Genomic DNA, 72,089 nt, shown 5'->3' on the forward strand with positions numbered 1-72,089 from the left:
CTTTAAGCATCAAACTATGCATCATGCAAATTGTACCATGTTTTATAATGCAATATTATAGTATGTTTGTGCATGAACAACTTTATATTAAAAGTTAACTATCAACCGACATCCATAGTAGCATTTCTATACATGAATGAAAAATGTACATACCATATTTTATAATGCAATTTTTATGATTGTTTTAGACATATACACTGAATTAAAAGATTCATTCAAATGCAAAGTGTCACTAGTAGAAAATGATGAAATTAATGACTAGGTGACTAAAAACGTTAGTCACCACAATTATTTCAAGTGAATTACTACTAAATTTTAGCAATTTTAAGTGACTGAACTAAAAATGAATCACTTAAACGACTAATTTAGTCTAGGGAGAAAATATATGACTAGATAATAAGTGACTAAACTAAAAGTGACTAACTTAAATGACTAATTTAGTCTAGGATTAAAATATATGACTAGATAATGAGTGAAAATTAATAATGATTAACGTAAATGACTATTATAGTCAAAGAATAAAAATATGACCAAATAAAAAGCACAACAAGTATATGAATTAAACATTTATGTTAGTAATTTTTAATTGTGTCACTCCAGAAATGGAAAATTTCAATTTTGTTACCGAAGTGTTACATTTCATACAAGGGTCTCTGAATCCATCTGCAGTGCATATATATATGATTAAAAAAAATCCTATCCCTAGTTATTATTTAATGGTATATGAACCTTTGTTAATGATTTAATTTTTTTTAATAGTGGATAGCTGATAAAGTCAGTGATGAAATGAAGCTCATTTCAAGAAAATCAAATTGTTAATTTTTTAATGGTATATGAACCTTTGTTAATGACTAATTAAGTGTTCCCTGATGGGGGTGATCATTTTGGGGGCTAGTTGGTGGTGCATTGGATCGAGGAGCCAAAGGGGCCTCCACACACCACACAAACACAATGAAGAGTTCCCAGAACCCATACCCTACTCCCCGTGAGCAGTGTTTAATACTGCACAGGGACTACATGCAAGAGGTCATTTGCAGGCATTGGGCGATGAGGAGAGAGTGTCGGAAGAGGATGAGGTGTGGTTTGTTTGTGTCCTAGCTCAGGCTGTGGTGTGGGGCAGTAGAACAAGATGCGACCATCAAATGTGGCTGGGAGGGGAATTGGCACCTGCATCAAGCATGGCCATGGGATCCAGAGGAAGATTTCTCTATCCGACATAACGAATTATTTGGTTCTGGGACTTGAATGTGTGGGTCAAGAGCAGACACAAAGTTTTCCTTAGTCTGGCTCTATCTCTGGTTCGAGGAAGCTCCACTGGATAATCAGTTTGCTGGGGAGAATGACTTCAGGTGCCATCTCTGGGGTTGTTTGAGCTCTGCGGACCCCGAGACCTCTTGCATGCCTTCCTTCTTCTTTGTTGGTCGTGGTCACGATGTTGGTGATCAGGACTTCGGGCTCTTTCTTAGCTAGATAATATTAATTTTCACTTTCTCTGGTACAACAAGTGGAATTTTATTTAAGTATTGTCAATTCAAAATTTCATGGTGTGTTTCTCTGGTCAAGAAGTACGCTTCCTATGGTGGTGTGGCTGGTGGTGGTGGTGTTGGTTGTATGCCTCGACAACGAGGGCCTGCCTGAAGGGGGGGTGCCAACCCACGTATGGATGAATTCCAATAGCATGGAGAGCCTAACTTAGACTTTGAGTCAATTGAGACTTGCCACTCCGCTGCAGACCTGACCCTATCCCCAATTCACTCATCGGGCCACGTAGAAGCTTAGGTCACCTTGGATTCCATCGCAGCCTAGTTGAATAACATACAACTCAACATTGATACACTGAGGGAGCAGAGGTACGATGATAGAAACGAATTGGTTGCTTATATCAATGATCTCCAACATATGCAAAATGAGACCCTCGACTTGGTGGAAGGTCTCTGATGTCAGCTCTGACGCACAAACGACCATATTCGCACCTTGGAGACTCTGGTGGAACACATTGATTATCATATGCATGAATGCACTACTTTCTTTGTTGCACCTCCCACGTTTCCTGGCAATACCCCTCCTTAATGTTTAATTTTGAGACATGTAATTTTGATCTTTTTGTTCCGAAAATAACCAAAGACATTGGATGTCTTGGCTTCTCTTCAGGCTTCTTACTATTTAGAGCAAGGCTTGTGCCAACGCTTAAGCCCGTGACACTATATTTTGTTGACACTTCTGCTATGATAATATAATGAATGTTTTTGACCAAAAAAATGATTTAATTGTTTTTAATAGTGGCTAGATAAAGTAAGCGATGAAATGAAGCTCATTTCAAGAAAATCAAATTGTTAATTTTTTAATGGTATATGAACCTTTGTTAAATTTTTAATGGTATACAAACCTTCGTTAATGATTTAATTTTGTAAATTTTTCTAATGGTATATGAACCTAATTTGTTAATAATTTCATTGTTTTTTATAGTGGATAGATAAAGTAAGTGATGAAATGAAACTCATTTCAAGAAAATCAATTTGTAAATTTTTTAATGATATATGAATATTTTTTAATTTTTTAATGGTATACGAACCTTTGTTAATAATTTAATTTTTTTAATTTTTTAATGGTATATGAACCTTGTTAATAATTTAATTGTTTTTAATAAAAGATAATGGATTAATAATTTATTCATTTTTTTAATAAAAAACAATGGATAAATAAAATAAGTGATAAAATAATTTCAAGAAAAAACACAAAATCCTTTGAAGATGGTGACTAAGCATTAATATTAATTAAATTTAAAATAAAATAAAATAAAAACTATAATAAACTCATTTAACTCGAAATAAAATAAAAACAAAATAACAAAAACCTGGAACTTAGACTCACAGCTAAAAAGAAACTAAAAATAAAATTAGACTCACAATAACCGAAAAGGCTAGGGACTGAAAGGCATGGCGAGTGGAAAACTAGCTATGAAAGCCCAATTCTGCGAAAACTTGGTATGAAAGCCCTAGGAACGAAAACCAAAGATTCTTACCCCACAAAAACTTGCTATTCTTACCCGCGAAAACTTGCTATTCTTACCCGCGAAAACTTGCTAAGAACCTTATTTCCATGAAAACTGGTTATTGTTACTATGATGAAGAGGTCCACTTTAGGTTTACCCTAGTTCTAAACTCTCCATGAAAATAGGATGTTCTGTCCATGAAGATGGCTCTTTTGGTGCCAAATTGTTGTTGTTGGTGAGAGGGTTTTGATATATTGTGAGAGATTTGAGAGAAATCCATGATGTGGTTAGAGATTTTTAGGGCTTGTAAAATTTTCTATATAATTACAGCCTCTGTCATGGATAGAAGAGCATTGGAGAGAACTTGGAGGCTTTTGAAGAGGCGGGCAATAGCTAACTCACAATTGAAGTCTGCAATTTTGGAGTTGGAATCACAAGTTAGTTGGATTTATGGGTTTACATGAATTTTTATTACCTGTTATTGTGAAAGGCAAGCCTTTGTTAGTTCTACAGTTTCTGATTTTCTTTTGCTAAGGGATCGACATGGTTTTTGATTTTCTTTTGCTAAGGGATCGATCAGAAATGAATGTAGAGTAGAGTGGGTTTTGTAGGATTGGGCAAAGAGTTACATCCTTCTATGACGTTATATGAAGTTGCATCATCATATGAAAATTAAGATTTATACCATCGATTCTTTTGGTTTGAATGCATTGAGAAATTAAAATCTTTTCAACTCTAGTGATTCCTTTGGTCTGAATGCATTGAGAAATTGAAAGATTTTCAACTGCGCTTCATGAAGGTGTAACTACTATCTCCAGTGTGCACCTGAATGGTATCTCATGTAATCCAAGTCCTACACATAATTTTGGCAATCAGTCTCTGTCTCCAATGCCTCAGCCAAACCTTCACAGAGTGATTTTTTTTCTACTTAGTCTATGGTGGTTTACAAACCTTATTCCCTTTGGATTATGGGGACTTCATGGATGCCCTTGAGATTGGATCTCTTCACAAGAAAAATTTTCTTGACTGTCTTAGAATTGACATGAACTCAGTCAGTGATGTAGCCATAAGCATATAGATCCTTGTAGAAATTCCACATTGATTAGGGTTTTAACTATGCTTTTACTAGACCTGAAGTACTGATTCTAATTTTTTTGACTGGCCTTTTTCATAACAACAATTTATAAAAATTTTACTTGTAAAAAATTCTATTTTCCTAATTCTATATCTAAACTTTAAAGTTAGAATCATAATTGAAGTTGTGAAAAAGTAAATTTAAACTAGTTTTATAGACACCTGAGAGTGTTTTTTCAGTGATTAAGCACAAGGGCTAATCCATTTTTATGATGTATGCCCTTTGATTTCCAGGATGGAAGCATTGTTCTCAACTATTAGGCTTACTCACGATGTGTTACTTTGCTCAACAAGCTTATGTGATAATTGTTCAAGAAGCACACTTTATCTAAAAACATATTAGCGCAGGCTGATCTTAACCAACTCTTAAGTGTGCTATTCATTAACGCTCAATCAGATACTAACTGAATCCATATTTTTGCACATAGGTGTTGTTTGAACATTGGACCTTCAAAACTCAAATCCCTAAATAAAAATAGCTCTGAATCTATGGGCACCATACAGAGTCAAAGTTTCCTCATGCACATACCTACAACTGAAAAACCTTTTGCTGGTTGCAAAATTTTAAACTGTTGTCATCTCCCGCTTTCATTTTTTGTTGCATCCTTCCTGCTTATTTGATCTTTCTAGATATTTTTTTTGGTCGATCTTTCCATATTTTAACAATAAAGTTTTGATTATTTTCCTTTGTTATAATCTTCAAAATTTGATCACTTTTATCATGATTTACATTGTCATAAGACTATGTTTTCTTCTACGAGATTTGTTTCAAATCTTTAAAAAAAAATGTTTTTAATCTGGTCTTGATCAAATAAAGTTGGTGGAGTTTGGACATGTACAATATTTTTGTCAAACATCTGTTCAGAATGAAAATCGGGACAATTCCTTCTTACATAATGTCAACGCAGAGCCTCATTTAATGTCCTAACACACTCGATGCTTATTTTGTCCCTTCTCAAGTTGTTTTCATCTGTTGATGTCAGTGTAGAAATATTAGGTGGTTTTGGAAACAACTTCCAACACACATTTGTCATATCTATGTCTCTCCAAACAGACTTGTCAAATTTCCAATTGCCAACACCAAACTCAATCCCATTATGAAAAACCCTCGGTTCAGTACCTGGAATGGTAATGTAGCCTAGATATAGCATTATGTCATTTCATATCTGATGCCTCAAGTTTATCATCTTCTTTATATACATACATACATGGTGTAAGGAACCCTGTTATATCATTTACCTACAACTGACACAACTTTTGTTGGTTACAGAATTTTCAACTGCTTCCATCTCCCCGTTTTCATTTTTTACTGCAACCTTCCTGCTTACTTGATCTTTCCAGATATTTTTTTTGTCAATCTTTCCAGATTTTAAAAATAAAGTTTTGATTCTTTTCCTTTGTTATCTTCAGAATTTCATCACTTTTATCATGATTTACATTGTCATAAGACTTTGTTTTCTCCAATGGGATTTGTTTCAAATCTTCAAAAAAAATGTTTTTAATCTAGTCTTGATCAAATAAAACTAGTGGATTTTGGACATGTACAATAATTTTGTCAAAGATATGTTCAGAATGAAAACCGGGGAAATTTCTTCTTACATGATGTAAACACAGAGCCTCATTTAATGTCCTAACACACTTGATGCTTATTTAATCCCTTAAGTAGACATGGCGCAAGGGTCTATATAATCTATTTTCAAATCATCCTAGTAACCACACAAGTAACCCACTTAGGTTAACTACATATCTCTCACTATCTAGTATATGTAGGAACATTTTCAACAATTCCTAGACTTCATCTTCCACTAGACATATAGGCACGATCAAACATTGCCTTGTTAGTCAGGCTATAGATGATAGACTATCTCATGTATCCACGGTAACTGCATCATGGGTGGATAGCACTTCCCACATCAATTCAACCACAACACACAAATATCCATTGTCCTAGACTACATTTCACTTTGGTGCTTTTTATAGAGCCCTATGAATAGGTCCCTAATCTATGAATCCCACATCTGCACCATTCTTCCCTCCACCCTCTATTGATGTCCTAAAATGGAAAGATCATGTCAATGCAGAGCCTCATTTAATGTCCTAATACACTTGATGCTTATTTTGTCCCTTAAGTAGACATGGTGTAAGGGTCTATATAATGTATTTTCAAATCATCCCAGTAACCACACAAGTAACCCCCTTAGGTTAACTACATATCTCTCAATATCTTGTATCTGCCGGAACATTTTCAACAATTCATGGACTTCATCTTCCACTAGAAATATAGGCAAGATCAACCATTGCCTTGTTGGTCAGGCTATAATTGATAGACTATCTCATGCATCCACAGTAACTGCATCATGGGTGCATACCACTTCCCACATCAATTCAACCACAACACACAAATATCCATTGTGCTAGACTACATTTCACTTTGGTGCTTTTTGTAGAGCCCTATGAATAGGTCCCTAATCTATGAATCCCACATCTGCACCAGTCTTGGCTTCACCCTTTGTTGATGTCCTAAACTAAAAACATCATGTAAACACAGAGCCTCATTTAATGTCCTAACACACTTGATTCTTATTTTGTCCCTTAAGTAGACATGGTGTAAGGGTCTATATAATGTATTTTCAAATCATCCTAGTAACCACACAAGTAACCCCCTTAGGTTAACTACATATCTCTCACTATCTAGTATCTGCAGGAACATTTTTAACAATTCCTAGACTTCATCTTCCACTAGCCATATAGGCAAGATCAAACATTGCCTTGTTGGTCAGTCTACAACTGATAGACTATCTCATGCATCCACAGTGACCGCATCATGGGTGCATACCACTTCCCACATCAATTCAACCACAACACACAAATATCCATTGCCCTAGACTACATTTCACTTTGGTGATTTTTGTAAAGCCGTATGAATAGGTCCCTAATCTATGAATCCCACATCTGCACTAGTCTTGGCTCCACCCTCTGTTGATGTCCTAAACTGGAAATATCATGTAAACGCAGAGCCTCATTTAATGTCCTAACACACTTGATTCTTATTTTTTCCCTTAAGTAGACATGGTGTAAGGGTCTATATAATGTATTTTCAAATCATCCTAGTAACCAAATAGGTAACCCCCTTAGATTAACTACATATCTCTCACTATCTAGTATCTACAGGAACATTTTCAACAATTCCTAGACTTCATCTTCCACTAGCCATATAGCCAAGATCAAACATTGCCTTGTTGGTTAGGTTATAACTGATAGACTATCTCATGCATCCACAGTAACTGCATCATGGGTGCATACCACTTCCCAAATCAATTCAACCACAACACACAAATATCCATTGTCATAGACTACATTTCACTTTGGTGCTTTTTGTAGAGCCCTATGAATAGGTCCCTAATCTCTAAATCCCACATCTGCACCAGTCTTGTCTCCACCCTCTATTGATGTTAGTGTAGAAATATTAGGTGGTTCTGGAAACAACTTCCAACACACATTTGTCATATCTATGTCTCTCCAAACAACCTTGTCAAATTTCCAATTGCCAACACCAAACTCAATTCCATAATGAAAAACCCTGGGTTCAGTACCTAGAATCATAATGTAGCCCAGATATATCATTATGTCATTTCATATCTGATGCCTCAAGTTTATCATCTTCTTTATATACATACATACAGGAAGAACCTGGAATAAAATGAAAATGCACTATAAGTAGTTGAAGTCGAACTGCCACATGAGAGTACCACTAAGATTATATTTATTTTTGGCTATGATTTTATTGATAAATATTTTCATGATAAACATTCAAGGGACTCAAATTGTAAGACAAGGTTAACACAAGAAACTAAGCCTGATGAGAAACCTAAACCTATTTAGGAAAAGAATCAAAACTTTATTGTTAAAAACTAGAAAGATCAAGTAAGCAGGAAGGTTGCAGCAAAAAATGAAAGCGGGAGATGGCAGTAGTTTAAAATTTTGCAACCAGCAAAAGATGTTTCAGTTGTAGGTATATGCATGAGGAAACTTTGACTCTGTAGGGTACCCACAGATTCAAGAATAGAAACTGCTAGCACAACCCATCTATAAAACTCTTGACTGTTATCTTGGAAATGATAATTGTTTAATCATAAGACTATATATTTGTAAGCATAGAAACTACTAGCATACAGGACATTGATTTCTTGTGCAACAATGTTGGAGATAAAGTTAGTGGCAGAAGAGCAGTTAGAACATGAGAATATTCTTGACAATCTAGATAGAGCTTCCTTGTCATGTGCTAACAAGATTGAAGGCCATGACCAACTTCTTCCTCTACTTCCAAAAAATATTTTCCTTTTGCTCCTCCTCCTGGTTTTCTAGTTGGAGTTTGTTTTAAAAATTGGAAAAGGAAATTGGTTGTAAGAAGAGTCTTCTCTCCATGATGCTTCATTAGACTTCTCATTGAAGTGTTGGATGTGATATCAGTTTGTGGTAGGCTACAAGCTTTTGAAAAATCTCTTTATTCTTAATGAGCCTACATTTCTTAATCTGAATAGCTTTGATGTAATCAAACTCCTATTGTTGTTGAAGATCCTGAAAAAAGAGTTTGGTGCATTTATCCCTGTCCCTCAGTCCTATGGAGTTTTGCCCTAATTTGTACACCTTTGGCTTTTGTACCCTTAGCATTTCTCACGACATGCCTCGATCATGGTGCTTGTTTTTCATTTCAAGATAAAATGGGTTTTCTTTTAAAACCAATCCAACTAAGGGTAGGTATTAGTATTATTATTATTATTAAAAATACATTTATTATTATTGTTAGGAGTCATATTATTCAAATTATTACATATGTTAAGAGAATTATTAGTTTTATTATTATTATTGTTAGAGGTATTATTAGAGAAATTATTATTAATGAGAAATTTATTATTAATTAAATTATAATTAGTAAGAGAGTTATAATTGGAGAGGATATTATTAAAGTTGGATAAATGAAGGGGAGGAAAATAATTGGGGACTTAGGAAAACAAGATTAGGATTAGAAAGGTTGGAGATATTATTATAATTAATAATATTGTTAGGGTTATTTTTAGTAATTTTTTATTTTATTTTTTATATTTTTATTTATGTTGTGGTTCACGGACACCCTGGTCAATGGGTGGTGCTATGTCCATGGAAAAATCTGGGCTGATCGACCCCAAAGGGAATCTAGCCCCGTAGCCCACTAGCGAGGCCTAACCCCGAGGGCTTCGAGGAAATTGGACCCTGTGACCTCCCGATGGCGAGGCACTGATTTTGACGAACTGAGCTAACCCTTGGGGCTATTTGTAGTAAAAATTTTATTAGAAAGGTTGGAGATATTATTATCATTAATAATATCGTTAGAGTTATTTTATTAGTGATGGAAGAATAGGGATCGAGCGGGAGAATATTAGAATCAACACATGAGGATGAGGGGGATTTTAGGCAGGATGAGGAATGATAAAAATTCGACAGTCCAATGGTTATGAAGATGGATTAGAAGGGAAATCGACGGATTATAGGTATCAACAACATCGTTCCTGGAGGTATCAACAACAGTAGGAGGGTTGATCGGGAGAGGGGTTGAGGATTGAGAACAACGAGAGGGATCGATAGAAAGGATGGCCTACGCAGAGGGTTTCTTTGATCATTTTATCGTCACTGCTTTTCTTAAATCAGGTTTCATGTCAATTTGTCAGTGCTCCCCCTGCATCCACCCCCATCACCACTGCCTCCTACAGCAACCCCTCTAGGTAAACTTCCTGTAGTATCTGGTATTTGTTTCACATAGTTTAGCATGACAAGGAATATACTACTTAATTTAGTAAGGGTTTATATATTTTGGGTTAAATAGCCCATACCCATTAACTCTGTGCAAATTGCAGAAGGGAAAAAATGTTATGTAATTCTTGGGATAATTGTGGGAGCAGTAGCCGCGATGATTGGATTAATTGCAGTGATTGGAGCTTGCAAGTGGAATTTTTTCGCTCTTCCTGAATGGTTTTCTCGCAGCAAATGTGTCGAAATTGGTAAATCATTCAGTTTTTAGATTTCGTAATGAATCCTTTTACTTTCGCGAAACTGTAACTAGCATAGCCATCACAGTTGTGCATAATACTTCCCAGAAACCCTCTTCTTCTGTTTGAAAATCGCTTGCAATTGTAGATGGGGATCCAAGCCTAGGAGCCAAACCGAGTAGCCAAGCTCGGGACCCTATGTTCCATATCGGTAAGATTCAATGGATGTAGTTGCTCATGTTCCAGCAACGGCACACTCATTCAGACCAGAGGATGGAGCGATGGGACAAGAGTCATTCGCTACTTCGGCCCATGCTCTGACGTGACCTGCAACTCGATTGAATCGTCAGTCCACCTCACTGCTAACTGATGGTATGCATCGAACCAGATCATGCCCGATTAACGGTGCCCGGGATTATGACCAGCATGATCACGAATGTCAACAGGAGGCTTGTGAAGCCTGCTGGGGGTACTCAGATGAATTTCTTTCAAGCAGCCCGTTGCAGCGCGGGTGAGTTCGCAGGCACTGTTTCCCATGCCTTTGGAGTGCCCTCAGGTTTCTCTTTTTCCAGCATTAAAAAAACAATGCTCTCCTCCACTACTGAGATCTAAGTATCACATCTCTCTCTGATACTGTTAATTAGAGCAGATCTTCCATATATATGGAAGGATCTCACTATGGACCGCTAAAGATCATGATGAAACTGTGTGTGGGGAAGGGAGAGGCAGCTTTTGATCTGGGATTCGATTCCAAGACCTTTCGGGCAGAAAATTGTTACTTGTGAAAGGTATGTATCATGGCGAGGAATGGTAAAGGTAGTTTAGTATAGTAAATGGTGGGAAGATATTTTTCAACAGGTGGTGTGGGAACAATCAAGTGTGTTAGCGAAGTGGCGAGTGATAAATGGGAAATGAGGACCATATAACAATGGTGTTGACACATGCCCAGCCCCAGAGTCATGGGTGACATGCTCATTGTCCCAACTACCCAGATTCTCATAATCAACGGTGCCAGAAATGGCACAGCCGACGGGCAATTTGCCTAGGAGCCTGCAATGAGTCCGTTTTTCTACACACCCACAAAAGCTTTGGGCGACAGGTTCACAGTCATGGCTCCCACTAAAATCTCAAGGATGTATAATTCCACTGCTAATGGACGTGTCTTAGTAGTGGGGAGCAACTCAAACTATGGATATCACTTCTCCAGTGTCCCGTTTCCTACGGAGCTGAGAGTGGAAGCATACATTCCTTACTATCTGCATCCCCATTACGATTCCAAGAGGGTGAACATCACTACCATTTCTACGAGAGAGATCAAATATTTCTACAAGAGGGTCGAGTTATATTCAATGAATTCTTAACCTTCATGAAATAATGAAAAAGAAGTGATCAGAACAATAGCCAAGGGAAGCAAGAGAATAGTGGCATTTTTTTAATCCAAATAAAATGTTAGTGATTCAATATAGCACAATAATATTATATTTAAGTTTAGAAAGGCATCATTTATTCCTGATTCGGTTTGTCTCTATCAATGTCCTACAACTATATTTACAAAAAATCAAATATACAAAAGATGCACACACATCTATCTTATATTTTACAGAACCAGGTGGTGACAATCCTCACTTCAGGCCCACATCAAAACCTGGCAAGCTATACGTAGTATTAATATGGATAAGTTGCTAATTTTCAACCCGTGCATGCCAACTGAGCACTGCAGGAACCTCTAGAATGCAATCTCCTTGACAGGACGCCAAGGATAAATAAGCAGAGGCCAAAATGTTTGTTCGCCTCAGCCATGAAATAGGGCAGTGGAAAAAAATGTGCTTCACAAGGGTAGAAACCTTTGAAGTTTAAACCAATGATCTGTAAGCCTATGAAACTGCAGGATGATTCATGGGGGTCATATCAATTGGATAGCTACCCAGTACTCAGAGGAATGTTGCAAACTCCTGTAGGTGAGTTAATGCATTTTGTGCTCGTAGATCAATCATAGAGGCTTCAAAGTCAACATATAATAGATAGTCAAAGTATTTTGCAGTCCCATTGTTCCTATCATCAACCACCCTCAATGGCCACTTTCTCTGGGGTCTACCTTCAATCTTGATTAAATTGATATTTCTAAAAGAAAATATAGCAAGTGCCTTGAAAATCGCCCCAGGTCTGTCCTCAACAGTGAATACAATGCTTGTCTTGAAAGGTCTGTCAGTTCGTGGAATTATTGGATCCCTGGTTAACATCAAGAAGCGAGTAACATTGTAAAAATCATCCTGGATCCCATTTAAAAGAATATCAAGGCCATAAATATCTGCAGCTCGAGCACTTGCAACAACTCTTGTATCTCTGTAATTATGGGTGGCTATAAACTTAGCAGCACTTGCTGTGTCATCCACATTTTCCAGTGCAACACCCAACTCGGTTAAAGCCTTCTCGCATTTAGCAAGAGCCTGGGGATGACTCACAACAAGAGAATAATGGAGTTTCTCGGGAAATTGGTGACAAGATGCATGTTTTCTGTAAGAAACAGAATGCAGATGGCAGGGAGAATACTGTACAGACTCTTCACAACTTGACTGAAGAGGAAGCTGTCAAATTCAATGAAACTTGGGAAACACATGCAACAAGTTCTCTCCCTGGATCAAGAAGTAGATCAAGGATGCTGGAAGGCAATGATAGTGGATCATCTAGCAGACCTCAACTTCGCTTTCCCTCTACTGAAGGTCATTCATATGCACGGCCTGGAGTTAGGCGATATTAAGATCTTTTGTTGTTTAAGAGGTTACATGAATGTGTCTATCAGGTCCTTTAGAGAATGGACACTAAGTTGGTGATGAGATAGAGCAACCAAAGAAACACCTAAGAAGAATATGAGATTTCGCTTGTTCGTGTTCATGGTGCTGCTCTAGAAGATGATTATGATAAATGGTTTATGTATTAAATGCTATGTTTGTTTAGGTTACTAGATATGAATGATATCCCTTTTCTGATACCCTGGGGTTGCCCCTAGTGCTTGAGAAAGGCCAGATCACGTCATTGTCACTTGGAAGGTATGGTGGACTTCACTGTGATTAGATTTAATTCAGGTCTTGTCAAATTTTCCATTTCTGTTGTCAATTGTTTCATGCTTTTAGGGTTGATTTTCGATTTTTTGGGGTTGGTTTCGGTGTTGTGGTTGTGGAGAAAAAACTTCTTCTATGGAAAGTTATGTTTTTCTATAAAATAAAGTTTGCAACTCACTAGATTTACTCATAGCCCAAAAGAATTGAAGCTTCTTATTTGACCGATATCTTGGTGTTGGAAATAATACTGAGAGGGGGGGGTGAATCAGTATTATCAGATTAATCAAACTTTTTAAATGCTCAGAAACATATACGCTACTTCAGTTAAGTGAACCAGCGTGTACACGCTACTGTGACGAAGTAAAACAGCGTATAAGAAGAAAACTCACAATTTAGTTAGCTTATTCTTCAATTAAGTGCATCGAGACATTATTCATCACATTAACAGTAAACATGTGCAGTATAACAGAACAGATAAAAAACCACACACATGAACACCAAGATATAAGGTGGAAACCCAATGTGGGTGAAAACCACCTGCTGCAAGTTGTCTCTATCTTTCTTTAATATGAAACTTCAGTTTACAATCTTTTGTACTGGTGCAGCCTTATACCAGTACGCAGGCTACAACCTGCAGAAGGCTTCAACCTTCTCTCGTTTTCCAAACTTCCTTGGAAGGGAGCTCCAACCCCCTTTGCTCTTGTACTAGCCAAGATACTAGTACGTAGGTGCTGACCTACAATCTTCCTTCTTTCAGGTATCACTTTTCATACATTTTCAGACTTGGATATTCCTGAAGCACAACATTACAATCTGAAGACCACAATTCATTAAATTTCCACAACAGATCATTGAAGCATAAAACAACCAAACTTTGAATCACTGAACCACTGAACCCTGTCAATCACCAGTTACCAGAACACAGAGCAGACTACAGAACTCTGCAATAACAGTCAGACCCCACTGTAAACCCAAAATCAAGCTTCAAAAGATATACGCTACTTTAATGAGCACAACCCGCGTATACACGCTCTTTTACCGAAGCCAACCTGCGTACAGATCTAAAAATAAACTTTCTCAATTTGCAGCTGTACCAGACATTAGTTAGACCCAGAACGTAACATTGCGACAATATGCAGATCTAGAAATACGCATAATCAACCATATCATGATAGTGCATTTCAAACCATTAGATCCCGATCTATCCTTAGATCTAGTCTTCCATCAACCGATGTGATCTCTCCTTGGCTTAGATCAAGCAACTCAGAACCTGCATATCAGATCTCTTTCTCTCTTAGATATTCAAGCCTTGTCGAAAGATGATTTTGCCTAATGATCTTCTTCTCCTTATATAACCTTAGGCCTTTCTCAATACCAAGAGCCAAAACCATAGTAACACAATACCATCAACTTTAAAACTAGGGATCGACACGCCCGTCGAGACATAATGGTCCGAAATCATAGGCACAACTTCCAAGGACTAACCACCATGAACCAAAGGAACCTTTCCACATACACGCGCTTTTTCTGAATCGAACTAGCGTGTACACGCGACTTGGGCTTAACGAAACGGCGTGTATGAGCTTCCTTGGCATGCTGTACTGAGATCTGTCTTCTGATTAAGTTGCCATCACCTGTACCAACCTCTGAGCACCTGTACCATCCTCTGAGTGAGTTGCCATCAAGGACAACACTTGAATCATAATGCCAACAATCTCCCCCTTTGGACTTGATGGCAACCACCACACCAAGTCACTCTCCCCCTTTGACATCAAGGGCAAAGGGCTATGCTCCCCCTGAGGACATGCTGATACCTCTGCTTGGCTGTGCTGACTCGTGCTCCCCCTGACAGTAGGCCAGATCTGCAAAAGATGTTCTTCAACAAGAACCAAGACTTATACACCATAAGGGACCTTCCTATCACCAAAGGACTCAATACATACATCCATAACATATCAGAAACAACCAATTATATTACAGCATTCATCCCAGGCATAGTGGGGAAACCAACATAGGCCGTTACATGACCTTGACACCATAAAAGAGATATGACAAGAGAGATACATGACATAGAGACAACAGATCTAGACCAAGACTTAGGAAAGGCACCAGCAGCATCTGATAAACATCTTGTTAGATCAGCAACCAGAATTTCTTTCTGAGCTCCTTCTCCTGAAACCAAAACATCTGAATGCCAACAATGCTTTATGAGACTTTTAAGCTGCTCCCCCTGAACCTGTGCCTGTTGCACTCCCTGAAACTGTGCCTGAAGAATTCTGACATTCCCATTGCTGTTCAGAACTTCAGAGTTTTTCCCTTGCTGTTCAGAACTTCATATACGCGATTTATCCTGTATAAAACAGCGTATGTACGCGGATATTCTTACTGCAACAAGCGTCCAGTATACACGCGACTTACCCAGCATGAATCCGCGTATATACGCGCATATCCCTTCCGTAACCTGCGTATACCAACTTTTTGTAGAACAAACAAACTTCAACAACAGGATGAAGCATCAACTACTCCCAGCTTTTGTCTGAGATATTCAAAAGTTTCCCTGGGCAGTGGTTTTGTGAGAATATCAGCAACTTGCTCCTTAGAAGGAACATACTCCAACTTGACCTTCTGCTCAAGCACTTGTTCCCGAAGAAAATGGTACTTGATTGGTATGTGCTTGGTCTTTGAGTGCATGACTGGATTCTTTGAAATGCTGATTGCACTTGTATTATCACATAAGATAGAGACAGGTGGAGTGCAAGTGATTTGAAAGTCCTGCAAGGTCTGCATCATCCAAAGAAGTTGTGTGCAACAAGATGCTGCAGCCACATATTCTGCTTCAGCTGTAGATAAGGCAATCGAACTTTGTTTCTTGCTGAACCAAGATACTAATCTGGAACCCATGAAGAAAGCACCTCCACTTGTGCTTTTCCTATCATCCACACTTCCAGCCCAATCTGCATCTGTGTAAGCATGAAGAGTGAGATCTGTATTTCTAGGATACCATAAGCCATAGTTTTGGGTCCCTTGAAGATATTTGAAGATTCTTTTGACTGCCTGAAGATGAGTTTCCTTTGGGTTGGCTTGAAATCTTCCAACCATTCCTACTGCATGTGTAATATCTGGTCGAGTACCTGTCAAATAAAGCAAACTCCCAATCATGGATCTATAAGTGGGTTGGTGAACTGCTGCTGATTCATCATTTGCACTGAGGCTGCATCCTGTAACCATGGGTGTACATACTGGCTTTGACTCTTCCATGCCATACTTCTTCAAGATCTGCTTGAGGTATTTGGTTTGAGACAAGAAGATACCTCCTTCATTTTGTTGGATTTGCAATCCAAGAAAATATGTCAATTCTCCAAGAAGTGACATTTCGAATTCTTTCTGCATAACCAAGGCAAAGTTTTGACTCATAGTCTCTTCATTGCTGCCAAAAATAATATCATCTACATAAACAACAAGAATTAGCAATTTGTTATTTTCAACTTTTATATAGAGATTGCTATCTGCTGATCCTTTTGAAAAGCCTTGTTGGTGAAGATATTTGTCCAACCGATAGTACCAAGCCCTTGGAGCTTGTTTGAGCCCATAGAGTGCCTTTTTCAATCTGCATACAAGGTTTGGATCATTCCCAAGAATGAACCCATCTGGCTGCTCAATATATACTTCTTCTTCTAAGTCTCCATTCAGGAAGGCTGATTTCACGTCCATTTGAAATACCTTGAAGTTTTGAAAGCTTGAGAGAGCAAGGAACATTCGGATGGCCTCTAGTCTTGCCACAGGAGCAAAGGTCTCTTCAAAATCTATTCCTTCTTGCTGTGCATACCCTTTACAAACAAGTCTGGCCTTGTTTCTAATTACTTCTCCATTTTCATTTAACTTATTCTTGAAGACCCATTTTGTTCCTATTACATTCTTATCTTTTGGTCTAGGAACTAATTCCCAAGTGTTGTTCCTTTCGATTTGCTCAAGTTCTTCATCCATTGCTTTGACCCAACATTCATCTTTGCATGCTTCTTTCACATTTTGTGGTTCAATGGAGGAGAGTAGAGCCAAGTAGCTTGAAGCTTCTGCAAGTGTCCTTCTTGTTTGTACTCCTGCTTCTTTCTGCCCCACAATCTGAGTTTCTGGATGATTCTTTTGGACATATCTGGATGGAGTCTTCTCTTCTATTCTTGTCTGCTCCTCTGGTTCTTCTTGAGATTCTTCTTCTTCTTGAGGTTCTTCTTCTTCATCATTTCGCCTTTGAGAGTAACCTTCATCTTCTTCAATGTCTTCATGATGAACTTGCCTAGGAATATATCCCTTCTCATCAACCACTATATCAATACTGTCAACAATTCTGCCAAGTCTTTTATTGTAGCACTTGTATGCTTTGCTATGTGGAGAATAACCAAGAAGAATGCCCTCATCTGCTCTAGGTTCAAGTTTGCCAAGTTGCTCATCAGTATTCTTAATATAACATTTGCTCCCAAAGATTTTGAAATGCTTCACGGAAGGAGTTTTACCACTCCAAAGCTCATGAGGTGTTTGAGTGCTGTTTACTCGGACATTTGTTTTGTTAAGAATGATAACAGCAGCATGTGCAGCTTCACCCCAGAAGGTTGCAGGAGTACCTGATTCATCGAGCATAGCACGAGCCATTTGTTGGATAGTTCTGTTCATTCTTTCCACAACCCCATTTTGCTGAGGAGTTCTAGCTGTAGAGAATTCTCTTCTTATCCCATGTTCATCGCAGAAATCGAAAAATTCATTTGATGTGAACTCCCCACCTCTGTCAGATCTGAGGCACTTAATTTTGTGTCCTGATTCATTTTCAGCCAATGCTTTGAAGGATTTGAATTTTTCGAATGCTTCATCTTTGTGCTTCATAAGCCCTAACCAAACAAACCTTGAGAAATCATCAATGAATAATATCAGATATTCTTCTCCTCGAGGTGTCCTTTTCCTAAATGGACCACATACATCTGTATGGACTAGCTCAAGAGGCAAGCTAGCTGATCCTTCCTTCTCTGGAAAGTTAGTTCTGGTTTGCTTTCCAAACTGACAAGATTTGCATATGGTGTTGTCTGGAATTTTGATATCTGGAAGATCGCGAACTGCCTGATATTTGCATGCTTTCCTTATTTGTGAGAAGCTTAGATGTCCCAACCTTCGATGCCATAACCAGTGCTCTTCATCCTTGCTAAGATAGCATTGTTGTTGTCCTTCTTCAAATATGTACAGATTATTTGGAGTTCTTTTGCCTTTGAGAACTGTTTTACCTGTATCAAGATCACGAACAAGACATCCATTCGATCTGAAAATAACCTCGGTTTTTTGATCACACATCTGGCTGACACTTAGAAGATTATGCTTCAATCCATCAACATACAAAACATTTCCAGCCTTGACCTTTTCTTTCAAAGGAGCAATACCTTTTCCTTTTATAGTTGCAGGAGTATCATTTCCAAAAGAAACTTTCTTTCCCTTTTCTAAAGTAGAATAAGATTCAAGTTTTTCTTTATCACCTGTCATATGTTTCGAACATCCACTGTCAATGTACCATAGATTTTCCTGTCCTTCTGCATAAAACGCTATCCCACATCTTTCTGTCTGAGGTTCTTTTATTCTCCATTTTTTGGTGCTCGTGGCTTGTTCCTTTTTCTCCTGAAACCTGCTCCTGCATTCAGATTCTTTATGACCAAAATTATTGCAAATAGAACATTCAACTTCATTTTCAAGAACCGAAAAGTTGTTATAGGTCCTCTTTGTAATCCCTGTCATACTTCTTTGTTTTTGAGCTTCCCTAGTCATGATTGTTTTATATGCAACACATTGAGCTGCTTTGTGACCAAAGTTATGGCAAGAAAAGCATTGTCCATTGAAGAAGCTTCTGCGGTTATTGAATCTACCAGCCAACTGATTGTAATTTCTATTTTCATCTATTCTTGTGCCAAACTGAGAAGATTTTACCTGTGGTTGGTTGTAGCTTTTGTTCACCCTTAAGAAGGATTGTCCCTGATAGTTTCTGTTTGTAATTCGTCCCTGCTTTACCTGATTATCTTCATTGTTCTTCTGCTCATTTCTTCTTGCTGCATCAAGATAACTTTTTGAGGTGGATGCTTGAGAGGTTTCTCCATTATAGCCCAAACCTGTCTTGTTTAGAGGAGACCGCTGCACATTGATAATCTCATCCAAAGTTTCAGATCCTTTGACAAACTTAAGATTAATAGTTTTTGTTTTCTCAATTTCTTTTCTGAGACCAACAATTTCACCTTCTAGTTTTTCAAGATGTTTTTCCTTTTCATCAATTTGAAATTGCAAAGTATCAATGATCACACTCTTTTCTTCTATGCATCTCTTGAGTCTAGTAATTTCATTATAGAGATTATCCACATCTACAGCATCCTCATAATCATCATCTTCAAATGCCATTAATAGCTTATATTTATTACCTTGTTCATCTTCATCACTGTTTGATAAGCCATCACTATCTTCATGGGTGTAGTAGCTTTTCTTATTTGCACTTTGTTTCTTATTCCATCTAGCAGGTTCTTTTCCTTTATCCTTATTAGGACATTTTGCAGCATAATGACCTACTCTTCCACAAGCAAAGCATTTGAAAGGTAGCTTACCTCTGAACCTTCCAGCACCCCTTTGAAGATTTCTGACAAAATTTGATTCTTCTTCCTCTTCTTCTGGAACATGGCTTGCTTCATAGTAATCTTCTTTTCTTGATGCCTTAAAAGCAGCTTCCCTTCTGTCTGATGGACCTCCCTTTCTCATTTCATAAGCAGTTAGAATTCCATGTAGCTGAGACATAGTGAGAACTTTGAGATTTTCCTTTTCTTCTATTGCAGATACTTTAGATTCAAACTTGGGGGATAATGATCTTAGAATCTTTTGAACTACTATAGTCTCTTTTATTTCTTCACCCAAATTTTTCATACAATTAACAATCTCATCTACCCGAAGAAAATAATTAGCCACACTTTCATCATTATACATCTTGAGGGTCTCATATTGAATCCTGAGAGTTTGAAGTTTAGCTTGCTTTACCTGTTCATCTCCTTCATAGCTAGTGATCATTTTGTCCCATATCTCTTTTGCTGATTTGAAGTGCATGACCTTCATGAATTCTGTTTGAGATATACTTCCTAATAGAGTACTGACTGCTTTTGCATTTGTTTCATATGCCTTTTTCTCAGCTGGATCTGTAGGAGTAGCTGAAGGAAAAGCATAGCCTGTTTCTACAATGTCCCAAACTTCTGTACCAAGAGATTGAAGATATGCAGTAACTCTTACCTTCCAATAATTGAAATTTGTTCCATCAAAAACCGGTGGCCTGATTGATGCTTCTTTCTCGTAGTTGCTCATGATGAATGATCTTCCTTCAAGCGATCAAGCTTCTCTGAAGGACCTGCTCTGATACCAATTGTTGGAAATAATACTGAGAGGGGGGGTGAATCAGTATTATCAGATTAATCAAACTTTTTAAATGCTCAGAAACATATACGCTACTTCAGTTAAGTGAACCAGCGTGTACACGCTACTGTGACGAAGTAAAACAGCGTATAAGAAGAAAACTCACAATTTAGTTAGCTTATTCTTCAATTAAGTGCATCAGGACATTATTCATCACATTAACAGTAAACATGTGCAGTATAACAGAACAGATAAAAAGCCACACACATGAACACCAAGATATAAGGTGGAAACCCAATGTGGGTGAAAACCACCTGCTGCAAGTTGTCTCTATCTTTCTTTAATATGAAACTTCAGTTTACAATCTTTTGTACTGGTGCAGCCTTATACCAGTACGCAGGCTACAACCTGCAGAAGGCTTCAACCTTCTCTCGTTCTCCAAACTTCCTTGGAAGGGAGCTCCAACCCCCTTTGCTCTTGTACTAGCCAAGATACTAGTACGTAGGTGCTGACCTACAATCTTCCTTCTTTCAGGTATCACTTTTCATACATTTTCAGACTTGGATATTCCTGAAGCACAACATTACAATCTGAAGACCACAATTCATTCAATTTCCACAACAGATCATTGAAGCATAAAACAACCAAACTTTGAATCACTGAACCACTGAACCCTGTCAATCACCAGTTACCAGAACACAGAGCAGACTACAGAACTCTGCAATAACAGTCAGACCCCACTGTAAACCCAAAATCAAGCTTCAAAAGATATACGCTACTTTAATGAGCAAAACCCGCGTATACACGCTCTTTTACCGAAGCCAACCTGCGTACAGATCTAAAAATAAACTTTCTCAATTTGCAGCTGTACCAGACATTAGTTAGACCCAGAACGTAACATTGCGACAATATGCAGATCTAGAAATACGCATAATCAACCATATCATGATAGTGCATTTCAAACCATTAGATCCCGATCTATCCTTAGATCTAGTCTTCCATCAACCGATGTGATCTCTCCTTGGCTTAGATCAAGCAACTCAGAACCTGCATATCAGATCTCTTTCTCTCTTAGATATTCAAGCCTTGTCGAAAGATGATTTTGCCTAATGATCTTCTTCTCCTTATATAGCCTTAGGCCTTTCTCAATACCAAGAGCCAAAACCATAGTAACACAATACCATCAACTTTAAAACTAGGGATCGACACGCCCGTCGAGACATAATGGTCCGAAATCATAGGCACAACTTCCAAGGACTAACCACCATGAACCAAAGGAACCTTTCCACATACACGCGCTTTTTCTGAATCGAACTAGCGTGTACACGCGACTTGGGCTTAACGAAACGGCGTGTATGAGCTTCCTTGGCATGCTGTACTGAGATCTGTCTTCTGATTAAGTTGCCATCACCTGTACCAACCTCTGAGCACCTGTACCATCCTCTGAGTGAGTTGCCATCAAGGACAACACTTGAATCATAATGCCAACAATCTCCCCCTTTGGACTTGATGGCAACCACCACACCAAGTCACTCTCCCCCTTTGACATCAAGGGCAAAGGGCTATGCTCCCCCTGAGGACATGCTGATACCTCTGCTTGGCTGTGCTGACTCGTGCTCCCCCTGACAGTAGGCCAGATCTGCAAAAGATGTTCTTCAACAAGAACCAAGACTTATACACCATAAGGGACCTTTCTATCACCAAAGGACTCAATACATACATCCATAACATATCAGAAACAACCAATTATATTACAGCATTCATCCCAGGCATAGTGGGGAAACCAACATAGGCCGTTACATGACCTTGAAACCATAAAAGAGATATGACAAGAGAGATACATGACATAGAGACAACAGATCTAGACCAAGACTTAGGAAAGGCACCAGCAGTATCTGATAAACATCTTGTTAGATCAGCAACCAGAATTTCTTTCTGAGCTCCTTCTCCTGAAACCAAAACATCTGAATGCCAACAATGCTTTATGAGACTTTTAAGCTGCTCCCCCTGAACCTGTGCCTGTTGCACTCCCTGAAACTGTGCTTGAAGAATTCTGACATTCCCATTGCTGTTCAGAACTTCAGAGTTTTTCCCTTGCTGTTCAGAACTTCATATACGCGATTTATCCTGTATAAAACAGCGTATGTACGCGGATATTCTTACTGAAACAAGCGTCCAGTATACACGCGACTTACCCAGCATGAATCCGCGTATATACGCGCATATCCCTTCCGTAACCTGCGTATACCAACTTTTTGTAGAACAAACAAACTTTAACAACAGGATGAAGCATCAACTACTCCCAGCTTTTGTCTGAGATATTCAAAAGTTTCCCTGGGCAGTGGCTTTGTGAGAATATCGGCAACTTGCTCCTTAGAAGGAACATACTCCAACTTGACCTTCTGCTCAAGCACTTGTTCCCGAAGAAAATGGTACTTGATTGGTATGTGCTTGGTCTTTGAGTGCATGACTGGATTCTTTGAAATGCTGATTGCACTTGTATTATCACATAAGATAGAGACAGGTGGAGTGCAAGTGATTTGAAAGTCCTGCAAGGTCTGCATCATCCAAAGAAGTTGTGTGCAACAAGATGCTGCAGCCACATATTCTGCTTCAGCTGTAGATAAGGCAATCGAACTTTGTTTCTTGCTGAACCAAGATACTAATCTGGAACCCATGAAGAAAGCACCTCCACTTGTGCTTTTCCTATCATCCACACTTCCAGCCCAATCTGCATCTGTGTAAGCATGAAGAGTGAGATCTGTATTTCTAGGATACCATAAGCCATAGTTTTGGGTCCCTTGAAGATATTTGAAGATTCTTTTGACTGCCTGAAGATGAGTTTCCTTTGGGTTGGCTTGAAATCTTCCAACCATTCCTACTGCATGTGTAATATCTGGTCGAGTACCTGTCAAATAAAGCAAACTCCCAATCATGGATCTATAAGTGGGTTGGTGGACTGCTGCTGATTCATCATTTGCACTGAGGCTGCATCCTGTAACCATGGGTGTACATACTGGCTTTGACTCTTCCATGCCATACTTCTTCAAGATCTGCTTGAGGTATTTGGTTTGAGACAAGAAGATACCTCCTTCATTTTGTTGGATTTTCAATCCAAGAAAATATGTCAATTCTCCAAGAAGTGACATTTCGAATTCTTTCTGCATAACCAAGGCAAAGTTTTGACTCATAGTCTCTTCATTGCTGCCAAAAATAATATCATCTACATAAACAACAAGAATTAGCAATTTGTTATTTTCAACTTTTATATAGAGATTGCTATCTGCTGATCCTTTTGAAAAGCCTTGTTGGTGAAGATATTTGTCCAACCGATAGTACCAAGCCCTTGGAGCTTGTTTGAGCCCATAGAGAGCCTTTTTCAATCTGCATACAAGGTTTGGATCATTCCCAAGAATGAACCCATCTGGCTGCTCAATATATACTTCTTCTTCTAAGTCTCCATTCAGGAAGGCTGATTTCACGTCCATTTGAAATACCTTGAAGTTTTGAAAGCTTGAGAGAGCAAGGAACATTCGGATGGCCTCTAGTCTTGCCACAGGAGCAAAGGTCTCTTCAAAATCTATTCCTTCTTGCTGTGCATACCCTTTACAAACAAGTCTGGCCTTGTTTCTAATTACTTCTCCATTTTCATTTAACTTATTCTTGAAGACCCATTTTGTTCCTATTACATTCTTATCTTTTGGTCTAGGAACTAATTCCCAAGTGTTGTTCCTTTCGATTTGCTCAAGTTCTTCATCCATTGCTTTGACCCAACATTCATCTTTGCATGCTTCTTTCACATTTTGTGGTTCAATGGAGGAGAGTAGAGCCAAGTAGCTTGAAGCTTCTGCAAGTGTCCTTCTTGTTTGTACTCCTGCTTCTTTCTGCCCCACAATCTGAGTTTCTGGATGATTCTTGTGGACATATCTGGATGGAGTCTTCTCTTCTATTCTTGTCTGCTCCTCTGGTTCTTCTTGAGATTCTTCTTCTTCTTGAGGTTCTTCTTCTTCATCATTTCGCCTTTGAGAGTAACCTTCATCTTCTTCAATGTCTTCATGATGAACTTGCTTAGGAATATATCCCTTCTCATCAACCACTATATCAATACTGTCAACAATTCTGCCAAGTCTTTTATTGTAGCACTTGTATGCTTTGCTATGTGGAGAATAACCAAGAAGAATGCCCTCATCTGCTCTAGGTTCAAGTTTGCCAAGTTGCTCATCAGTATTCTTAATATAACATTTGCTCCCAAAGATTTTGAAATGCTTCACGGAAGGAGTTTTACCACTCCAAAGCTCATGAGGTGTTTGAGTGCTGTTTACTCGGACATTTGTTTTGTTAAGAATGATAACAGCAGCATGTGCAGCTTCACCCCAGAAGGTTGCAGGAGTACCTGATTCATCGAGCATAGCACGAGCCATTTGTTGGATAGTTCTGTTCATTCTTTCCACAACCCCATTTTGCTGAGGAGTTCTAGCTGTAGAGAATTCTCTTCTTATCCCATGTTCATCGCAGAAATCGAAAAATTCATTTGATGTGAACTCCCCACCTCTGTCAGATCTGAGGCACTTAATTTTGTGTCCTGATTCATTTTCAGCCAATGCTTTGAAGGATTTGAATTTGTGTCCTGTGTATATACATGTTTCTTTGTAAGTAAGTAAGTGCGGTGGGGTTATCCCGTAGACCAAGGGGGGAGAAATGGAGGTATGAAACTCCTAGGGGGAGGAACTATTTAGGGGCCCAACCTCAGAGAGGCAACAACACTAACTAAGAAGGTAAGAAAGAAGAATATTAGATCTCACTCAAAATTCAACAAACTTAACAATTTTCAGGATTTAAGAATTTTAAAGGAGGGCTTGGTTGGTTTGCTTTGTTTGAATCTCCCAACCCTGATTTTAAACTTCACATGTGTTTTTAGGGTGGTTTTGGATTTTTATTTTTGATTTTGATCAGGATTTCATTCTTTTTATTTTTAAATTATTTGTGGTAGTTGAAGGAGGTTGTGCTTTCTATTTTTTCCAATATCAGAGAGTAGAGATAAAAGTTCTATAAAAGAGAGATAGAATGACACAGATACAAGTCCAACTCCAAAAATAATCAATTCCTATCAATGTTTCTGTATGTGGGGAATCTAGACCTCAGTGTTACCGATGGCCAGATTTATGGGCTCTTCCAGCAGATTGGTCTCGTTCTCTCTGTTCACATCTACAGAGATATCAGCACCAAGAGTTTTCTTGGATACGCCTATATCAATTATGGCATTGCTGAAAATTCTAGCAAGGCTTGAGATTTGCTGAATTTTATGCCTCTTAATGTAAAGCCCATTCGGATAATGTATTCACATCGTGATCCCAACATCCGCAAGAGTGGATCAATGAACATGTTTATTAAGAATATTCACAAAGTAATAGACATTAAAGTTCTCTATGATACTTTCTCTATGTTTGGGTCTATTCTCTCTTGTAAGATTGCAACAGATGTATTAGGACAATCTAAAGGATATGGATTTGTGCAATTTTCCTACTAAAATGTCAATGAGTAATTTGGAGCCCCATTCAATGTCTAGTGAATAGATTTTATTCCTGATGCAAAGTTGGATCCTTTCTGTTGAAGCTCCATCCTTTTTACATATATATGTTTATGCCACAACGTCCCTGGTAGTATGTCCTTTCAGGGATAGTGGTAAATCTTATTTGATGTAATGCTTACTGTATAATTTTGGAGAGATGGAAATTGGATCACATCCACCTTAGTTGCACTGAGAAAGAGCTGAGGTCCATGCTAATAGCCTGGACATGGGCGGGCATTGTAGTGTTTGTATGTCGATGTGATGGGACATTAAATATAAACAATGCATTGACTACATGAATATGATGTTCACACACACCCATCTATATTCATGTTTGATATTGACCTGGGGGTTCCTAAGCTTGAGGATCTATCAAATGCACACAAATCACTGAGTTCTGAAATATATAAATAGGAGATATGCAACTTCAATCTTCACAAACTAGGAAGTGCATCTCAGACTCGGGTCTATATAGATTTGTGCTTTATGTAGGGGCAGTAGAGCATGACACACATCCAAATTATTGACCCATTTATGGGAGTTGTTGGGTCTATTAATCATGAGGAGCTAGGAATTGATTTTGGAACCAAATGGCAAGAAGAGAAACTACAACAAGACCATGAAGCAAGATTCCTATGCGTTGTTTAGTGGGTCTCTAACACCCAAAAAATGTGGCAGCATTGGTGTTTGGGTCTTTAGATGTATTTATTTCTAGAAATTTAGGATATAATGATTGTAATCTTTGTGTACAAGGGAACAAGCCTACCTCTATGTAACAAAGATAGAGATAATGTGCTCAGAGGAGCCTTAGTATGCCTATGGCATTAATCATTGGCTAGAAACCATGGTTTGGACCTGTGTGTTGCATTAAATATTAGAGGAGGAGCTAATAAATAAAGAGATTGTGTTTATGATGCCACAGGTTGTGTATTCATGTTCATTTATGATATGCTAGAATTAGGTATTAAATATCTCTTGATTCCTCCAATTATAATGTTGTGTGGCAGAATGTATTTCTTAGTTGCTAATAACACTTTTTCAGATCTTGAGAAGTATTATTGGACTTACCTGTGAGCTAGAATAGGGTGTGTAAATCTACACATGTGCAGACTAGAGGTGTCTTCATCAGTTTTGTAGATATGTGCCTGTAGAAGCCAGAGGATCCACACCCATTTGGAGTCAGTTCCAAATTTTCTAGTGTACAGTCAAAAAAATTGCATCAATTTTCATATTAGAGCAACCCCAAAAACATCCCAGAGGGGAATCCATTTGAACTGGGAAAGGAGAAGCATGAGGAATGTTGGATTTAGAATGACGTGAATGATCACTGTGAAGACGAATGGTAATCGAAGCCCAATTCCAGTAGGATGAGTTGAAAGATGAATAGGATAATGTGAGAATAATTGTTAGAGGTGTTGATCCCACATAAAGTTAGCATCCTTGGGCTCATGTAAGTATCAAAATATTATCTTCTGATCTGCATTTCTTCTTGTTTATTTTATTTTATTAGTAGGAGTAATAAAGAATTTTCCACTACTACAAAACTTTTGTGGATCCATGCATTGCCACAAAATTCACGCATTTCTATAGAATTGACACACTGCTATAGAATTGCTAAAGACAAATGCATGGGAAGTTATTGGGACTGTCAAAGGGAGATTCACCATGCACTACCCCTGGGAATTCATTGAGACAACTCAGGAGGAGGTGAAGTGCCACTAAGATTGTTGGACTACCACGTGAAATTAATAGTTTGAGGGTCAATTGTAAATCTAGTGAATTAACTAAAGAGAGTTTAGTTCCAACAATTTTCAATGGGAGAAGAGAAGGTTCAACTCCAATTCTGAAATAGGATAGAAGGTTCAACTCCAGATCTACAATATAATAAGGGGTTCAGCTCCAACGAACTAAAAGAAGAAGAATAAAATGAATACCATCTCATGTTTAGGGAAGTCTAAGACTGATTGGTAGTTTGATCATGCTAGTCTAAAATAATATGAATTGTTGAGAGACTACAACCTCTAGATTGCATTTCACAAGCTCAAATAAATATATTATTCAATAAGGGGTTAGGTTGTCCTTTTTTTTTATGTTATTTCCATTATTAATTATATCATATTTAGTTTTGTAGCATCTGTATATTGTGGCTTCTTAAGTACACTACTTTTGTGGTCGCTGCACTCTGCGAGTGCCAATCTAGTTATGTCGATGTATTAGGGAATTATAGAACCATATCATGCATGCAAGGTTAAACTCTGGTTCAAAATTTGCAGAATTATTAGAACTAATTCTCTCTTGAAAGTTGGTTTCCACAAGATCAATTCTTGTGCAATTATGGTAGCAAGGAAATAGGTAGAGGGTTGTTTCAACTTGAATTTACTGGAAGAAGAGTGGTGGGAGGTAGTGTAGAAAGAAAATGAGTTCCTAATAGATATAAAGACTCTACCCTCTTTATATTTAGGGACTCCACTAGCCCTTGCCAACCCAAGGTTACATCTGGTTGCTACGTTAAAGTGAAGTTTAATCATCTCATCCTTAGGATATGATGAAGTAACATATGGTGTCACATATATGGATATGCAAGTAAGCATTGTCCAAACTATCCCTAAGGTTGGTAGTGTGCAAGAAGCACCCAAAAGAGTGGTCTGAATATGAGAATGGAGCAGCTGAATGCTTTGGATGCTCTTAAAGCCATTAGTGGGAATTTCAAAACATTTCATTTCTACAACGAAGCCCATGGGTATGGTCGCCTGAAACCTGTAAGTAGTTCTTATGAAATCATGGTTGTAAATTTGTAATCCACAATCTGCTTGCATTTTGTAGGAAGTACAATAGATATATCCAATTATAAGTTTTATTTTCCAATGTTCCTTAATTTAGGCCCTCCAATTGTAGGGTTTCTAGTATTAAAATTTAATTAGATATGATAGATTTTATCTTCCATGCATTTGTGGAATGATTTAATAATTTCCTTACTTACATTCTACTTGTGGATATATAGGTCAATTTATACACTTGGTCATGAGTTCATATGTTAGTGTGTCACTCTCTTAGATCATTTTATAGTGTATCATGTGGATTATGCACTGAGGATGATGTTGCATAGGGGAACTTGTCCCTACTTTTGGGATGCATCCTCTGGATTTTTCCGCCCTTGGGGTTTGCAAGGGGAATTTCCCTATTTTGAATGAGACATCTCTGAGGATGTGTGATCCTCTCCCACATTGTCTAAATGTTTCTTTCCATAAAATGGGATGTTTGGGAGACGTCTTATGATGGTTTTGGGGACTTATCCCAGATCCTCTAGATGGTTCTTACCAAAAACAGGGAGTTTTGGGAGATCTGTTGGGATGGTTTTGAGGACATTTGAATACCCACTATCAAAAATAATTCCCATTTGGTTCCAATTCTCAAATAAAAATATTCACCAAGTGGTTCTACATTCAAACCGAGACAAAGGTTATCTATGCATTGCATGCGTGAATACTATGTAGTATGTTTTTGTAATGAGGACTAATTGCCTTCACAGTTTTGACTCCCATGTTTGGTAGGTTTGTGTATCCTATATCAACTCTTTCTTTTGGGAGAGTTATAACATCCATGTAGACAAGATATTTAAGATCTATTATCTAAGACTTGTTACTTTTTTTGAGTTACATTAGATCTATTATCTATGGCAGTTACTTTTATTGACTTATATTATAGCACTATGTTCTAGAATCTTTGTTTTTAAATTTTATATTTCTTTAAAATTTTATCTTTTAAAAATATTTTTGGTTGTCCAATTGAAATTTGGGGTTAACTCCTAGCCATCCTTGAAACCCTTCCCCTCACCCCCATCCCTGAAACACCATGCAAAATAGCCCAAGTTGTTCATAAGTTGTAGGATTTTGTATGCAATGTATTAATTTATTAAAAAAAAAGATTTGCCCCTTTTTCCCACTTATCATTTGAAAGTCGACATCATTTTACTTTCCTCCCTTGATTTTCTCCTTGGGTTGACCATCCAAAATTGCTCTAGTTACTAGTTTACCTCGCATCTTCCTTACCCCTTTATTTTCCATCCATTCATTTTTTCAAATTTATAAAGTATAATAAAAGGGATATGGAATTGTATCTCGGGTTCTATTAAAACTTCCATCTTATCTTATGAGTTTTCCATTTTCACATAAGACCTTCAATAAATGGAAGCACACATCAATAAAATATGTAGGATCAAACTTTGAGGCTTTGTGAAAATGAATCAATTATTTATTCTTTCTATTTCTTGGAGTTTGATGGATTGGGACAGTGGTGGACCATGTTTCTATGCTTTCCCATTTAAGTTGTTTGTTTGTCCTGTTGTTCACATGCATTCATTTTTCCAAATTTATAAAGGATATGAAAATTGTATCTCTGATGCTATTATAAATGTCATCTTACTTTTTGGGTTTTACATTTTCACATAAGACCTTCAATAAATGGAAGCACAACTCAATACGGTATGTAGGATCAAACTTTGATGCTTTGTGAAAATGTTTCAATTATATATTATTTATATTTCTTGAAGTTAGTGGATTGGGTCATAATAGCGTACCATGTTTCGATGATTTTCTATTTGTCTGTTTGGCTAGTTGTGGTAGAATACTAAAACTACAAGTTGTTATATGGTTTCTAGATAGTTAGCTCAGGATTGAATTTTTTCAATCAAATTACTTAAGATGGTAGTTAGCTTGTTCAACATAAAACTGATTCACATGGTGTTGATGTATAGGGAGATTTTCTGTACCTATTCCTTGAGACAAAGAATTATATCACAATGTCAGGAGACATTGGTGTGGAAAAAAACATTAATCAAGAACCACCTGGCAACATTTAGGCATTAGTTTAGATGAAGAGTTTCATCTTTCTTATCCTTATGTTTTTCACTATGATAGGTAGGTGAGTAAATATATATCTTATTAATGTGATTTCGTAAACATATGTTTCGAAGTGAAGGATGTTTCATTGGGGTTCTTGTTTAATTAGAACTAAAAGTTGACTTCTTGAAATCTAGGTAACTTCTATACAATTATTATCTCACTTTAAGTATAAGATTCTTATTGATACATGCATTTCTTACAACCATTTCCTGCATTCACTCTTCTATGTTATTGATATTTACATGCTCAATGAGCCAATACCTAAATGGGTAGGACATGTACTCTCCTCAAGGTACGTATATGTCAGCTAATGGGGTTTTACCATTCACCCTCCCCATTATAATCATGGCAATGTCCCAGGTCATGGTGATTGCAATATAAAGTTATCAAAGTGTTTAGCATGAACCTTGTTAGGCCCCTATACTACTAGTGTAACCCCTTATTGTTATTAGTACAACCCACTTATTATATTGATGTACCCATGTAGTGCCCATATTGTTACTAATGTGCCCCATAGAAGCCCACTATTGTTATTATTGTGCCCTTACATTATTATTGTTATGTCGGCTCTGATTATGTTATGACCCCTTAGACTCCTATATATAGAAAGGAGGTTTTTCATTTGTATCATCCAAGAATTGTTCATTTATGTAATGTAAAGGGGGTTGCCCCCTCAAAGAGGCTGAATTCTAAGGCGTTAATCTTTCTTTTCTATCTTTTCTTGAGTTGGTTTAATAACATTTGGTATCATAGCTTTGGATTCTAGGGTTTTGCTGCTCCAAACAGGTCATCGTGGCATTTTCACTATAACTTTTTTTTTGTGACGTTTCAGAAGTCACAAAAAAAACCCATTTGAGAAGAAATCGTGTTGAATCTTGGGTCCGAATTTCATAGCTTTTCACGTGACATTTGTGGGATATGATTTGAGGAAGTGGGTCTTTTTGCAGACTCCTGAATTACATTCAAAACAGGTGACCTGGGGAAAATCGTCATAACTTTCTCTCTGGGGATTGGATTGAAATTTCATAAGAAGGTACAAAAAGACGACAGAATTTAGTTTCTTGTATGCATTTTTCAGATCCAAAGGTTGAAACAGTGACACGTGGCACTTCATACAATTTCGCTCTTCTGGAAAGGTCTATCATCAGCTAATCTTGGGAGATTGTGCATAACTCTTTCTTAGAGAATCCAATTTGGATCAAACTGGTGGCATTGGAAAGAGGACACAGAGGGCTACTATAGTTCACAATTTCAAAACTTAAAGATCTGAAAGTACAGAGTTACAGTCGTTTCAAGGTCGAGCTCCTAAAATCAAGAAAAAGCAAGATGAGGAAGTTTGATGGCAAGGATCCGGTAAATTGGATACTTCAGATGGAGCAATATTTTGATCTACATGGTGTACAACTGTTACAAAAGGTATGTATTGCATCTTCATATTTAGAACCAAATCAATTTTTATGGTATGAAGGGCTTTGTTCTCGTAAAAAACTTGTTACGTGGTCAATTTTCACGGAGGAAATGATAGCACATTATGAGGATACAAAGAGCAACACCTTCTTTAGAGCAACACCACAACAATTGGAAAGAGTAAAAGGGCTTTGTGACATAATGGAAAGCAAAATTATGGAAACAAGGAAGCATACCCCTCACAACTATAAATATGGAAGTGTTTTTTCTCCCAGCCTTGCACAACCTACAAGGGTTACACCACAACAATTGGAAGAAAAAAGGGAAAAAGGGCTTTGTTACAATTGTGATAGCAAATGCACTAAAGGTCATAGGTGTGCTGAGAAGAAATTATTTTACATAGAATATGAAGAGGAGGAAGAAAAGGATCAAGAAACATCAAAAGAAGAGGATATACGCCAGGACACCACCCTAGAGAAAGAAGAAATGAATCAAACCATATCTTGTAAAGCATTGGCAAGAATTACCACTCCTCAAACTCTCAAGATAGAAGGACATATCAAGAAGAAAAAGGTGCAAGAAGTGAAAGATCACATCGAGAAAGAAGAAATGAATCCAACCATATATTGTAATTCAATGGACAAAATTACCACTCCTCAAACTATCAAGATAGAAGGACACATCAAGAAGAAAAATGTTCAGGAAGTGAAAGATCACATCGAGCACCAAGAAATGAATCCGACCATATCTTGTAAAGGACTAGAAGAAATTACCACTCCTCAAAAGATAGAAGGACATATCAAGAAGAAAAAGGTTCAAGAAGAGAAAGATCACATCGAGCATCAAGAGCAAGTTCTCCAACTTTTAAAGGATAACGCCACTTCGATGCAAAATCAAATGAAACAACAGGTAGATCAACATAATAGTGAAAAATGTTTTGATGTAGGCAATTGGGTATTTTTACTGCTACATCTAAAGCAAGCTATTTATGAGAAGGAACTGTTGGCAATACTACATGCACTTAAAAAATGGCGACCTTATCGAATGGGAAGACTCTTCAAGGATGAGGATGTGGAAGCATTGTTTTGTGCTATTTCTATTATCCAAACAAATTGGATAAATGAAGCAAGGGATGAATGGAAGAAGGACAAAGAAGTATGGCCACTTATTCAAAAGTTGCAAAAGATCCCAATTCAAACAATATTGCCAGAAATTGAAGAGGAATGAAAAATCATATTGGAACCTGGAGAAGTCACAGAAATGAGAACCCGACAGCTACGAAATCGATCAATTTCAGAGTATCTCATCAAGTGGAAGAACTTACCCATTGAAGATTCCACATGGGAGGACAAGAATTTTATACAGAAGCATAAAGAACTACTCAAGCGTTGAGGACAACGCTTTTTGAAGGAGAGGGGCATGTTAGGCCCCTATACTACTAGTGTAACCCCTTATTGTTATTAGTACAACCCACTTATTATATTGATGTACCCATGTAGTGCCCATATTGTTACTAATGTGCCCCATAGAAGCTCACTATTGTTATTATTGTGCCCTTACATTATTATTGTTATGTCGGCTCTGATTATGTTATGACCCCTTAGACTTCTATATATAGAAAGGAGGTCTTTTCATTTGTATCATCCAAGAATTGTTCATTTATGTAATGTAAAGGAGGTTGCCCCCTCGAAGAGGCTGAATTCTAAGGCATTGATCTTTATTTTCTATCTTTTCTTGAGCTGGTTTCATAACAAACCTCATAAGCCATGATGAGAACATGGGTGCGTAATAAGCACAAAATTATGTTCAAGCTCTGAGTCTCACCAACTCCAAATCAAAATCAATTTTCACTTTTCAAACTTCATCTTGTCAAATATAAATGAGACAATTTCTTTAGTAAATGGTTTTGTGAAAATTTTGAGTGACATTAGGATTAATTAGTAAACTTTTATAGTAGAAAATTGTGGTGCTATGAAAGAACAAATCCATTCCTTGGGCTTTTGGTTAATGCATCTTTTCTTTGTAAAGAAGGTTGTTAATATTTAAAGAATGTTTCTGGAACCTAGAAAGATCAACATTATTTTTTTGCTTGTTTTAAATTTGTTAGTTTGAAATCATGTGCATTGCTCCCTTTATCATCCTCTTGAGGGTACACTTTAAAATAACAACACTTTTGATGATGTTTAGGAGCACTGGTATGAACAAAATGGTAATAAGGGTGACATTTTTCTTGTGTAAATATTGAGATTTGTTTATGATTTCTACTTGACTTTTTCCTTATGAAAATAAATTAGGTTTCTCAATTTTCATTCCTTTTTCTCATTATGTCATCGTTGTCATCTATTTCAATTTTATAGATATTTTTTCTGCACACTTTCCTCTTACACTGTTGTTTTGTATATGCAGATATACATGATTCTTGAGATTAGCCAGAAAGGGGATCTTCATCTTTACCGGGCATTGAATTTTCCTCTTGAGTGGAGAGTGGAGAAGGTGATTCTTAAGAAGTTTCTTGTAGAAACTTTCTTGATCCACTATAATGATTTTTTTTTTTGTATTAGATGTTAGTAGGTTTGGTGCAATAAAAAATGGAGGGTTGGAAATATGGTATGCTAATTCACCACTTGGCTCTTAAAACATGTAACTTAGTTTGCATGATTATGCCTAAGTTTTTTCCTGAAGGTTGAATACTAAGTTCCTAAGGTGTTCTTTTCTATAGTGACGTTTTATTTACTTTCTTTATACAAGTCATCTAGCCAGATGGTGGCCACTATCTCCCAACTAAAGAAAACTTGTTCGAGTTTCTAGTAGGGATTCCTATGGTTTTTAATGTTGTGATTCTTTCACCTCATGGTTATTTTGGGCAAGCAAATGTTTTATAAATTCCAAACAAGACATCGATGGACAGGTAAACAATTTTTTTTATAATTGTAATGTCCATTGCATGATATCCTCTCTTTATTGTTTGATTGTATTTTGAATGTTTCTTTTTATTTTGTTTTGTCTTTTAAATATGAAATTGAAAATACTTGGTATCATGTCCATTCAAACAACAACTAAAGTTTGAAGATGAAATTAGTATTACACTTCATTGATTGAAATCTTTTTAGCTATTTTGTGTTAACATGTTTTCATGGCTATTAGAAAAGTTTAATTTCATGTTGTTATTTGAGCACATGTTGTTTATATACTTGACCAAGTTCATGTGTTAGATAATGAAATGTTGTTGCGAATAAAACAAGGATTAGACATCACACCTCAGATTATTAGTTTTCACAAGTTATCCACAACTTGATATTTTTAGCATGTAACACAGTTGACATGAATGTGCCTAAGCTTTCCCTGAAGGTTGAATACTAAGTTACTTAGGTGTTATTTTCTATGGTGATGTTTTATTTTCTTTGTTTATATAGGTCATCTAGCCACATAGTGGCCATTATCGCCCAAGTGAAGAAAACTTGTTCGAGTTTCTTGCTTTGATGGGAGAAAATGGTTGTGACATTGTTGATGTTGAGGTATATGTCGTATACCTCTTTTATAGTCTAGTTTAGTTTATATTCCAGTGTTCATTGTCTTTCATGTCTTATACTCTGTATTGTATATTTTTCTGCTTTCAGAAAAGGAACTTAGTATTGATGTTAAGAAGCAAGAATTGAAGAAAGAGGAGAACAGTAACACTGGAGCGACAAATGAAAAAAGAGAGAGAGAAGAGAATCGGTCTAGTGATACCCTTAGAGACAATATCCCACATAAGGTGCGCACATAGAGACTAATGGTCAAGTCTTCATAGTTGGTGAATTCACGTGCAATATTGCCTTGGCAACACAATGATAATGTTTTAAAGTGATGAAACAATATTTCATGTGTAAATTGTAGTCCAACCAATATTAAGTTGGAAACTCATATTGTAATACTTGACATTTCATATAATATATTTTTTGTGGTTGAAATTATTTATAGTTGCAGTTGATATTGTTTAGTATTGTAATTAACATATGTAACTTTGCATTTTCATATTAGATGAACATGCACATTGTATAATTTTTTTTTTTAATTTAGTCACAAAGTCATACTAATTAATTTACGTTGATTAATAATGAACACAAAATTAATCTAAAACTACTAAATTAATAGTTTATACTAATTAATGATGAACACAAGTAAAATGAATATATCACTAAATTAGTCATTTATAATGATTATTAATGAAAGTAAATGAAATGAATATAAACTACTAAATTAGTTGTTTATATAATGAATATGAAACTACCAAGAAAAGATAAATGACTACTGCAATTGATAAATTTGTGATTACAAATTACGACTACATTTTGCATATATACGACTACTAGTAGCTAATTTACAGTATCTTATAACACGACTGAAATTTAGTCATATTTCTTTGGTCATTAATTGGTTTTAAGCGATGACTAAATTTTGCATATATATGACTATTAGTAGCTAATTTACAGTATCTTATAACATGACCAACATTTTGGTCATATTTCTTTGGTCATTAATCAGTTTTCTACAGTGATCATATAGTAGTATATTTTGTTGTATATTTGGTCATTAATTGTGACAATTAATGACTAAATCAATGACTAAATTAATGACTAAATATATGACTAAATATACTACTAGACGATAAAATTGACTTTTAATGGCTAAGCTAAAAATGACTAAAAGTTGGTCACTTTATAAGATACTGTCAATTAGCTATTACTGGTCACTGATAGAAAAATGGTCGTTTATATGCAAATTTTAGTCATTTTTTTAGTAACTAATTAGCCATTTTGTATTAGTGTGTACCATGCTTTTTAATTTGCAATTTTAATAGATTCATTTTAAATAACTTGACAAAAAAACTTTAAACAAAACCTAAGAATCATCTACTAACATTATAAGAATGATTGAATGCAAAATACACCAACTAAATGCAAATTTACTTTCATTGCTATGTATTCATGAACTTAAATATGTAAAACCTTTAAAAGCATCAAACCATGCATCATGCAAATTGTGGGCTATGTTTTATAATGCAATGTTATCAAGTCTATTTTTGCATTCAAACAACTTTATATTAAAAGTTAACTATCAACTGACATCCATAATAGCCTTTCTATACATGAATGCAAAATGTACATACCATATTTTATAATGGAAATTTAATTTATGATTGTTTTAGACATCTACACCAAATTATAAGATTCATTCAAACGCAAAATGTACCATGTTTTGTAATTTTCAATTTTACTATATTCATTTTAACTAAATTGACAAAATAACTTTAAACAAAACCTAAGAATCATCTACTAACATTATAAGAATGATCATGAAAAATGTACCAACTAAATGAAAATTTATTTTCATTCTACATATTCATGATCTTAAATATGTAAAACCCTTAAGCATCAAATCATGCATCATGCAAATTGTACCATGTTTTATAATGAAATATTATAGTATGTTTGTGCATGAACAACTTTATATTAAAAGTTAACTATCAACCGACATCCATAGTAGCCTTTCTATACATGAATGTAAATGTAAATAACATATTTTATAATGCAATTTTTATGATTATTTTAGACATCTACACCTAATTATAAGATTCATTCAAATGCAAAATATAGAATGTTTTGTAATTTACAATTTTAATAGATTCATTTTAAATAACAAGTGAAAAAATAGCTTTAAACAAAACCTAAGAATCATCTACTAACATTATAATAATGATTATGCAAAATGTAGCAACTATTTATGCAAATTTACTTTCATTTTGCTACATATTCATGAACTTAAATATGTAAAACCAAGTTTTAAGCATCAAACCATGTATCATGCAAAATGTACATAAACTCTAAAATTAGCTTGTATTAAATCATAATAAAGAGTTGTACATTTAAAATATGTCCAAAATTTATATCATTATAAAAGTAAATATAGCATAAAGGATTATCAAATAAAAATTTGCATCAATTTAGAGAATCTTACTAAAATATATGATCTATCAACCTCCTCGTGCTCTCATCTGAATCATGGGTGCCCTGCACAACATGTGTAATTGCATATATACATAAGATTTTGTACTTTAAAATTAAATTTTAATGTTTTAAAATTAAATGAGAATGTAATCATCAAAACAAATTTATAAAAAGTTTCAAATTCCATGCAATACCTCATGTTGTCCCTCCCTGCCCCACCCCCGCCCATTGTGCCCTTGTGGTGTTCTACATGCAGTGTGCCCTCATGGATAAACTGTACAATACAGATATATATATATATATATATATATATATATATATATATATATATATATATATATAAAATTGCACATGAAAATGCATAAACTATATCAATATTAAAAAATAAAGTATCAACTTTTCAAATTGTTAAGATGACTCGATCCCTATAACCGACTAAAGTTTCAAATTCTATGCAACACCTCATGGTGTTCCCCCTACATTTCTTGCACCTGGATGCTTTGTATAATACATGTATATATATAAAAAATAAAATTTCACATGAAAATGCATAAACTCGCAATATTAAAAAAATTGTTACACGACTTTTTCAAATTGTTTAGATGATCTTATCCCAATTGTCGATTCCATCGCTAAAGTCCCTAGATAGAGGAAATCATCTCCACGAACCTAAAATTGAAAAATTTTAAAACTGTAAGATAAATCTATCTCATTTTTTAATGAAACTTGCACTTCAATTTATAACAAAACATAAGTGAAATATTTAATACTTGTTACAATTGATTATTTGACACATCTCCTAGTAGGAAGGAAGAGGAAGGTGCTTTGTCGAAAACATCAAACAGAATCAGAATTTGTTAACATTTAATTATATATACATAATTATTTCAACTAAAAATATTTCCTCACAATACCGATATAATGAAAGTAGAATAATAATTGTATCAACATGAACTCTTAAAAAAAATTAACATCTCTCAAAATATTGATTGGAACTTGAACCTGAGACTGTGATATTATCAAAATTTTCTTTCAAAAAGTGAATTAACTGCAAATGGTGAACCCATGATACATTTTTGTAAGATTATATCTAAAAAAATTAACAAAATGTATGTGAATCGACATTAACACATACATTAAAATATCCACCCTAACCATTAACACGTACCGATCCCACACCCTCTTCCTCATGAACAATTAGGTCTTTCCAACCATTATGAAAACCCTTTGCATATGCTTTAAGATCCTCAATATTCATATTATATATCTTCTCATATGTTTTATATATAAAATTAGCACATGTATTAGCTGTTTTCTTTGTTGATTTATACTGATATCAATTCCAGTCAATTCACTCTGGATGTTGTCTATAATGGCATCCCTTCCTTCTCGACCAATTTGGAAAGTGGCACCCATATCTGACCGCAAAAGTTACCAGATGAGGAGGTCAGTGTACCAAAGGTGGTCAAGGGCAAGGAAATTCAGTATCACGTAATGCACCCTTACAATCACATAACTAACCTCTCCCATTACCATAATATTCAGATGGAAGGTCATTATAATCGGTTTCATACCCAAAAAGAATTTTTCATAAAATAATTTTGTAAATAAATTGGAACCTCGCCATTCTATGGCAGCTTTCCATATGTTGTAAGGAACCTATCATTCAAATGGCTGGCTATATTAGGGTGTTTGAAATATTGCACCTGGAGCATATTTCTTTTCGGCTCTTCTTTGAAATTAAACATAGATTTTTAATTTTATTTTGTAACCCTTTTACTAACCTCAGCCCATTTATCGGGACCCATTACTTCTTCCTTTCTACGCCTCATCATATCTATAAATAAATCCGTGTTGGCCCAATCTTCTCGTAAATATCAAGAAATGATCTTAGAGAGTGCACAACTATTTCTAAGATTTCTCAACTCTCTGCAGGGAGCTCCAAACTCCCAAGATCATTCCTCAATTTTGAATAATGACTTTTTCACCTTTTTAATGTACATTTTTGGAGGTTTGTTTCCCAAGGAAGCTCATCAGTAATATCAGATGGATAAGTGGTTGTTGGAGCAACATTTTCACCCTCTGCATCAATATATACAATTACATAAATATACAAACATGTGAAAAAATGTATTCATACACATGCAAGATAGACATGTACACACATATGTACATACAATTCATTTACATGTACAAATTTGTTTTAACATTAAAAAAATATATAATTTAGCAAATGATGAGGATCATGATGATTCGATTGATATTGATGACCACTCGGAGATGGTTTATCATCAGGAGAATGTTGCTGACACGGAGATGGTTGAGCATCGGGAGAATGTTCACCACCCTCATGCAACAACATAGTGAGCAAAGCTTCTAAAAAAATAGAAAATCAATTCAATATATATGTATACATACATATGATTATACACATTTATCATTTAAGTAAATGCGCACACACACACACACACACACACACATATATATACCATACCATGATGGTGTGAACAATAGCCCTCCATTGATTGAGTAGATACACTTTTCAACCTAGTTTGAGATGCTCCCAAAAAAATGAAATTTATTATAAATTAATTCAAAGCTAAACTGATAAAAAATCAATTCCATATGTATAAATACATACAATTATGTTCAAATTTTATTTAAAAACTTGCACATAAACATATATATACCATGATCATGATGGACCTCCCCCGATTCATTTGATATTATCTTTGATCCATCACCTCCCCCTCTAGTAGATGCATGAGACTCGATTGATGCTCACCTCGAAGAATAGTGTGGAAAGTACTCATACATGATATGGATATCTATAGATATATAGATACATGACATTTAAAAAGTTGCATCATGCATTTACAAGTATTTTTAAAATTGCTACTTAAAAAGATCAAGAATTCAGAAAATTATTGTAACCCTTGAAGTTACCTCATGCATTTAAAAATCTTGAAATTTCTATTTAAAAAGATTAAGAATTCAGAAAATTGATGTAACCCTTGAAGTTACCTCATGCATTTAATTGATGTAACCCTTGAAATTATATCATGCATTTTAAGATCTTAAAATCGCTATTTAAAAACATTGAAAGAATTCAAAAAGTTAATGTAGCAATCTGAAGCTCTTCATTTAAAATATACTCAAGACTAAAAACACAAATGTTGAAGCATGGACATTTTGAAAATTAAATACAAAATTTTCTAAAACATGTCAAGTTCACCAAGTTGTGCTTACATAGTGGGGGCACACTTGGTATAGAATTTAAAAAAATACATGGTCATTAAAAGCAACACATTTATAACTAAAAACCACACACATATCAAAGATATCTTACAATCTCCATCAATAAATTTTGATGGAGAAATTCTTAACACTAATTCATCTTTCACACACAAATCCTGAATTGGCATTGCCCCATACAATAGATGACTAGACATCCTATTAACATTTGCATAATGTCTTATGCTAAATGATTGAAATTGACTAACAATATTTTTTGCTTCTCCATGCAGTTGTCTTATCCTCTCCTTTTTAACTTGGTACACACCTTTCATCTAGTTTCACATGAGTCTGGCATTGGTGAAGACTACAATTCCATTAGATCCATACTCCCTAGATGTTCCTAGCCTTATATCAATGCAATATAACATGCCTCATTGTTTATTGTTCTTCCAGGTACATTCCTTTTCCTTTAGAGGACTTTGTTCATCACAATATTGCATATCACATAAGTAATCACTGCTTGCCCAGGATTGGGATAACAAGAAAATTTTATGCGTAATGTCCATTTTTCAACCATGTTTAATGGGTTTTCTGATCCTTGTAAAAAAAAAGTTCAATAAAATAAATTTAATATATTTATTTATTGCAAATGCCTTAGTTTATGAGAGAATGACAATAAATAAATACCTATTGTGATTGAATAATGGAATACTACAATTATTTAGCCTAATTTCATGGATTTGTTGGAATCAAGGGATCTAGAAAAGCATGCTTTGTTGAAATCACAACTTGTGAACTCTCACAATTCAAATCCATCCAAGTGTTGAGTGATACTGAATCCATACTAGGAAAGGAGTCAAGATTCAAAACCATGTAGAGGAGTCAAGGAGTCAAAACCACATCAAAATATTTCATTTTAAATAACATTTTTTTTATAATTGGACCAAAAATTGTTTTTCATGATTCTAGCCAAAAACTACATATAGACAATGCCAACTAGAATAATATTGCATAGAAATGGAATAGAAATTGATTGGCTCTTAGAGGCAGAGTCGGAGCACGCATGTATAGAAGTGTGCACATGTGTTGACAAGAACGCTCTCATTGTCATGTGACCTTTGGTTAATACACATTAGCTCATCCCAAATTCAAGTTATGAATCAGAAAATCTGGTTATATGATCTGAAGAAAAAGAGTTATTCTTACAGAAATCCATTATTGATCTCACTAGTTGCTCATCCGAAATTTAGGTTATGAATTAGAAAATTTGGCTATATGATATCAAAAAATATGATACATGCAAAATGTTCTTATTTGATCACAGAAATTCATTACTGATCTTACCAATGTGGTACAAATACTAGAAAATACACAGTTGATTTTGAGAAGATAAAACTAATAGAATGTATTCAAGTTATGAAGTAAATATTGTTAAATGATCTCAAAACATTAGGCTAGATATAGAAAATATGCTTATTGGATCACAAAAATCCATTACTGATCATATTGGAAAATGCATAGTTGATTCTAAGAGCATAATACTGATAGAATAAATCAATACTAAGAGAAAAAATTTCAACTGGAAAAATCAATTCATTTGGAGTGGAAATAAATATCAATGGAAAATCAAGTCATTGAGGGAAATAAAATTGGTCCATCTAATCACATTAAAAATGTATTCATCTTAACCATATCTTTTCTCTCCTATTGATCTAGTTCAATATGGTTTCTCTTGTTGTCAAGATATATTTTCTTCCATCACCTCAGTAAATCGATTCATCCATTGTTCCAACTACTCCATCCATGCCCAAAAAAGAAATCAGATCATGCCTCAGGGTTCAGCTCAAATCATGTATAGTGTAGTTGTTGGGGGTGACCACATTTGAGTGTATTATCGAGGGATAGAAATACAACTACTTCTCGATGATATCTACAGATTCCCCATCATAGTAGATGATGTGCAATTCTTCTTCCATGGTAGAAGCTAATCCTTGCGTAGTTTATTTCTTGTGACACTTTCCCATTAATGTGGCATGCAAGGCAGGGTTTGAACAAATGTATACATGGTTGCATGTCAGGCTACAGCTGCCACGGTGGGGTAATAAAAAATGTATCCAGAATGCATGGCATTGTATAGTACTTGTTGTACACTATATTGTTCGCTATCAAGTGGTTTTTGGAGGTATCCAATATTGCATGTCAAACCATGGGGGGAAACCAAAACTCTGACATTACATGGGAGGTGACCACTAACATTGACATTATGTTGAAAGCCATCTTTATCTTGATTGTTATTTAACAAGAAAATTTTTGAAGCAGTAAGTCCTTGAAGGTCATCTTTATCTTGACTATAATTTTAACAGGAAAAATTATGAAGCAGCAAATCCACGCCAAGCAGAGAGTGTATCTCACCTTTTCTCTTGTTTCCTACTAGACAACGTGTATGCTATGGTTTCATAATGTTATACCAATGGAGGCTTAATTTCTAGCGTATGAGCTTTATATGGTCACATTTGTGCGTAGTATGGGAATAGAATAAAGAATGGAATAGGTTGTGTTACAGTTGGTGGGAATAGATTGGGATCCTTATTTAATGCACAAAGAACTAGAAAACTAACTGTTGATGTGGACCCCTACACCCTCCTAGGAGGGATGATACTTTTGTAAACTTTTAATATTTCAATGATAGAGTCATAGACATGACGAGTAGAAAATAAATAGCACAGTTAATATATTGAAGAAAGTATTATTTGTCTCTTATAAATTGAGAACAACAATCCAAAACAAGCTCATTGTCAAATAACTTTTCCTAGAATGTTGAGAAACATACCTGATAAGTAAAATGGTTAAGAATTTAAAATTTATTACTGGTTAATATGAGGATCAATCCGATTCAAAATAATAATAATAAATAGCAAAGGTGTACTCATAAAATTTAATTAAATTGTTTAATTATTCCACATAAAAAAAATTACTAGAATGGTTATTAAGTTTATAAATAATAAACTGCAAACATAATATTATGACAATTACTTTACATATAATGTTCACCAAAGAGATTGGTTTCCAAATTGGAGTTTGAAATATGTTGCACAATAGGAAGCTGAGGAAGCTGACAGGAAACGGAGGACATACCTAGTTAGGATGAGGAGGTTGAGGAAGCTGATAGAATTCCTCCAACAATGACGAGGTGAAACCATACCCTGGCGCTAACCGACCAACCTTGCACAAAAATCCTGTAAACTTCCTTTGGCACCAACGAACCCTGCAAAAAAACCAAAAAAAAAATAGTAAAACCGCAAAAAATGATAAAAATGTGGGAAAAAGAATAATCCATGCACATACACGATTGTTTCCTCCAACGAACTGATGGGCGAGCCGAAATAGCAGCGCTCAACACAATAAAAATAACATACTGACAGCACAGAAAATTTGACAACAGCGTCATGGCCCTCATATATAAAGACGTTTTTTTGACTAAAAAACTAGTTCGGACAAATATATGGTTTGGTCAAATATATAGTTTGATTGAATTATTTGTTCACTCAAAATCAATAGTTCGACTGAACTAGTTTTTTGCTGATTTTTCAACTCCAAAAAAAAATCTATTTAACAGTCAGTGTTAATCTAAACAGCCAATTGCTCATCTGAATGTTAGTGTAATAATAAATTGGCTGAATAAATATAGAAAATTCGACCGAAGTTAATTTTGGTTAGGCCAAAAAATTGAGATTGTGAATTTTTCATGGGCATTTCTCACAAAAGTGTAACCCAACTTCACCTGTGTGTGTGTGTGTGTGTATATATATATGTGTGTGTGTGTGTGTGTGTGTGTGTGTGTGTATGTATGTATAAATAAGTCAAATATCTACATCATGAAGTCAAATAAGTGCAATCAAATGTTTGATACAACAGACGAGTAGTGCCTTCAACCTCGTCTGTAGTAGAAGATGATGGATGGTCAAATACTGCCTGATCAAGTACGAATGTCGAACTCAATTGAAGTGGAGGACTAAGAGGTGGTGGGTCTATAGTAGAAAGTGGATAGTATGTAGGAGAAGGTGGCCAGTTGGTTATGTCAGGAGAAACATATGACACATCCTCTAGCTTTGGAATTTGATCATCATCATGCAACTGATGACTAGTTGTACTACTAGAAGGATCATCGACACCCTAACGTCCATGACCTGATGATCTAAAATAGTTTGCTTATAGATGTGTTAAAGAATTACATGCATAAATTATATGTTGGGTCCCTATAATACTAGTGATTACCCCATTACTATTGTAGTTGTACCCCTTATTAATATTTTTGTGCCCCTATTGTCCCCATATTGTTATTACTGTGCCCCATAGAATCCCTCTATTGTTATTTTTGTGGCTTTATATTATTATTTTTAGGTCGGCTGGGTTATATTGTGACTCCTTAGACTCCTATATATAGAAAGGAGGTTTTGTCATTTGAATCATCCAAGAATTGTTCATTTATTTAATGTAAAGGAGGTTGCTCCCTTGAAGAGGCTGAATTATAAGGTGTTGATCTATCTTTTCTATCTTTTCTTGAGTTGGTTTCATAACATTTGGTATCAGAGCTTTGGATTCTAGGGTTGCGCTGCTCCAAACAGGTCATCGTGGAATTTTCACTATATCTTTTTTTATGCGACATTTCAGAAGCTAAAAAAAAAACCCGTTTGAGAAGACATTGCACTGAAGCTTGGGTCTGAATTTCATAGTTTTTTGCGCTATATTTGCGGAGATATGATCTGAGGAAGTTGGTCTTTTTGTAGACTCCTGAATTACATTCCATACAGGTGACCTGGGGAAAATCATCATAACTTTCTCTCTGAGCATCAGATTGAAATTTTGTATGAAGGTACAGAAAGAGGACGAACTGTAGTTTCTTGTATATATTTTTTAGAGGCAAAGGTCAAAACAGGGACACATGGCACGTCATACAAGTTCGCTCTACTGAATTAGTCTATAATCAGGTCACTAAGGGAGATTTTGCATAACTCTTCATTGGAGAATCCAATTTGGGTCAGACTGGTGGCATTGGAAAGAGGACATAGAGGGCTACCATAGGTCGCAATTTCAAAATTGGATGATCTGAAATTACAGAGATACATCAGAGGCAATATCGAGCTCCTACAAAGTGAAAAAAGGTGTGTAGATTTTTTAAATTTTTGCTTAATCTTGGTTTGAAAAATTATTTTGAAGGAATTCAAAGGGCATAGTAGAGCATTAGTATCGGTAACTGATGCCCCGAGGAAAGAAAATGCAAACACCTAGTAAGCAATATGAAAGCTCTAGCATGACTCATGAAGAAGAGGAAGAAATGCTACATGATATATCAAAATTACAAGACCAAGTGCAACAAATTTCACTCTCACAAAAGCTAACAGAAGCTAAGATAAATGGAGTGGAATCTAAGATAAAGGGCGTGGAAGCCAAGATTGACGATTTGAAGATAGATTTGAAGGCAGATTTGACAAATTTTCTACAAGAAATACTTACTAATGGTGAAAGGGGGGAAAGGAAACTCATGATGCAAACAAAGGAAATGTTAATCATGATTTCATAGACTCTAATGTTTGATCGAAGATGCACCATATTCCAAAAATCGATATGAGGAAGTTTGATGGCAAGGATCCTGCAACATGGATATTACAGATGGAGCAATTTTTTGATCTCAATAATGTGAAAAACACACAAAAGGTACGTATTGCAACTTTATATTTGGAACCAAATCAGTTTGTATGGTATCAATGGCTTTGCTCTCATAAACAATTTATCACTTGGGCAATTTTACGGAAGAATTGACAGCACATTATGAGGATACAAAAAGAAACATTTTTTTTAGCCAATTGATAAGTCTCAAATAAAAGGGTTCAATAATGGAGCACATTGAGGAGTTCCAAAAATTGAACATAAGGGTAAAAAATATTCCAGAGGAGCATAGGATTGATGTGTTCATAGGGTCTTTAAAGGATAATATCCAACATGATGTTCGCCTTTGGGAACCTGATTCATTAGAGAAGGCATTCAGGTTAGCAAGAAAAATGAAAAGCAAAATTATGGCAACCAGGAAGCATACCACTCACAACTATAAAGACGGAAGTGTTGTTGCCACTAGTCTTCCACAACCTATAAGGTTGACACCACAAAAATTGGAAGAAAAAAGAGCAAAAGGGCCTTGTTACAGTTGTGATAGCAAATACACTAAAGGTCATAAGTGTGCTAAGAAGAAATTATTCTACATAGATTGTGAAGAGGAAGAAGAAAAGGAGCAAGAAAGGTCAAAAGAAGAGGATATATTCCAGGAACAAAGCCTAGATGAAGAACAAATGAATCCGACCATATCTTGTAATGCATTGGCGGGAATTACCACTCCTCAAACCATCAAGATAGAAGGACAAATCAAGAAGAAAAAGGTAATAGTGTTGATTGATTCAGGAAGTACCCACAATTTTATTCATTGTAAGGTAGCAAAAGAATTGAATTTATTCTTATATCCAGCACCAGAGTGTCAAGTGATGGTTGCAAATGGAGGAACAATAAATTTCTCTAGAAAGTGTCGTAATATCAAGCTATCCATGGGAGAATATGTATTGACTAGCCCAATGCTTTCCATTCCAATGGGAGGTGCTGATGTTGTATTAGGAGTCCAATGGCTACAATCCTTGGGTACAATAGCTTTTAATTTTCAAGAACTTTTCATGAAATTTTCTGTGGAAGGAAAGGAAGTTGAATTAAGGGGTATTACAGGGAAACCGGGAAATATAATCAGCTCTAACGGTATGAAAAAGCTTCTAAAAAGGGAACAAAAAGGTGTAATTGCACAATTATGTTCGCTAGATGTTTCCACATTGGAATCATCTATTTCTCCAGATCTCCAAAAAGTCTTGGACAATCATTCCAAGGTATTTGAGACTCCCAAAGGTCTCCCACCTATTCGTGATCATGATCATGCTATTCATCTGATTCCAGGAAGTGTTCCTCCAAACATCAGGCCATACAGATATCCCTATGCCCAAAAGAGTGAAATTGAATGTATGGTTGCAGAAATGCTAGAGGCTGGTATAATTCAACCAAGTCAAAGTTCTTTCTCTTCTCCAGTAGTATTGGTGCACAAGAAAGATGGATCATGGAGCGTGTGTTCGGACTATAGGGAGCTCAACAAGCTCACTATAAAAGATAAGTTTCCCATTCCTGTCATTGATGAATTAATGGATGAATTGCATGGATCAATTTACTTCACCAAGTTGGATCTTTGTTCAGGATATCATCAAATCAGAATGAAGACTGAAGACATTCCGAAACAACATTTAGAACTCATGACGGTCATTATGATTTTTTGGTCATGCCTTTTGGCCTTACTAATGCACCCTCAACATTTCAAGGTTTGATGAATTCAATTTTCAAACCATTCCTTAGAAAATTTGTGTTAGTATTTTTTGATGATATACTAATCTACAGCAAGTCTTAGAAGGATCATGTTGAACATGTTGACAAGGTGCTACAACTATTAGAGGATAAACAATTATATGCAAAAGGATCCAAATGTTTCTTTGGAGTACAAGAGGTGGAATATCTGGGTCATATTGTATCTCATGAAGGAGTTAAGGTAGACCCTAGAAAAATTAAAGCCATTAAGGAATGGAAAATCCCCACATCCATAAAGAATCTGCGAGGATTTCTCGGGTTGACAGGGTATTATCACAAGTTTGTTAAGAACTATGGGAGAATAGCAGCACCTCTAACAACACTAATGAAGAAAGATGCATTTTCATGGACTCCAGAAGCAGCAAAGGCCTTCGAACATCTTAAAGAGGCAATGTGCCAAGCACCTGTCTTAGCTACACCAGACTTCACAAAAACCTTTATTGTGGAATGTGATGCTTCAGGAAATGGAATTGGTGTTGTTTTAATGCAAGATGAAAGACCCATTTCTTTTGAAAGTCGTCCAATCAAGGGAAAGTTTTTACACAGCTATTTATGAGAAGGAAATGTTTGCAATACTCCATGCACTTAAGAAATGGCGACCCTACCTAATGGGAAGACACTTCAAGGTAAAAACGGATCATGATAGCCTTAAATACTTTTTAGAACAAAGATTATCCTCTGAAGAGCAACAAAAGTGGGTCACAAAGATGTTGGGTTATGACTTTGAAATCATCTACAAAAAAGGGAAGCAAAATGTGGTGGCAGATGCACTCTCAAGAAAGGATGAGGATGTGGAAGCATTGTTTTGTGCCATTTCTATTATCCAACCAGATTGGGTAAACGACGCAAGGGAGGAATGTAAGAATGACGAAGAAGTGTGGGCACTTATTCGAAAGTTACAACAAGATTCTAGTACGTCGGATACATTTAGCTGGAAAAATGATTCGTTATGGTACAAAGATCACTTATATCTCTATAAGAATTCCCAGCTAAAACAAAAGATTCTTATGGAATTGCACACTTCTCCCTTAGGAGGGCACTCAGGATTTTTAAAAAATTACCACAGGGTTAAGAAGGAATTTTTTTGGGATGGCCTTAAATCAGATATTCAAAAGTTTGTGGCGGAATGTTTGGTTTGCCAACAAAATAAAGTTGAAACAATTAAGACACCGGGTCTATTACAACCTTTATCCATTCCAAGCCAACATTGGGAGGAGGTTTCAATGGATTTTATCACAGGTTTACGCAAGTCTGAGGGAAAGAGTGTCATCATGGTGGTAGTTGACAGACTTACCAAGTATGCACACTTTTGTGCATTATCACATCCATTTAAAGATAGTATAGTTTCTACTGCATTTATGGAAACAATTCAAAAGCTACATGGAAACCCAAAGATTATTGTAAGTGACAGAGATCCCATTTTCACTAGAAATTTTTGGTCAGAATTATTTTCCTGTCTTGGTACTCAGTTAGCTCATAGCTCATCTTATCATCCTCAATCTGATGGGCAAACTGAGATAGTAAACAAATGTTTGGAAGGATATCTTTGTTGCTTTGTATCTGATAAACAGACACAATGGGTCAAATGGTTGCCTCTGGCTGAATGGTGGTATAACACTTCCTTCCATACAGCAACAAAAATGACCCCATTTATGGCACTTTATGGGTATCATCCACCATCCATCACATCATATTTAAGAGAAAATTCTAAGGTTCAATCAGTGGAACATCACATCGAACATCAACAACAAGTCCTCCAACTCTTAAAGGATAACCTCGTGTTGGCACAGAATAGAATGAAACAACAGGCAGATCAACATCGCAGCGAAAGAAGTTTTGATGTAGGTGATTGGGTATTCCTAAGGCTACAACCATATAAGCAAATGTCCCTCAAGCAAGCTAAGAAGGATAATAAATTATCACCAAAGTATTATGGTCTGTACAAGGTGTTGCAAAAGATTGGTACTATGGCATACAAATTGGAGCTTCCGCAGCTTCTCGATTGCACCCAGTTTTCCATGTTTCATGTTTAAAGAAGGTTATAGGCGATAAGCTCCCAATTCAAACAATATTGCCAGAACTTGACGAGGAAGGAAAAATTATATTGGAACCAGAATCAATCACAGAAACAAGAACTCGACAGCTATGAAATCGATCAATTTCAGAGTATCTTATCAAGTGGAAGAACTTATCTACTGAAGATTCCACATGAGAGGATGAGAATTTTATACAGAAGCATCCAGAACTACTCAAGCATTGAGGAAAACACTTTTTTGAAGGAGAGGGCCATGTTGGGTCCCTATAATACTAGCGATTACCCCATTACTATTGTCGGTGTACCCCTTATTAATATTGTTGTTCCCCTATTGTCCCCATATTGTTATTACTGTGCCCCATAGAATCCCTCTATTGTTATTTTTGTGGCTTTATATTATTATTGTTAGGTTAGCTAGGTTATATTGTGACTCCTTAGACTCCTATATATAGAAAGGAGGTTTTCATTTGAATCATCCAAGAATTGTTCATTTATGTAATGTAAAGGAGGTTGCCCCCTCAAAGAAGCTGAATTCTAAGGCGTTGATCTATCTTTTCTATCTTTTCCTGAGCTGGTTTCATAACATTGTAGTTCAACATAGAAATTTAATGTGCACATGAGAGAAGAGGAGAAACACATAAAGCATGAAAGAAGACAACAAGACTTGATAACGGAGTTCGTCCGACTTGGACTACGTCTCTGGGCCCTGCTCGGTCAATGGGGAGGCCTTCATTCATTAAGTGGCATGAGAAAGAAGAGTACAAGCATCAGTTACAAAAAGGAGTTTTATACCTCCATACTGAAAAATGGCTAAAAAATGCAAAACTTTGATGGAGAAACAGATAGTGCCATTGCGTTCGTGGCATCAAGAAATGTTGAAACCATATAAAATTTGTCAAAATCTGACAAAGTGGAAATTCGGCCCTCCTACAAAATTCTGCCTCAAGCTGCGTGAATTGCCTCCTCTGCCTAGGCGCACTGATAAACTACATTTAAATATGAATTGTGGTGGTGGATTTCTTAATAATTCCATTATGGTGCAGTGGTTATGGATCCAAATATTGTGGAGGAGGTCAGGCGATCAAACCACGCCTCCTCCCTTTTTTTTACATAACAAAATGTTAAATTAAGGATTGGTTCATGTTGGTCCCACCTTGGGTGGCCTGCTCACCCCACCTATGCCAGCTCCATTGCATTTATTTAGCCGGTGGTTGGCATATGTCGGGATTGGGTATGTGCCCCAAGGGTCGGCCCTACCTAAAACTCCACACCATGGTGTTTTTCTGTTATGAGGGTTGTGGGGTGGTGGGGTCATGGCCGCCCACCCCGTTATGTTGGTTGTTGGTTCTGTGGGAGGGGCCGGGGGTCATGGCCCACCCCTCCACCAATGTATATGTGTGGATAAGATCTGGGGTGGCCTGGCACCCCTTTTTTAATATTTTTTTTGTTATAATAACCAAACTTTGCATTTTTTAAAATTCGGTTTTTTTACTAAAGGAGTCATTTTAACCAGGAAACAATTTCACCTAGAATCTAGCCAGATTCCATCTGCTGAAAAGTTCAAATTGTGTCCTTGTTAATCCTTCCCAGTCATCAAAAAGTCAACCCAACATTGGCTTCCTCTATCTCCTTCATTTGGACTCGGATTGGAGTGTTGTTCACACCTTTGAAATTAGGGTGATGAGGACTTCGATTGATGTCAAGTTAATCGTCTTTCCACCACTTTTAATTTTGATCCTTTTCCATGCCACTGGTGTCTGGAGATCCACCTGGATCACCCGATGGGGTGGTACTACCAGAAGCATCATGATCATCACCCTCATCATCATGATCATCATCGTCATCCTCATCATCATGACCACCCTCATCTAATGGACGACTCAGAATAGGGAGTGGTGTGTAGAGCCCAAGTTTTCTATTAGAGGGCTTTGAAACAAAACACATCACACATCCCTTTACATAGTGAGTCACAATGTTCTTCATATGAGGCCAAAAAAAAAAATCTTTGTACATGACACAAAGTTTTTCAATGCCAAAATGACCAGACACAAGGGAGGTGTGGGCCTCTCGGACTACATGTACCCTTTCTCGTGTGGGTATGCAAAATCTACCAAGGTGATAAAACAGTTTCCCCTGCAAGTGATAGTTGTCCACCTGTGAACCATGGGTTAGTTTTGCATAAATCTCCTTAAAGTCATCATCGTTAGCATATTGTTCAGCATAACTTTCAAAAGATAACAAAGCATAATGCAAAATAACATAAGCAGAAATAGGAGGGCAAGATAGCATATCGACCACTTTGTTGCTAGTGCCTTCTTATACTTTATTACCAGATGAAACTGCTAAAGAAAACCCATACACCTAAAATGACGAGATTACTACAACTTGGTTTGTGACTGAAGATACTGCAAGGGCTTATGATCTGTATGGATGATGGTCTCCTTGCTGATCAAGTGGTGTTTCCACTTTTTCACACTCTATACCAAGGCATATAACTCCTTGTCATAAGTGGGACATTTTATCACAACCTGAGAGAAATTCTCTGAATTGTAACATATCGACTTCTTTTGTTGCATTAGTAAAACTCCCATGGCATATTCGTTGGCATCTTTCTCGATCTTGAATGGTTGTTGGAGATCTAGTAAGGTCAAGACCGATGCGGTACTGATCTTTTCTTTCAATGTTTCGAAGGACTTTTGTTGCTTTCCTCCCCATTGAAAGACTTTCTTTACACTTTTCAATGCATGTAAAGGTGCTACAATAATAGATAAATTGGAAATAAATCTCCTTCAATACTTTACTGCACCCAAAAAGCTACAAACCTCAGTTACACTAGTAGGCTTAGGCCAATTTACAATTGCTTCAACTTTAGAAGGATCAATTTTTAGCTAACCATGACCAATAATATGATGTAGGTAAACCAGAAAGGTTTTCCCAAACTCACACTTTGACAATTTTACATAGAGTTTTTCTTTTTTCAATACATCAATTACTTTCTTCACATGACATACATGTTCATTTTAACTTTTACTAAAGATAAGAATATCATCTAGATATACAAGAACAAATTCATCAATGAAAGGCCTAAATAGATCATTCATGACCCTCATGAAAGTGGCTGGAGCGTTTCCAAGTTCGAATGGAATCACCATCCATTCAAACAACCCCTATTTGGTCTTGAAGGCAATTTTCCACACATCCTGTTCTATAATTTGAACCTGGTGATAACCACTACGCAAATCCAACTTGTTGAAATAAATTGCAGTCTTGATCTAGGTGGATCTTCAGACACCATGGCATGGAAATGCTCGAAAATGCAAGTGTTTGGAATGATGTTGACATAGGACTAGAGTGTAGATCTCATCTTCCTAATCGCGGAGGTGCAAACGGTTCGTCAATCCGAGTCCGGATGATGAAGTTATCGTGAAAAGTGTTTGCCTCAGTTCCTTTGGGAAATGAGGTTTTTTCATAAAAATGGACTTAAAGGCTTTATAAGGCAAATCGCATCGGGAATCATGCCAAGGGTGGACTTAAGGCAGGCCTTTGGAACCCCCGATCAGCGATCTCCAATTAATCGGGATCAGGGGCAGGCAATTGGTGATGACGGGACTTTAGAACTGGCGATGGAGCGATTGCCGCTATCGGTGATCGGCATCAGCGAAACCCAAAGGGCAAGGACCAGGACCCTGGGCCGCATCGATTACAATATGCGATGTGATCTCAGCCATCATATTGGAAATTGATCAATGGCCACGATTAAATTTGAAATCGGGAGATTGGCGATCCCGATATGAAGGGGCGATGCGATTGCGATACAGTGCTAACCCGACGAAATTATAAGCCCAATTTGATACAATTTGAGATCTTGGAATTCAAACTTTTCAGTGTATTCCCGTGTATTTTGGTTTTGGCCAAATCTATTATGCGATGCGATAAGCGTCTAAAGGCGGACCCGATAGGGTTTGTAGGGCCGATTTAAAATGTTTTGAAGTCCAACTTTAAAGGATTTTGGTCGGACTTATCATTTTTTAGTGTATTTCTGTTTTAAACAGAAAGAAGGCTATTCCAAGGTTTTGTTGCAACAGCCAATGCTTCTACGCAAACGACTTCCATTATAAACAAATCAGGAACCCCGATTTTTATGCAACCCTAACACCAAATGTGTTATAAAACATGATGGACGTAGAGAGCTGAGAGGGAGGAGGCTAAAGGCTGCGTGACAGAGGGTGAGAGCAGTGTGGCAGAGAGATCAAGAGGCTGCATGGAGAGACTGCATGGAGAGTGGCCCAAGAGCCTGAGTACACAGAGAGGCATAATCCGTAGAGCAGTGCTTGAAATATATAGAGCCGCAGAGCTACAGAGAAGCATGAAGCCAGAGCGCTTGTTCGAGTGAGATCGCAGGGCTGTAGTGACATAAGTGAGAGCGCTACAGAGCCAGATAGCCAGTGAGCTACAGAGATGAGAGTCCAAAGCAGCTCTTCTTTCTTATGATTGATTCTTCTCTTTAAGATTGATTCTACTTCTTTTGATCAATTCTTCTTTCATTGATTCTTCTTTGAATGATTCTTCTTGCAATCGATGTTGTGAAATCGATGTTTAAGCAAGTTTCAGTACTTTGATAGTCTGATTCAGATGTCCACATTCTTGTGCGAGCAGCCATCTTCTTTCATCGATGCCTTGAGATCGATGGTTTGGGTAGCTTTAGCAGTGAGACATCCACTTCTTAATATTGCCCGTGGTGTGAGATATATGGTTATTGTTCATGTACTTCTTCTTTTACATTATGCTACATGGATCCTTGATTGATATTGAGGTAGGATATTATTTATTATATGTTGTCATGATTCCTTGCTAATTTGATGTGGAATCTTCTATATGATGTACTTGCTCTCATAACTCTTTATGTTATGCTTTGAGATCCCTTGTTGTATGTTGATGGGATACTCTTGTTGTCGTTATTCATGTGTTTTGTTTTGACATCCCTTTTGTGCCATGTTGGCAGGATGTGCACCATGCATGTTTTTGTGTCATACTGATAGGAGGTTGATTGGGAATTCCTGTTGTGGGATATCTCTTAAAGCCACTCCTGTGTGAGGGAATTTTTCCTTGTATGATCAAGACATCATCTCTGTGTACATCACCTTTATTGGCAGCACGTAATGTAGCGGCCTACACCATCTTGACACGGGGCCCGTGGACATAGTCCGAGTTGGACGATCTTTGTTATCAACGCTTATGTTTTCATGTGCTGATGATTGTTATGTTCTTCTTCTTCTCCACATGCAGATGTATTTGTTAATGTTCTTTTAAAAATCATTTTTAACACACCATGAAAGTAAAAGGTCTTGGAAGGGTCCTTCTTCACACCCGAACCTGGATCAAGTGGTATCAGAGTAGTCTTTGCGTTGATGTGAATTGTAGTGTGAAAAATGGAACATAAAATGATAGAGGATGAAATAGCAATGTATGAGACCATCCTTGACGTTTCCAAGAAAGTGGAAATTGTGTATGAAACTCTACAGAAAGAAACAAAGGAAAAGGAGCGGTTACTGCTTCAGTTGAAAGCCATAGAAGAAGCCATGGAGGAACTGAAGCAAAACAAACATAATCTTCAAAAAGAGAATGATGAATTGAAAATGTGCTTACATAAAAAGAAAGAGTAGAAACAAATTTTGCTACGACAGCTGCAAGAAAAGGACGAGGCCTTTGAAAAGCTGCAGCGAGACCCATATGGGGTAAAAAGTAGTTCTCCACCTTCATGTATGTTTCCTGATGATGATTTCTCTGTGTTCGAAAATCACACCATAGGAATTGGCTCCAAAATGTTAAAGAGAATGGGCTATGAAGGAAAAGGCTTGGGCATTAATGACCAAGGCATTGTCAACCCCATCAAAGTAGAGGAATTACCCCGTCAGGCAAGACTTGGGTATGTCAGGAAAAAAGTTGGGGAATGCGCTAAGACAGCAAGCGAACCACCAATGACAAATGATGAGAAGCCCTCATCAATTCTTTCCAAATCAAAAGAGAAGGTAAAATATGTTGATTTCCTTTCAATTTCATCTTCTCATAGTATGATGTCTATTGGATATTTGGAGATCCCAATTACAAGGACAAACCTGAGGCTCCTTACAAATACGAGGCACGAGGAGGAAGAACTTGGTGTTAATAACCAAGGCATCACTCAACCTTTGGAGGTTGTGTATGAACCTCAATTTTTAGGCTCGAGATACATGAAAGGAGAGTGCTCAAAGATGTCATATTCGTTCGAGACATCATCGAGGAAAGAGAATAATGGGAAAACCTCCCCATCATCCCATGGCAGTTTCCATTGCAGGGAGAGAGTGAAGGCAAGCTCTCATCGCCATGTTGACATCAGAAACTGCAAAGAAAGGTATAACCACTTTCGATCTTCGAATGTTCATTTTGATTATGATCATGTTGCCAATAATGAACGAAGATCAAGGCAGCGAAAGACATGTACATTTTGTGGTTTACCTAACCATACATTTTCCAAGTGTTGGAAAAGAATGGCAGCACTCATGAGGCGTGAAAGACCCTCTCAATAGCATGAAAAGAAACAGGTTAAGTAGATATGGAGGAAGAAATCCTACTGCAGTCATTGTGACATAAATGGCCATCAAAGAGCCACTTGTTGGAAGCTCCATCCAGAGCAGCGCCCTAAAGACAAAGCATCAATTTGTGAACTAGGAAAAGCAGTTGTTCTACAAGCAAAACCACCTCAAGGAGGTGACCCATTCACAAAGATAAGTGAGAAATGGTTTCTAGACATGTTGTCAATTCATGGTCATTCTTTTGTAAATCACTTGTTACATTTTAAAATGTAAACGTGATGATATGTTTCCATCATGTGGTCAACAACAATGATGTTTGGTCATGTTTTGAGTCACATATTAAAACTCTAAAAGTGATGTTATGTTTCCATCCACACAATAGTGTTTGGCCTTATGTGTGTAAATCATGTGTTGTAGTGATGATGTGTTTTCCATCACTTTTTGAAGCAACCATGATGGGCTGGCCTTGTTGTCATAGCTGGAGTATTACGTCCATCTTGATGTAATCTTGACCACTGAGCATGAGCTATAAACTTGTGGCAAGTATGGGACATTTGCATCTTTAGTTGGTCATGTCATTCAAAGCATGTATTTGCAAACAATGTACTACAGGTTGCAGAAGTAGCAGGTGTCAGCTCATCGCTTAAGGATCCAAAGAACAAAGGTGAAGGAGATGGAAGCGATACCTTTTCAAGACATTTGTGATGTAGACATGGGTATAGAGAAGATGCATATTACTTTTTATGCTTTTGGAGGACCAAAAGCTCCTCAGTGGGGAGGATTGATCCAAGTGGATCTTCACACACCATGGCATGGAAACGCTGGAAAATCAAAGTGTTTAGAATGATGTTGACACAAGACCATGGCGTAGATCTCATCTTCCTGATCATGGAGGTGAGAATAGTTTGTCAATCAGAGTCCGGATGATGAAGTTAGTGTGAAAAGTGTTTGCCTTACTTCCTTTGGGAAAGGAGGTTTTTTCATAAAAATGGACTTAAAGCCTTTATAAGGAAAATCACATCGGGAATCCTGCCAAGGGTGGACTTAAGGTAGGCCTTTGGAACCCCCGATCAGCAATCTTTGATTAATCGAGATTGGGGGCAGGCAATCGGCGATGACGGGACTTTAAAACCAACGATGGAGTGATTACCGATATCGACAATCGAAACGATCAACTAATTGGTGATCGACATCGAAGATTAGTTTCAGCGAAACCCAAAGGTTGAGGACTAGGACCCCAAGCCACAGCAATTGCGATATGCGATGCGATCTCAGCCGTCGAATTAGAAACCGATCAACGACCACGATTAAATCGGTGATCAGGAGATTGGCTATCCCGATACCAAGGGGCAATGCGATTGTGATATAGCACGTACTCGATGGAATTATAAGCCCGATTTGATACAATTTCAAATCCAGGAATTCAAACTTTTCAGTGTATTCCCATGTATTTTGGTTTTGGCCAAATTCGTTATGCGATGCGATAAGCGTCTAAAGGCGAACCTGATAGGGTTTGTAGGGCCGATTTAAAATGTTTTGAAATCCAATTTTAATGGATTTTGGTCAGATTTATCAATTTTTAGTGTACTTCTATTTTAAATAGAAATAAGGCTATTCCAAGGTTTTGTTGCAATGGCGATGCTTCTATGCAAACAGCTTCCATTATAAACAAAACAAGCACCCCAATTTTTATGCAACCCTGTCCCAAACATGTTATAAAACATGATGGAGGCAGAGAGCTGAGAGGGTGGAGGCTAAAGGCTACGTGAGAGAGGGTGAGAGCAGTGTGGTAGAGAGCTCGAGAGGCTACGTGGAGAGAGGCCCAAGAACCTAAGTACACAGAGAGCCATAATCCGTAGAGCAGCTTCAGCAGTGAGACATCCACTTCTTTAGATGGCCTATGGTGTGAGGTATATGGTTATTGTTCATGTACTTCTTCTTTTACATTATGCTGCACATATCCTTGATTGATATTGGGGTAGGATCTTATTTATTATATGTTGTCATGATTCCTTGCTGATTTGTTGTGGAACCTTCTATATGGTGTACTTGCTCTCATAATTCTTTATGTTATGCTTTGAGATCTCTTGTTGTATGTTGTTGGGATACTCTTGTTGTCGTCATGCATGTGTTTTGTTTTGACATCCCATTTGTGCCATGTTGGCAGGATGCGCACCATGCATTTTTTTGTGTCATACTGAAAGGAGGTTGATTGAGAATTCCCGTTGTGGGATATCTCTTAGAGCCACTCCTACGTGAGGGCATTTTTCCTTGTATGATCGAGACATCATCTTTGTGTACATCACCTTTATTGATAGCACTTAATGCAGTGGCCTACACCATCTTAACCATGGGCCCGGAGATGTAGTCCAAGTTGGATGAACTCCGTTATCAACGCTTATGTTTTCATGTGTTGACGATTGTTATGTTCCTCTTCTTTTCCCCAAGCAGATGTATTAGTTAATGTTCTTTTAAAAAGAAATTTTAAAACATCATGAAAGTAAAAGGTCTTGGAAGGGTCCTTATTCATGTAAGGACTTTGGACACCACATATCTCCACAATGGTATGATATTGTCCACTTTGGGCCTAAGCCCTCATGGATTTGCTTTTGGACTTACCCCAAAAGGCCTCATACCAATGGATATATTTGTCCATCCTTATATATCCATGATCCTCCCCACCTCTAGTCAATGTGGGACTTTGGTCGTATACCCAACAATCCTCCCCTCGAACAAAGGACCATCGAGCCTCCCCTCAAACGATTATCCATCCGTCCACTCTCTACCAACTAGGATTCTCCGCTCCAATGCGTTGGAAGCACACGCCTTACATGGAGCACCACCTGCCTCGAGAGCTTGCTCTATCCCAGGTCAACTCCTCTTCACCGTGTTGGGACCAGGACACGTCCATGAAGAATCCGGAGCACACAGCCTGTCTAACCGAGCTCATCCACAGATCCCATCATGATATTACCGGGGCCCACCACCTTCGTTCGGTATTCCAAGGATTCATCCACTTGGCTAACTTCGGGGCATGGCTCTGATACCACTTGTAAGGACTTTGGACACCACATATCTCCACAATGGTATGATATTGTCCACTTTGGGCCTAAGCCCTCATGGATTTGCTTTTGGACTTACCCCAAAAGGCCTCATACCAATGGATATATTTGTCCATCCTTATATATCCATGATCCTCCCCACCTCTAGTCAATGTGGGACTTTGGTCGTATACCCAACAATTCACACCCACACCTAGATCAATTCTTTAACTGATATAATAAATCAACTATGTGGGGAAGAGGGTAAAAAATTTTCACCGTGATTTTGTTTAGTGCTCGATAATCCACGCACATCCTCCATGTGCCATCTTTCTTCGGCACTAAGGCAATCGATGAGCCACATGGAGAAGTGCTTGGTCTGATGACCCCTTGGTTCAATAGTTCCTGCACTTCTTTTTTATCTCCTCAATCTCAATGGTCGACATCCTGTACATGCCAATATTCGGTAAAGGAGCGTCATGCTGCAAATGAATCTCATGTTGGATTTCCCTCTTTGGAGGTAATCCCCTTGGTTCCTGAAACATCTCATCATAGTTAGAAATTAATTCACATAATTATTTTTTATGCACATGATCACAACCCTAGAAAGCATCGGATAATTCTACATCATTTCCCCTTACAACCATAGGCGTGCAACCCTTACTGGAATTCACCAACCTCTTCATTTGTCCTACACTTACAAGGCTAGCATTGATTTTATTTTGTTGAGCCCTTACAATATATTCTACCCCATCTTTTGTGATTTGGTATTTGTTTTCATGACGGAAGAAGATTGCCTTTCTATCATATAGATATAGACTCCCTAACACCATGCCACAGATATCCAATGGTATCACATCAAGTTTTACCTCAGCCACTAACTTAGAAGCAATCACAAATTTAACCTTGCACTGCTTAGTTACATTCAGTTTTGCTTTATCATGTATCCATCCAAGTAGGTAAGGTTTTGGATGTGGTTTGGTTTCCAAGCCTAGCTTATTTACCAAGGACTCTAAAATTAAGTTTGCTTTGGATTCGGTATCAAATAGAGTTTCCACTTTTGTATTGTTTATGATAACTCTAATATGAAATAGCTCAATTCTCTTTCGTTCATTAGGAAGAGACTCATCTATTGAACTAGTTCCTTCATGTGATTCAGAATTAACATGAGGTGTAAGAGTACCTTTTGTTCCTACTGTTGTGATCAATGCTTCATCTCCGGAATAAGATCCAAGGTCTTGATGCATAGTTGCCATTGTCTTCTGGTTTCTTTTTCCTCCATACTTCTTTGGTCTCTTTTCTCAATACAGTTTACAACAATGATCACTGTCATGACCTTCCTTTTTGTAGTAAGTGCAATAAGGTATTTCTCCTTCATCTTTCTTGGTTGATGTTGTCCTCTTCTCCTTTCCTTTTCCTTTCACTTTGGTTTTTCCATTTGGAGGTTTGAAAGGTGGTTTCTTGAAATGATCATCTCTTTCATTTTTTCTCCTGTTCTCAAGATGAATGGACTTTACACTGCCCGAGTCAATAGTAGTTGGTTCAAACAATAATAATGAATGTCTAAGGTAACTATGTAATGATCCAATATACTTAGTTACTACTTCAGGTGAGTCAAGTGCAATGCCCAAATTAAGTGCTTGTTTTCTAAATTCCTCTGTAAAGCTTTGAACATCTTGACCTCTGCCTTGCCTTAAGTATTTCCAATCCATTAAGGCTTTTTGTTTGTAACCCAAGGGATAAAATTGTTCCTTTAATGCAGAAATGAAACTAGGCCATGAGGAAAGAAGATTACCCACACTCTTACTGATTTGCAATTTTCTCTCCCACCAAACGAGATCAGTGCTTCTCAGCTGAAGAGAGGATAGCTAAATCTTTGCCTCATCCTCTTCGATCTGATGAATCTTGCAGTAGATTTCAATATGCCTAATCTAATTATTAAGCTTTTCTACATTACTTCCACCGTTAAACATGGGAAGATCAAATTTGACATCTAATTTAAAGAAAGGTTTCTTAGATCCATCCCTTGAATTTCTATGATGATGGTGATGAGAGGAAGAAGAACTTTCACTCATGGAAGGAGAAGGAGGGGGTTATTCTCCACCATTTCCATGCACTAAAACTTGTTCTTCTGGATTTCTCTCTTCTGCTTTCTCTAGCCTTGAAAGAAACTGAGCAACATTTTCTTCCATTGTATAGAAGGTTTTATGGAAATTGTGGTCCTCTTCATGACGAGCCTCTTCATCTGCCATGTTTCTCCTTCAATGTGCATGCCCCGCTTCGTGATCGTAAGAATTTAGTTTCCCTTCACCTCTTTAGAGCCTATTTCTTGTTAGCATACAAACATGCAATTCACATCTAAAAAAGACTTGCTCTCATACCACTTAATCCAAAATCTTTTGCTTATAGATGTGTTAAAGAATTACATGCATAAATTGTATTTTAACATAGAAATTTAATGTGCACATGAGAGAAGAGGAGAAACACATAAAGCATGAAAGAAGACAACAAGACTTGATAACGGATTCGTCTGAATTGGACTACGTCTGTGGGCCTTGCTTGATCAATGGGGATGCCTTCATTCATTAAGTGGAATGAGAAAGAAGAGTACAAGAATAAGTTACAAAAAGGAGTTTTATACCTCCATATCGAAAAATGGCTGAAAATGTAGAAATCTGATGGAGAAATGAACAATGCCATTGCATTTGTTGCGTCGAGAAATGCTGAAACCATATAAAATTTGTCAAAATTTGACAAAGTGGAAATTCAGCCCTCCTGCAAAATTCTTCCTCAAACTGCGTGCATTGCCTCCTCTGCCTAGGCGCATTGATAAACTGTGTTTAAATATAAATTGTGGTGGCAGATTTCTCAGTAATTCTGTTATGTTGCAGTGGTTGTGGATCCAAATATTGTGGAGGAGGTCGGGCGGTCAAACCCTGCCTCCTCCCTTTTTTTTACATAACAAAATGTTAAATTAAGGATTGGTTTAGGCTGGACCTACCTTGGGTGGCCTGCCCAACCCAACTTTTTTGGCTCTGTTGCATTTATTTAGGAGGTGGTTGGCATGCGTCGGGATTGGGTCCATGCCCCAAGGGTTGGCCCTACCCAAAAATCTGCTCCGTGGTATTTTTCCATTATGAGGGTTGTGGGGTGGTGAGGTCATGGCCCCCCACCCCATTATGTTGGTTGTTGGTTCTGTAGGAGGGTCCGAGGGTCATGGCCCACCCCTCCACCAATGTATATGTGTGGACAAGAGTTGGGGTGGCGAGGTTGGTGGCTCACCACCCCTTTTTTTAATATTTTTTTTGTTGTAATAACCAAACTGTGCATTTTTGAAAATTTGGTTTTTTGACTGAAGGAGTCATTTTAACTAGGAAACAATTTTTCCCAAAATCTGGCTGGATTCTGTCCACCGGAAAAGTTCAAATTGTGTCCCTGTTAATCATGCCCAGTCATCAAAAAGTCAACCCAACTTTGACTGCCTCTGTCTCCTTCATCTAGACTTGGATTGGAGTGTTGTTCGCACCGTTAGAATCAGGGGGACGAGCACTTCGATCTGATGTCAAGTTAATCGTCTTTCTGCCACTTTGAATCTTGATCCTTTTCCATGCCACTTGTTAGTGTCGGTATCTTCATCCCTCCGTCAATGATCAAATCCTCTTGTTGCATTGCATATTAGGTGTCCCACCCAGTCAGTTGCATTCCATTAGGCGCATGGATCATCTGACGCTAGTGGCTTCTCCTACGATTTCCCTCATGTCATTTACCTGCTGGCTCATGTTTATTCATAAAAAATTGTATACAGTCACCTACTTTGTCTTAAATATTGCAGAAGTCTTTTCTAGGGTTTCATTGTCATTTAGATCTAATGTCTCATTAGGGTTTTGTCAAAAAGGGTTTCAAAAAGTCCAATAATAACCAGCATGCACATGGGGAGGTTCCAACATCAATACATTTCATAATCAAGTGTTCTGAGATGTGTTCTTCCTCAAAACTCTGTTTTGGGGGTATCTTTAGATTTTATTCTACAAATCCATGTAATTTATCCCTTCATATGTAGATTACTTCACCTGCAACCCTAGTCTCTTTTCCTAGCCTCAGTAACTCCAACCCCCTGCAAAAAAAGAAAAACATAAGTCATTCAGTTCATCACAAGCTCTAATAAGGTGAAAAAGTTCAGAGTTAAAATAAAGTCATTTTCAAAACATTGTAAAAGTGGGTTTTTCCAACCAAAAGATTAAAAGACTCCTTGTATATAAGTCATGTCTCCAATTTGAAAAGCTCATTTGCATTTCAAAAACAAACTTGAGTAAAGCAAAGTCATGTTTGGGGGCGAGTAAGAGAAAGTGGGAGAAATTTTCCAAAAAACATAGGCGCGGCGCATTGGGCAACTAGTGCGGCGCATTGGGTTGCGATTTCCAGTGCAAATTTACATGGGCGCGACACACATAACTGGCGCAGTGCGTTGGGTTTGATGCACGGTGCATACAGCCAGCAAGCCCGAAACCTTCAACAATTCATTCCAAATCACCCAAAACATGTGGATCATCATTTGTGCAAGTAGGTTGAGCCTTCATCACTGCTAGTGAAACAATTTTTTATGACATTTATGGCGATTGTCTTATGGTGATGGTTTAAAAAAGAAATCAAACCTTATCTCTTGAAATCTTTCAAAGGAAACTACTTCCTAGGGCTTGAACTATTTTTTTGGCTACCAAGTCCATCTTTCTATTCCCTCACCACTCCCTTACTCCATTTTTCCCTTGATTTCCATATTCCCTAAATTCCACATTCTTAAAACATCATCTATTCCTACCCCAATTCCCATTTCCCCAAAATCCAAAATAAAAATTCCCAAACCCTAGTCCTATACCAAAAGCTCCCAAATCATTCCCTAATTCCCTATTTCCCTAACTAAACCCTATCCTAACAGTCCCTAAAATTCTTCATTTTTTCCTCCCTCTACAGTCCCTCATATCACTTTTCCCTTAGTGGCAAAAGTCAAAACACATCATAAATCACCTACTTCTCATCAAGACAATCCATCCACTAGCAGAAATGGCATCTAATCCCTCATATGATTATGAAGAGGAGACATACAGTGACTCACCTACAGAGGTACATGCACCCAGGAGGCCTCATAGAGGTGGCAAGCATATTCGAGAAGAACCAACCACTCTTACTGAGTTACAGGCCTGCCCTCTTGCCATCTATTGTTTACAGCACCAGTCCTGCTATGAATTTTGTGAGAAGGTTGCTAGCATTCAGTTTCATCATGAGTTGGCTCATTTGTTTGTGTTGCATTTACATGATGATCAAGCCACTCTAGCTGGTGTCACATTCACATTAACACCAAAATCTATTTCACTAGAAAGCAGTATTCCTAACATTAGAGAGCAATGGAACAAGAGGCAGCAAATTGACCGGCAGCATTATGAACCATACATCAAACCCGGCTATTTGAGACAACTCAGTAGAGTGTTTCCTTTCCAGTACCTCAAAGATTCTTATGCTCCTTTGATGAAATTGATTATGAAGTATTTCAACAGTGAGGGTCGGTTTTCCCGTTTATATGCTTGTCATATCAAGATGCTGATGTATTTTACTAGGGTGAGGATGATGAATCTCCCCTACTTCATGTGCTGAAACATTGAGAAGATTACCACCCTAGTACAACACAAGACTCCTCAGCAACAGTTCAACAGTATATATCATTTTGCTCTCATTAAAATTGTGGTCATCCATCAGCTTGGCTTGTAGGGCATCACTTGGGAGGACTTCATTTCTCGTGAGTTTTTCAAAGCTCCTCAGGGACCTTCATAGGCTTTGCATGAGACAGGTGGACCTTCTTATCATCATGAGGGTCATGAGACACAGACCGTTAGCATGCTAGTGTTGATCACCTATCAGAAGGGCATTAGATGGTTGTTCGCAGCAGTTAAGCGAGTATTATCTCCACCCGAGGTGGAAGGGGTCTCGCTTTTGTCATCAGCACAATAGGTTTAGGACAAAGGCAAGAGGCCACTATAAGATGAAGGACCATCAGGTGAGCGTACGACTGATTTCATTTTCATTGAGGGGATGATACCGATATTGGCCCGCAAAGCAAAAATCTCAAAGAAGTCATTCAAGAGCAGCAGGCGAACATCAATGCCTTGTCCATCAACTTAAATAGGGCTAAATGGACCATACAGTACCTGGAGCAAATAAATAAGTAGCTTGAAGACTAGCAAGCGATTATGGAGTTGCAAAACATTCAGGAGAATCGCCAAGCTGCTCAAAGGAGGAGGGTGGAGCTCACTTCACTCGAGCAAGAGGTTAATGCCGATCGAGAGTCATTGCTTGAAAGAGCCAATATCCACTTGGAGAGGAAGTTAGAAAAGGCCATCAATGAGAATAATATGCTGAGAAACATGGCATATCATTATTTGTCAAGGAACATGGTGTGCCAAGCTAGAATCAGGAGCTTGAAGGAAAAATTGAAGAGAGCATCAAGGAGGAAAAAGGAGCATGAAGGACTTCAGATATTGGCTGAGGCTTCCTTGGCCCAACACAATGCTTGATGAAGAAGACTTAGCCCAAATTTCAAAAAATTTGGGGCAATTTTTGCATTTTTAAATTTTTGGCACAAAAAACAGGATTTTCTGCCCTATGCGCCGCGCCACATGGCGCTCGCTTTTGCTAGGAGCCTCTAAATCACAAAAACTCAACATTTTTGGATTTGGCATGGAAAAATATGTTTTCCTACCAATGGCCAAGAAATTTGGATAGGTTTTGAGCCCTCAAAAAGGTCAAAAACACTCAAAAAATGACCTCACTGCCCCTATTTTGACACACAGGAAGCAGTGTTGGGAGAACTGAATTTTGGAGGGGCAAATGGAGGCCAAATTGGAAAATTCCACTTGGGTTGGAAATTAGACAGGAAGACATTTCCAAAAAGAACACTTGGAGTGGATTTGGACATAAAGAAGGCCATCAAAAGCGGCTCCAAACAGGCGCTACGCATAGAGAATCAGGCGCGGCACATAGAGGAAATCTTGCCTAGTTTGACCAGGAATACTCTGTTTTTCGCCCAGCTTTTGCCAGTTTGACCTTTTCACATGCTTAGTGTAAAATTTGTGATGTAATTTAATATACATTGATGGATCATTATGTAAATATGTCAGATTTTCACTTATGGAGGTAGATTCATCTATTAAAAAGTTGTTTGAAACTGAATGAATCAGTTCCCTTGTTTCTAGAGGCATGTTGTTCTGTTGCCTAATTTCTAGTTCTCAGTTTAGAATTAGTTGAAACAGATCCTAAACATGTGAGCTCGACCCCTAGAGGCTAGGATGAGCTATGATTTGTCTATATTATGTTGTTTTTCAGTCATTAGCATGGTTGGACTTTTGAGAAAGCCTTGAGCTTCATTGTACACTCATATCAGCATTTTGGCTAAGGAATTGAGACCAGGGTTTGCAACACTCTTTGGGATCCATGTGGAAATTTGTCTTGGTACAGTGCTTTCCTTTGTAATTGTGAATTTATTTATGTGATTGTATGCCATTATCTCTCTTATTTCTTCTCAGCTAAATCAAACAAGAGTGTAAGTAGAATCCATTGAAATTGCAGTGCTCTACTTGAGGTTTGCTTTAGTCTTTGATGTTTTCAGCTGTTTGGAGAGGATCCATGAGTTTTCTTGCCCTATTTAGCTCTTCACCTATCTAGTATTTCCATCTCATTCAATTTTAAGTACCAAAAACAATTGCCTACCTTGCCCCATTGAGATCTCTGCAAGACTGAGCCTCATTCCCCGCACCCAAAATCTACCTTTCCATCTGAGCCAACAAAAACATCATTTTATTCAATCAAGCTTTTTCACACATATACCTAGCCTAAGATCAGTATTTCTATCAGTCATCTCAAGCCCTCGTCGATCATAATTTGTTGAGATTGACCCTGAGAGAGCCCTCTCCCGACCTGGTAGGGCTAGCTACCAAGTTAAGCGTGGTTTGATGTTGGCCCTGGATCCTACCTTCCTCAGCCTAAGGTAAATCTAGGCCCTAACATAGTGGCGACCATACTGGGGAAGAGATTTTTTGTTTGTTAGTGTTCTTCATTTTACAAACTACAAATGGAGTCTAAAGATTAGCCAAGTAGCCTTCAAAATGCTTTTGCTTTGCATTAGCACAAGTAGATAAATGCTACTTCAATCAATCTCCGGTCTAGTCTTATAAACGGAATATCTAACTTGCAAATCACCCCAGTACATCTCATAATTCTAAGCTTTTGGATGATAAGTTTAGGATTTGATAGGTTGAACAAGTTGTTAATGTCCATTTGATTTCTTGGAAATAATAGCACATTGGCTTCTAGAAGACATACCAGAGCAAATCCGGATCCTGATCCCCCTCCTGTGTACGAAAATCCCAATCTTATTCCGAGAATCCTTCGCCAAGGAAGTTCTGTGATTCCTGTGTTCAAATCTCATTCATGTCCGGTTGGTTTTGAGTATCTCGAGGATCTTGAGTTTGATGAACAGTTTGATTTGTCTTTGTTTGAAACCAAATCTGAAAGCATTGTTGCTTCAACTACCTTAAATCCTGAGTTTATTAGAAATCTTGAAACTGAAAGGGCCAATAAATCCATTGACGATTATATCTTGAATCAGCTCCAGACTAAGTGGCTTCCAATATTGCTGATTTCTTAGAGACTGCTTCTGCAACCTTTGGGTCATCCGCAATTGCATCTAGCTCAAAAATTCCCACCGAACTGCCTCTCATTCCCACTATCCCTGTGCAACCTACTGTTTCTGATAAAAAATCTACAGTAGTGTCACCTCCATCCATTCCTTATACGCCTCAAACCTCCAAGATTTCTTCACCTCCACATACACCTCCTCATACCCCCATACATCAGTTGCACCCACTCCCACAACATCCCCAAGACCAATTACAAATCCACCAAGAGCAATGGCTGCTTGTTTTGCACCCCTCGTGCTGCCCCAAAATTTGGATGACATGCCCGCCTATTATCAAAGCAAAATTCCATTGTTTGATGACACTCCTCACAGTGTTACAGCTTAGCAACATATGGACAGGATGACAAATTTCTTTGACCTCCATGAGATTGATGCAGAAAATGTGACCATGAGACTGTTTGTACAAACCTTTGGTGGTGAAGGGAGGAAATGGTTCAGAGCTTTGCTAGCTGCAAGTATTGCTACATTGGCTAATATGCAAAGACAATTCTTGGATCGCTGGGAAGTGAAGAAAAACCCTCTTCAAATCCTTTCCAAATACGAGAACATCAAGCGAAATGTTGGTGAGTCTGTTCAAGATTATTGTATTAGATTCAATTCAGTTTACAATGCAATTCCTGATCATATAAAGCCACCTATGGGGCTGGCCTTGATTAAGTTTCCAGATGGTTTTGATACTGATATGGCCTATCAATTAAGAGAGAGAGATCTGGCCACTTTGGAAGACATGCAAAAAATTGCAGTCAGCGTTGAAGCTAATCTCCTTGCCAAGAGAGCTAGAGCAAAGGCTGAAAAGAAGGTAACAATAAAGGAAGAGGTTTCCACTTTAGATCAAGTGCTTCGGAAGATGGAGAAGATGTTCGACAGATTGACAATTGACAAATCTAAACCACAAGTCAGAAATCATAACTTCCGTCCCCAACAACAGCCATAATTTAGGATAAAACAAAGACAGCAGCAAGCACAAGATCAAGCAGTGTAACAGCAGGTGAAGACACCCTTACAGCAGAATTTTGTACATGGTCTGGAATCAGATGAGGAGGAGAATGTAATTGGAGAAGAGAATCATTTCTTTACGCCTGATGATATGCCAATTTTCATCACTGAAGATGAGGAGTACTCCAAGAATTCAACTGAACAAAGGGATGAAAATTTCATTTTGGCAAATGAAACAGTTCTTGAGGAAGAGTCTGATGAATACCAAAGAGGATACATGAATGCTTTGTCAGCTCAGCAACGACAATATTTGCTCCGAAGTAGATATGTGCTCGTAAATCCAATTCAGAAAAGGAAGGACAACAGTGTCAAACAATGATCCTTCCAATGTGGAGAAAAAGGGAAAAGAGACAACTGATCCTAACACCAACAAAACGCCATCAACAAGTGAAAGACCCAATCAGCCAAATGTGTCAAAGGAGAAAACTGATAAGAAGGATGTTCTAGCAAAAGAGGTAGAAAAAGTCTCAGTTTTTAACTTAGAAAATGAAATTTCTAAGTTGAAAATATCCATTCCTTTGACTGAGTTGATGAAGAACAACAATTATAAAGGTCAGGTGTCTAAAATTTTGAATTTAGATCCATCATCTGACATGGTAAACGTGGAGGATGACAGTCCCGAGCTGATCTTTGGGCCAGCATTGGAAGGTCAGTCTCAAGATAGTGATGTTGCTCCTTTTTATATTAGTCTCAGGGTGCATGACTTTGTGTTACATAATGTTATGTTTGATTCCAGAGCCTCTCATAATCTCATGCCTAAGGCTATCATGGAGAAATTGGGATTAGATATCACTAGAAAATATCATGACCTTTACTCTTTTGATTCCAGTAGAGTAAGGTGCATTGGTCTTATCAAGGATTTGGTGGTCAATTTGGATCAGATTCTGGCTAAAAATGTTTTGATGGACGTGGTGGTGGTGGATATACCTCCTAGATTTGGCATGCTTCTATCCAGATCTTGGGGAGCAAAGATTAAAGGGAAAATGCATCTTGATTTCTCTTATGCTACCATTCCCGTGTTCGGTCAGATGAGGAAACTATACCAGGAACAAAAATGAAGTACATGATCACTAGCAAGGAGAAGCCGGTAAATCATCCAATCAACTATGTACATACTGAATTAGAATCATTTGTTTTGTATTCAAATAGCTTTAATGATGTAAATAGCCAAGTAGTTGAAGTAGAAGACATTCCCGAGATCACTGAAAATTTCAGAAAAGTCTTAAAACAAAAAAGGCAAAGACATGATAGTACCACTGAGCAATCAGCTTCCCGACAGCAGCAACATATTGATGGACAGCGAGGAAAAGAAACAGAATTTCAGCATTTGGAAGAGGATGAAGAAGGCCTGTGGAGCATGGATTTTGATGGCGTGGTAGGAAGGGAAGGTGTTGGAAATGGTATTTGGATACACAGCCCTATTTTCACCCCAAACAAAGTGTCAAGCAATGTAAGGGTATATTCTTATAAACTAGCTTTTGATTGTTCAAATAATGAGGCTGAATATGAAGCTTTAATTGTTGGTTTGAAAGTTCCTAGAAAG

The 72,089-nt window shown here is 37.3% G+C and overlaps 1 pseudogene; it reads right to left on the reverse strand.

Moving 5' to 3' along the window:
* Positions 1–12,023: 12,023 nt before the first annotated feature.
* LOC149216181 (arogenate dehydratase 3 pseudogene) lies at positions 12,024–45,164 on the reverse strand (annotated as a pseudogene).
* Between the last annotated feature and the right edge of the window lie 26,925 nt (positions 45,165–72,089).

The sequence above is a fragment of the Pinus tabuliformis genome, chromosome 1_1 (genome assembly GCF_031772625.1).
Source record: "Pinus tabuliformis cultivar Carrire ecotype Pingquan chromosome 1_1, CPIR1, whole genome shotgun sequence".
Classification (NCBI taxonomy): Eukaryota; Viridiplantae; Streptophyta; class Pinopsida; order Pinales; family Pinaceae; genus Pinus; species Pinus tabuliformis.